Below are 52,469 nucleotides of genomic sequence, written 5' to 3' on the forward strand. Positions count from 1 at the left end.
TGGTGCAGCTCTGTCGTGGCCATCTGGGGAATGAAGCAGCAGATGCAAGATCTCTCCTCTCTCTCTCTGCCTCTGCCTCTCTGTAAATCTGCCTTTCAAATAATAAATAAACGTTAAAAAATTTGTAAAAAAAATACAGTAAATATACATTGGATTAATCTTAATGGAATCAAGGTGAATTGAAATTACACCAAGTAAATTCACTAACAAACTATAATTTCCTTAGCCTCACTAACAAATTGACTTTGAAGTAATTTGAAGTCTACCTGCCTCTAATAATTTGTCTTTCTCCCACCCCCACAGTTCCCTCCCTCACTCCTTTTGTGATATTGCCTTGATAGATCTTGCAGTCTTTATTACCTCTGTTGGTGTGGGGTTTTCACAGATGCAGAGGCCAAGCCAAAGATTCATGTGCAAGTGCTTTACTGGAAGGAGTGAAGAACCCAGTTGGAAGAGAAGTGAGTACAGGGAAGATAATACCTCCAATAAAGCCTGCATTTAGTCAGCTACCACAGTGAATGAACAATTTTCAATCATATATTCTGAAAATTGTATCTATGAACCACTAGAATCTGTTCTCTTTATATTAATATCATGTTAACATGAGAGCTGATGAGCACTGCGTTGTAATTATTCTGCATTTGCTGGGAAAAAATAAGACAAAACGAAAATGACTTTAAATCTTAAGTTAGAATTCTTAAGAATGACTTAAGAAAACTTGAAAAAAGATAGAACTTTAATAATAAATAGAGGACTCTCTGCTCTTCCTTATTTGACAGATAGCTGCACATTCTGGTGCAGGGATAGTGTGTCCCTGAGACATGATGGTGAAGGCTGTAATGCATAGATTAAGCTGTATTGGCTGATTGGTTATCCGGGATGCTTTCAACTCTGGCAAACTGGGTGTTATTGCCATCAGTGATACCTTCATTGGCTTCAACTACGTGGTCTACATGTTCCAGGATGTTTCCATACACAGCAAGTTCAGTGGTACAATCGATGCTGACAATGGAAAGAGTCAATGCTAAGAATGGGAAACTTGTCATCAATAGGAAATCCAAATCCATCTTCTAGGGGAAAGATCCCACCAACATCAAATAGGCTGATGCTGGTTCAGAATATGTTGTGGAGTCCATTGGTATTCTCCACCACCATGGAGAAGGCTGGGCCAAAAGGATTATCATCTCTACTGATGTCTTATGTTTATGATGGATGTGAACCATGAGAAACATCCTCAAGATTGTCAGGCATGCCTCCTATGCCATACACTACTTATTCCCTGATGGCTAAGGTCATCCATGACAACTGTGGCATTAGGAAGGGACTAATGACCACAGTCTACACCATCAATGCCATCTAGAAGACCATGGATGCCCCTCACCCCGGAAACTGGTGTGATGGCTGCAGGGTTGTCCAGATATCATCCCCACATCCACTTGTGCTGCCGAGGCCATGGGCAGATGTCATTGCAGAGCTGAATGGGAAACTCATGGGCATGGCCATCTGAGTGCCCACCTTCAAAAGGTCACTTGTGATACCAGGGGATTCCAATTCAATCCCATCAAGGTGGCATGTATCAATGCCATCTCACTAGTCCAAGTGATCAATTTCTGTTCACAATTGATCATAATGATAGGACTAAGAGCCCAAGGGATCACATAAACAAGACTAGTGTCTGCAAATACTAACTGATAGAATGAAAAAGGGAGAGAATGATCCAACATGGGAAGCAGGATACACAGCAGACTCATAGAATGGCAGATGTCCTAAATAGCACTCTGGCCTCAGAATCAGTGCTTAAGGCATTCGGATCTGGCTGAAAAGCCCATGAGAGTATTTTAGGCATGGAAATCCAAGACACTCTGGCCAAAAAAAAAGACCTAAATGAAAGGTCTCTGCGAGTGAGATCCCAGGGGAAAGAACGGGTCATCAAAGAAGGAGATACTTTTCTCTGAAGGGAGGAGAGAACTTCCACTTTGACTATGACCTTGTCTAAATATGATCAGAGTTGGTGAACTCAAAAGGCTTCCATAGCCTTGGCAACTCATGACAAGAGCCCAGGGAGATTACTGATGCCATAAACAAGAGTGTCAATTTGTTAAGTCAACAACAGGAGTCACTGTGCACTTACTCCTCATGTAGGATCTCTGTCCTTAATGTGCTGTACATTGTGAGTTAATGCTATAACTAGTACTCACACAGTATTTTGCACTTTGTGTTTCTGTGTGTGTGCAAACTTTTGAAATTTTTACTTAATATATACTAAATTGATCTTCTGTATATAAAGAGAATTGAAAACAAATCTTGATGTGAATCTAAGGGGAGAGGGAGCAGGAGAGGGGAGGGTTGCCGGTGGGAGGGAGGTTATGGGGGGAAAATGCCATTGTAATCCATAAGCTGTACTTTGGAAATTTATATTCATTAAATAAAAGTAAAAAAAAAAAAAGATCAGTTTTGGGTCTGACATACTATCTGGAGAAAGCTGCCAAATATGATGACATCATGAAGGTAGTGAAGAAGGTCCTGGAGCAACACCAGAAGAGCATCCTGGGTTACACTGAGGACTTGGTTGTCTCCTGCAACTTTAACAGGCACACCCACTTCTCCACCTTCCATATCGGGGCTGGCATTGCCTTCAACAACCACACTGTCAAGTTTAATAGTATGGTATGATGATGAATTTGGCTACAGCACCAGGGTAGTGGGTCTTATGGTCTATAGGGGCCCCAAGAAGTAAGATCCACTGGACCACCAGTCCCAGTGAGACCACCAGAGTAAGAGAAAGGCCCACAGCCACTGGAGAGTCCCTGTCCCATCTCAGTCCCCAACACATTGAGAATCTCTCCTCTTCATGGTTTCCATCCCAGATCCCCTGGAGAGGGGAGGATTTTTGGGAGTCAGACCTTGGCATATATCATCAATAAAGTCCAATTTACCCAGTCAGAAAAATAGTCACAAAGGAATGACTGAGGGAATTGTTGAGGAGAAACAAATACCAAAACAAGAGCAAAGTCATGGATACTTTGGAAATAGAAACAAAGTGTATCTTTCAGTGGACAAAAAAAAGAGTCACAATAATTCAATTCACAACATTGACCCAAGGGAGCTGCAACATCCTCTTAGTTCTAAGATCAAGAACAAGAGACTACTCTTCTGGAGAACTGTGCCAGGCCTCCCTTCACATCCTTGTTCCTCAGGCTATAGACGAAGGGGTTCAGCATGGTGGGGGGACTGCAGAGTACATCACGAGACAGTAGAGATTCTCAGGGAAGACTGGATCACAGCAGAACTGAGGCAGACCTCAAATGCTGACCCAGAACAAGGAGACCACACAGAGGTAGGACCCACAGGTGGAAAATGCTTTATACTTGCTTGCAGTGGAGGATATCTTCATTCTGAGCATAAGAGCAGCCCAATGGTTGGAAACAAACCCATCATGTTAGTTGCCATATGCAGGAAGATGCCATTGATGAAGGTTCGTTTCTGGCCACCTTGAGAGGAAGTGTGGATTTTCAGTGTCAACAGAAAAGATCAACCACAGCATGAGTAAAATGTGGACCAGGAAGTGGCGAACCAAGACATCAGAACCAAGAAGCCACAGAAGCGGGGTTCATGACAGTGTAGTTCAGTAGGTGGCAGATGGTCACAAAATGGTCATATGTCATTGTGGTCAGGAGAAAATGCTATGTTCTTTGCACAGTAGGGTGATCAGGGTTAACAATAATGTATGAGGAGTCTTCAGAAAGTTCATGGAAAATGTGCATTATTTTTTAATTTCACTTTCCATTAACTTATGAGTTTCTTCATATTGTATATTTCAAAAGAGCTAGAATAGAGAATTTTGAATGTTTTAACCATGAAGAAATGGTGAATATTTGAGATGGTGAAATGTTAATGAGTCTGATTTTATAATTTCACAATGAATCTGTGTATCAAAACATCACATCATACTGTATACATATGTACAATTTTGTATCCATTACAATTTTTAATGGATTAAAGATCTGAAGAGACATTTCTCAAAATAAGATATAAAAATAGTCCACATGTATATGAAAAATGCTCAGCATAACTAATCATAAGGAAAAAGGAAAATTGAAACCACATGAGATATCACCTCACACCTGTTAAAATAGCTATTATCAAAATGACAAAATTGAACAAATATTGTTTAGGATGTAGAAAAAGGGAACTCTCATATACTGCTCGTGGGAATGTAGGTTAGTTCAACTGCTAAAGAAAACAATAAAGGAGGTTCCTCAAAACATTAAAGTAAAACTACCATATGATCCAGCACTGCCTCTATTGGGTATACATCCACATGATGCGAAGCTAGTATTTCATATCTACATCACCATTATCATGGCAGCATTATTCCCAAAAGCCAAAATATGGACTCCACATAAGTGTCCATCATCAGATGAGCAGATTCAGATAGCATAATAGATATAGGCAATGGAATACTGTACAGCCATAGAAAGGAAGGAAATCCTGTCATTTGCTACAGCATGGATGAATCTGGAGGACATTATGCTCAGTGAAAAGAGCCAGGCATAAAAAGATAAACACTGCATGAACTCTGAAATAGTGATCCCACAGAAACAGGGAATAAAATGTGACTACCATGGGCTGTAGGGTCAGAGATTGAATGGATGTTGGTCAAAGGACTTAATTTTTTCCCTCTTTGATGGCAACTGAGTTGTTACACACTCCTTAGTAGATTCCGACTTCCATGGCCACTGTCCTGCTGGCAGGACAGAAATTTTATGTTAGAGAGGAGGAGGAATAAATTTAAAACATCTATTCTATATCATGATGAGTTTAGTTAATACAATGTATACTTGGGAAAAAATAGAAATACAGCATATAGAAAAGGGGAAATATTTGCAAAACATATATCTGATAAGGATCAAATGTCCAGAATCTTAAGAACTCTTAAAGGTCAGAAACAAAACTACAAACTACAGATTTACAAAAGAGCAAAGACTTGAAAACATTCTTGGAAGATGGCGGAATAGAGAGGGAGGGAGCACAGTGAAGGTCCACTAAGGGGAGGTTCAAAGAAGGATGAAAATTTGTAGTTTTTAAGCCCTTCCTCAAACTGGGGTGTTGGGGTGGACACGCGGGGAGGACGCGGACGCCTGGGACTCAGGACACCAGCAGGAGCGTGTACGCACCAGCGCTGGAGGCCGAGGTGAGACGGGGCACTCGCCCAGCACCGCGGCACAGCTGCCGCCGCTCCTCCCCCAACACATCCTGGGATGGACACTGGGACATGCACAACTGAGTGGGAGAGGAAATAGAGAACGGGAACAGAGTGAGTGGCGCCGGCGGTGAGAGTGCACGATTCAGGGACACCAATTGAGAGACTGAGTAAGCCAGTGTCTCTTGGCGCCTCCCCGGAGCCCCGGCGGGCGGGAAGCAGCCATTTTGTTTGTTTACATTCGGGCTTAAAGGAGAACTATCTTTGCCTCCACACTAACCTTCGGAGGCGGAGCCCAAAGGTGGAGCTGAGGGTGCTCGAGGGAGGGCAGCCCAAAGTCCTGAGACCCGACTACTCAAGTTACTGAATAACGCCTCCTGGTGGGGAAAAAGCACAGGATCCAGAGCTGCAGTGGGCAGAGAGCAGCCACCCTGTCTGTTTACCTGCGGGCTGTGTAGAGCAGCCTGGTTACACTGAATATTGGTAGAGACTCACAGCAGCCTATAGTAGAGGGAAATCAACCTGAAAAATCACCCAGACGGAATGCCAAAAAACAAAACCAAAAACCAAAAAAACATAGAAGATAATATAAATTTGCCAATGGAGCAGGCTAAACCAACAGAGGCAGAAGAAGAAGAAGTTGAAAACATGCCAGAAAAAGAATTCAGAAAATTAATAATCAGAATACTTAGAAATAATGAGAAACAGTGTCAAGAGCTGAATGAAAAACAAGCCCAAGGATTAGAGATCTTAAAGAGAAGCCAGAATGAGATACTAGAACTGAAAAACTCAATTGACCATATAAAAAACACCGTGGAATCCCTCGGAAATCGAACAGATGAAATAGAAGACCGAATATCAGAATTCGAAGACAAACTTCCAGAAATAATACAGTCAGTTCAATCACAGGAAGAAGAAATTAAAAAATTAAAAAACACGGTCGGAGACCTACAAGATTCAATCAAACGGTGTAATGTTCGGATAATAGGAGTCCCTGAGGGGGTGGAAAGAGAGAATGGATTAGACGGTGTCTTCAACGAAATAATATCAGAAAACTTTAAACAAAGGCAGCTGGATAACAACACACAAATACAACAGATAACCAGGACCCCAAACAGAGTAGACCAGAAGAGAAATTCACCACGACACATTGTGGCAACACTCAGTTCAGTGACACACAAAGAACAAATCCTAAAATGTGCCAGAGAAAAGCGACAAATCACATTCAGGGGTAAGTCAATCAGACTCACCCCAGACTTCTCATCGCAAACACTACAGGCAAGGAGACAATGGCATGATATATTCCAAGTGTTAAAAGACAAACAATGCCAACCTAGAATACTATATCCTGCAAAGCTATCATTTGTGAATGAAGGGGAAATAAAGATCTTCCACGACAAACAGAAACTGAAAGAATTTGTATCCACGCGTCCAACCCTACAACACTTGCTCAAAGACGTGCTGCACACAGAAATACAAAAACAAGAACTTCACTGCAAAAAAAAAGCGAATGTAGAGTAACCCACAAACAAAGTTCAAAATACATAAACAGCTCGTTACAGGAAACATGAAGGGAAAAAGACAGTACTTAACAGTAATCACATTGAATGTGAATGGTCTTAATTCCACGACAAAGAGGCACAGACTAGCAGATTGGATAAAACAAGAGGATCCAACTATATGCTGCCTTCAGGAGACACACCTCATCAGCAAAGATGCACGCAGACTGAAAGTGAAAGGATGGAAAAAGATACTCCAAACTAATGGTAATCAAAAAAGAGCTGGTGTGGCCATCCTAATATCAGACAAAATAGACTTTAACATAAAAACTATTAAAAGAGACAGAGAAGGGCACTATATAATGATTAAAGGATCTATCCAACAGGAAGACATTACTATTATAAATGTATACGCACCTAATTACAGGGCGCCTGGCTACCTGAAAGAATTACTAAAGGATTTAAAGGGAGATATAGACTCAAATACAATAGTAACAGGGGACTTCAACACCCCACTCTCACCAATGGACAGATCAACCAGACAGAAATTCAACAAGGAAACAACTGAGCTAATTGACGCCATAGACCAAATAGACCTAATAGATATCTTCAGAACCCTCCACCCCACAGACACAGAGTTCACGTATTTCTCCCCAGTACATGGAACATTCTCTAGGATTGACCATATACTAGGCCATAAAGGGAGCCTCAACAAGTTCAAAAAAATTGAAACTATATCATGCAGCTTCTCAGACCATAGTGCAGTGAAACTTGAAATCAACAACCCAAGAATCTCTACACCATATGCAAATATATGGAGAATGGACAACATGATCCTAAATGAACAGTGGGTCATCGAAGAAATTAAAAGAGAAATCAAAAGATTTCTAGAAACAAATGAAAATGATAACACAACCTATCAAAACCTGTGGGACACAGCAAAAGCAGTGCTAAGAGGAAAGTTTATAGCAATTAGTGCCTACATCAAGAAGCTGGAAAGGAACCAAACAAATGAACTCTCTATGAACCTCAAGGAACTAGAAAAACAGCAGCAAATCAAGCCCAAATCCAAAAGGAGGAAAGAAATACTAAAGATCAGAGAAGAAATAAACAGAATTGAAACCAAAAAAACAATACAAAAGATCAACAAAACCAGGAGCTGGTTCTTTGAAAAAATAAACAAAATTGACACACCATTGGCCCAACTAACCAAAAAAAGGAGAGAGAAGACCCAAATCTGTAAAATCAAAGATAGTAATGGAAATGTAACAACTGACACAATAGAAATAAAAAGAATCATCAGAAACTACTACAAAGAGATGTATGCTAACAAATTGGGGAACCTGGAAGAAATGGATAGATTCCTGGACAAATGCAACCTTCCTAAACTGAGCCGTGAAGATATAGAAAATCTAAACAGACCCATAACCATGGAAGAAATTGAATCAGTAATAAACGCACTACCGAAAAAGAAGAGCCCAGGACCGGATGGCTTCACTGCCGAATTTTACCAGGCATTTAGAGAACAACTAACCCCAGTTCTTCTCAAATTATTCCAAACGATTGAAAGAGAGGGAATCCTCCCAAATTCCTTCTACGAAGCCAATATCACCTTAATTCCTAAGCCCGGAAAAGACACAGCAGAGAAAGAAAACTACAGACCTATCTCCCTGATGAACATAGATGCAAAAATACTCAATAAAATTCTGGCAAACCGAATCCAACTACACATCAGAAAGATCATTCACCCGGACCAAGTGGGATTTATCCCTGGTATGCAGGGATGGTTCAATATTCGAAAGTCAATCAACGTAATCCAGCACATTAACAAATTGAGAAACAAAAATCATATGGTTATCTCAATAGATGCAGAGAAAGCATTTGACAAAATACAACACCCCTTCATGATGAAAACCCTAAGCAAATTGGGGTTAGAAGGAACATTCCTCAACACAATTAAGGCAATCTATGATAAACCAAAGGCCAGCATCATATTGAATGGGGAAAAGTTGGAGGCATTTCCATTGAGAACTGGCACCAGACAGGGATGCCCACTCTCACCATTGCTATTCAATATAGTCCTAGAAGTCTTAGCCAGAGCCATCAGGCAAGAAAAAGAAATAAAAGGGATACAAATGGGAAAGGAGGAAGTCAAACTATCCCTGTTTGCAGATGACATGATACTATATATAGAGGACCCAATAAACTCCTATAAGAGGCTACTGAAACTCATAGAAGAGTTTGGTAAAGTAGCAGGATACAAAGTCAACGCTCAGAAATCAACAGCCTTTGTATACACAGACAATGCCAGGGCCGAGGAAGAACTACTAAGATCAATCCCATTCACAATAGCCACAAAAACAATAAAGTACCTTGGAATAAATTTAACCAAGGAGGTCAAAGACCTCTATGATGAAAATTACAAAACACTAAAGAAAGAAATAGAAGACGACACAAAAAAATGGAAAAACCTGCCATGCTCATGGATTGGAAGAATCAATATCATCAAAATGTCCATTCTCCCAAAAGCAATTTACAAGTTCAATGCAATACCAATCAAAATACCAAAGTCATTCTTCAAAGACCTAGAAAAAACGATGCTGAAATTCATATGGAGAAACAGGAGACCCAGAATAGCTAAAGCAATCCTTTACAATAAAAACAAGGCCGGAGGCATCACAATTCCAGACTTCAAAGCATACTACAGGGCAGTTATAATCAAAACAGCCTGGTACTGGTACAAAAACAGATGGATAGACCAATGGAACAGAATAGAATCACCGGAGATCAATCCAAACATCTATAACCAACTCATATTTGACAAAGGACCTAAAACCAACCCCTGGAACAAGGACAGCCTCTTCAACAAATGGTGCTGGGAAAACTGGATGTCCACATGCCGCAGTATGAAGCAAGACCCCTACCTTACACCTTATACAAAAATCCACTCAACATGGATCAAAGAACTAGAGTTGCGCCACGACACCATGAAACTAATTGAGAGCATAGGGGAAACCCTCCAAGATATCGGAATAGGCGAAGAATTCCTGGAGAAGACCCCACAGGCACGGGTAATCAAAGATAAAATAAACAAATGGGATTACCTAAAATTAAAGAGTTTCTTAACAGCAAAGGAAACAGTCAGGAAAGCGAAGAGGCAACCAACAGAATGGGAGACGTTATTCGCAAACTACACAACAGATAAAGGATTAACAACTAGAATCTACACAATGATCAAAAAACACCACAGAATCAAAACAAACAACCCAATAAAAAAATGGGCCAAGGACCTTAACAGGCATTTTTCAAAAGAGGAAATCCAAATGGCCAACAGGCACATGAAAAAATGCTCAGGATCCCTAGCCATCAGGGAAATGCAGATCAAAACCACAATGAGATACCACCTCACTCCGGTTAGATTGGCTTACATACAGAAATCAACCAACAACAGATGCTGGCGAGGATGTGGAGAAAAGGGGACACTAATCCACTGTTGGTGGGAATGCAAGCTGGTAAAGCCACTATGGAAGACAGTCTGGAGAGTCCTCAGAAACCTGAACATAGCACTACCACAGGACCCAGCCATCCCACTCCTTGGAATATACCCAAATGGAATTAAAGGGGTGAAAAAAGCCATTTGCACCTCAATATTTGTTGCAGCTCAATTCACAATAGCTAAGACATGGAATCAACCTAAATGTCCATCAACGGATGACTGGATAAAGAAACTATGGGATATGTACTCTATGGAACACTATACAGCAGTAAAAAACAACGAAATCCGGGCATTCACAACAAAATGGAGGAAGCTGGAAAACATCATGCTGAGTGAAATAAGCCAGTCCAAAAGGGATAAATATCACATGTTCTCCCTGATTGATGGCAACTAAGCGAGCACCTAAAATGATACCCATTGAAGTGAAATGGACACTATGAGAGACAATGACATGAGCAGCCCTTGTCTAGACTGTTGAGGAAAAACTTACTATTTTGTTCCTTTAGTATTTTTGTTGTTGTTGTTGTTGCTCGGTATGCTCTACACAAGACCACTGGTTGAACTCTGCAATCAATGCACAACCATTCTTAAGCGTTTAAAAATTAATAGGAAATTGATCTCTGTGGAACATGGGAGTGGGAATAAGAGAGGGAGGAGATATATAGGACGGCACATACTCAATCAGACCTACCTCCAATGGTGGAACTGGAAATGTGCCAGGGGATTTCAACTCAATCTTACCAAGGAGGCAGGCACCAATGCCAGCACACTTGGTAAAGAGACAAATATAAATACACAACTGATCCAAGAGATAGGGTAAGTGTCGAAGAGAGTACACAAATAAGACCAGTGTAAGCAAATAATGAAAGATAGAATCAAAAGGGTTGAGAATGATCCTGCGGGGGAAGCAGGTCACACAGCAGACTCATAGAATGGCAAATGCCCAAAACAGCACTCCTGCCTCAGAATCAACCCTTGGGACATTCGGATCTGACTAAAAGGTCCATGAGAGTCTCGCAGGCATGGAAAGCCATGACACGGTGGCAAAAAAACAATCTAAATGAAGGATCCTGGCGAACAACACTCCAGCAGAAGGATCAGGCCATCAAGGAGAGAGGCGCCTTTCTCTGAAGGGAGGAAGGAACCTCCACTGTGATATGGCCTTGACTAAACAAATACAGAGTTGGTGAACTCAAGGGGCCTCCATAGCCTAAACAGCTCATAGCAAGAGTCTCGGGTGATTGCTGACGTCATAAATAAGAGTGCCAATTGTTAAATCAACAATGGAGTCACTGGGTTCATGCTCCCCTCGCAGGATCTCTGTCCTTAATATGTTTATCTATGAAACTCAAAAACAACACTACTAGTCGAACAATACCCTATACCTGGTTCGGTTGTGTGAGTGCAACCTGTTGAAATCCCTGCTTAGTATAGACTAAATTGATCTTCGGTATATGAAGGTAACCGAAAATGAAACGTGATGAAGGGGGGAGAGGGGAGAGGAAGTGGGTGAGGGGAGGGCCATGGGAGAGAGGGAGGTCGGGGGGAAGCCACAACAATGCAAAAGATGCATTTTATATTCTACTTAAAACTATTGGTTGAGCTATGTAATTAATACACAATTACTCTTAGGTGTTTAATTAATGCTATAACTAGTACTCAAATAGTATTTTACACTTTATGTTTCTGTGTGGGAGCAAAATGTGGTAATCTTTACTTAACATACGCTAAATTGATCTTCTGTATATAAAGATAATTGAAATTAATTGTGATGTGAAGGGGAAGGGAAGAGGGAGTGGGAGAGGGGAGCATTGTGGATGGGAGGGAAGACACGGGCGGGGGTGGGGGGGAGGAGGCTATTGAGGTCCATAAGCTGTACTTTGGAAATTTATGCTCATTAAATAAATTAAAAAAAAAAAACATAAAAAAAAAAAAAAAAAAAAAAAAAAAAAGAAAACATTCTTATCCATAGAAGATAGACAAATTGCAAGCAAGTGTGTGAAAAGACGCACTCATAGTCCCAGGCAAATACAACCCCAAACACAATCAGATACCACTTCATAACCACTGGGAGGCCACAATTTTTAAAAAATGGAAAACAGGGGTGGGCGCTGCAATGTACCAGATTAAGTCACTGCTCCAGACACCTGCATCCCATGTGGGAGTGCATGTTCAAGTCCCAGATCCTCTGCTTCTGATTCAGCTTCCTGCAGACACATCTTGGAGATACATAAGATGGCCTAAGTACATAGGTCTCTGCCAACTACATAGTGAATTGAATAGAGTTCCTGTCTCCCAGCTTCAACCTGGCCCAGTCCTGGATGTTGCAGGCACTTGAATTAGCAGATTAAATCAATCAATCTCTACCTTTCAATATAAATAAATCTAAAATTTTTTTTATTTGTATAAGGTAAACAAAGTTCATGTATTTCATATATACAGATTTGGAAGCATAGTGATTTTCCCATCCTACCCTCCCCCTGGACCATGTTCCCACTGTCCCTCCTCCGTCCTTTCTTATTTTTTAATTTTTACAATGATGTACTTTCAGTTTATTTAATTTTTGATTCAAAAAAATTCTTTTAAATGAAGTCCCCTCTGATATGTAAAGAATACAACAACTGGGGCTGGCACCATGGCTCACTTGGTTAATCCTCCACCTGCAGCACCAGCATCCCATATGGGTGCCAGGTTCTAGTCCCTGTTGCTCCTCTTCCAGTCCAGCTTTCTGCTGTGGCCCAGGAAGGCAGTTGAAGATGGCCCAAGTGCTTGGGCCCCTGTACCCACATGGGAGACCAGGAAGAAGCACCTGGCTCCTGGCTTTGGATCGGCATAGCTCTGGCTGTGGCGGCCATCTTGGGGGTGAACCAACGGAAGGAAGACCTTTCTCTCTGTCTCTCTCTCTCACTAACTCTGTCAAATAAATAATAAAAAAATTAAAATAAGAATTCAACAACTAATAAGTAGAAAAGCCACTGTCCCTAAGAGTATAGACAGGGCTATAAACCATAATCCAATCTCAAAATATCAATTTTGCTCATATACATTACATTTTTGTACTCTGTATATTAGTTACTACAAATAAGGAAAAACATATGGATCTGTCTTTTTGGAAATGTTTTATTTCACTAAGCATAATTGTTTCCAGTTGCATCCATTTTGTTGGAAAAAAAGGATTTCATTGATTTTGTGGCTGAGTAGTATTTCACAGTGTGTGTGTGTGTGCGTGTGCATGTGTGTGTGTGTGTGTACATATATATATATGTATATATATATATCACATTTTCTTTATCCAGTCAACAGTTGATGAATATCTGGGTTGATTTCATGCCTTGGCTATTGTGAATTGAGCTGCAATAAATATGGGGGTCAGATAACTGATTTCATTTCCTTTAGGCAAATTCACAGAAGTGAATGTGTCATTTGGTACATCTATTTTCAGATCTCCAAGGGATCGCTATACTGTCTTCCATAATGGTTGTACTAGTTTACATTCCCACCAGCAGTATATTGGGGTATCTTTTCCACCACACCTGTAAAATCACTATTACCAAGGATGTAAAGCTATTAGAACCCTGCTACATTGCTTTGAAAAAATAGCTTGGCAATTTCTCAGAAAAAATAAACATATAATTACATTATCCAGCATTCTACCCCTAAATATATTCTCCAAATAATTTAACTCAAATACTCAAACAAATAAATGTGCATGCATGTCCACAGTGGCATTACTCACAATAACCAAAAACTGGAAATCATTCAAATGTTCATCAGTGTTTAAATGAATATACTTGAAAATAATTCAGCCATAAGAAGAAATAGAGCAAGTTAACATTAACCAATAAAACAGCCCAAAGGAAAGAGAAAAGGAGGGAAAGAGGGAATGAGAGTGGGAAGAAGGAAGGAAGGAAGCATCAAAAAGAACAAGGCAACATCTCAGAGTTATGCTGGGCAGTACATGACTAATACCCAAATGACTAAACCTGCTTTCACAGGGAGGTTCCTGCTACCATGTTGAAAATCACATCACTGTTCCTATGACAAGAAAGATAGCAAAGATAAGAGTGTGGGCTCAGTATCAGATTGCTGGGTTATTGTCCGATCCAATCTCACTCTTCCTTTGAGAAATGGAATGCAAGAGAGAAAATTTCTCAGTGAAACATTTTCAGGATTAAAGAAGTCATTCATGTAAAAGCAATGAGCACAGACCTGATATCATAGGCCCTCTGCCTTTGCTGTATGATTCCCATTCAGTTTCTTCCAAGGAAGAACAAGCACATGATAGAATGGAGGGGAAGGGCACCAATATTTGAGTACTTTTATTTTTAATTAAGAAAGTAGTTATACATATTTATGGGGTACAATGTGATGGTTAAATACTTATATACACTGTGGAATAATGTATGTCTATTACCTTGAACATTCATCATTTCTTTGTGGGAAGAACATTTAAAAGCCTCAAAAGCATAATTTTAAGGCAACTTCAGCATTTTATTTGGAAGTGCTTCATATGTCAGATCAGAAATCTCAAGAATGCCTGTAAAAAGAAAAACTGACCAAAGATGGAACTGTAAGGATATCCCCTCCAAATTAGGGCATTGTCAAAGATGGAATCTTGATCTCATAAATACAATGGATCTGTTACCTCTATTGACCACCATACAACATTCCTGTATATGAAGTCATTATGACTTCTTTTTCAGGGAATACTTGCTAGGTATATTCTTCCAAGAAAAGAAAAAAAATGTGGGCTAAATAACAAGAAACAAGGGGCTGGTGCTGTGGCATAGTGGGTGAAGCTGCTGTCTGTAGTGCTGGCATCCCATATGGGTGCCAGTTCAAGTCCTGGCTGCTCCACTTCCAATCCAGCTCTCTGCTATGGCCTGGGAAAGCAGTAGAAGATGGCCCAAGTCCTTGGGCCCCTGCACCCATGTGGAAGACCTGGAAGAAGCTCCTGGCTCCTGGCTCCAGATCAGTGCAGCTCCAGCCATTGAAGCCAACTGGGGAGTGAACCAGCACATAGAAGACACCTCTCTCTCTCTCTCTGCCTCTCCTTCTCTCTCTTCTCTTTTTTTTGACAGGCTTCTTTCAAATGACTAAATAAATCTTTTTTAAAAAAGGAAGAAACAAAAATACTCGATCATTAAAATAAAGCACAAAGCGTGTGTGTGTGCATTCTCTCAAGTGAGCATGTCTTGCATCAAAATCAACACAGTTAATTGGCAAACTATATGATGGATGAATCTGACCAAAAATTAGCCAAAATTATAGAAACTGAACCACCCTAAAAAAACAGAAAGCAAACTTAAGATTTTAAACTAAATATTTATAATTCTCCATGATAGAAAAGTGGGTCACTATCATGAATGTTTAGATAATTAAAATGAATTATAGACAAAAAAATTAGTTTAGGAAAATGAACAAGACATATGCCCCTGAAATAGAAGAACTTGAACTAAGAGAGGAAGGATGGGTCATCGTGTCAGAGCAAGGAAGACAGACACAACCTAGGCTGAGATAGAACGTTCAGCTGCCCTCTTGGGCAGTGAGCTTGGTGTAGGAAGAGAACTGAGAGGCTGCTGAAATGGAGAGTGGAGAAGGCCAGCAGGGACAGATGGTATGAAGCCCAGAGTAGAGCACCCTACACTTTGCCTTGATGGCCCCTCTCACACTGAGATATCAGTGTTCATTTGTGAGTCTGAATTTGTGCTCTTTTTAGTTTCTAGGGACTTACCTGGTACTGTTACATTGTGGGTGCTGAATAAAGGATGTAAAATAAACAATGAGACCAAGATGTCAACCGTATAAAAGAAATTGTCAAGCTTACTGTGTGCATACCTGTAGACACAGATTTGAGTAGTATTTTAACTAGTTTTTAACAGATTCAATGTGATACGTAGATACGATTCTAAGAACATAATAATATTCCCTTCCTCCCTCCCCCTCTTTTCTCTCCCAACCCTATCCTTCCTTCTCGCTCTTTTTTTTTAAGGTAACATATTTTAAATTTACATTATAGTAAAGGGGCTTAATACTTCACTGAAGTTTAACAAATGAAAACAAAACAGACCCTGGTTTAGTGGAAATACAGACAGTGGCTTTAAGTAATAACTGAAAGGAAAAATGACCATTTCACCCATATACAGTAAATTTTAAAGTAATCACAGTTCAAACTATAGAAGTTTAACATTCTTTTTTTTTAACTTTTATTTAATGAATATACGTTTCCAAAGTACGAATAATGGATTACTATGGCTTCCCCCCCATACCGTCCCTCCCACCCACTACCCTCCCCTTTCCCACTCCCTCTCCCCTTCCATTCACATCAAGATTCATTTTCGATTATCTTAATATACAGAAGATCAGCTTAGTATACATTAAGTAAGGATTTCAACAGTTTGCACCCCCTTGAAAACACAAAGTGAAATATATTGTTTGAGTACTCGTTATAGCATTAAATCTCAATACACAGCACATTAAGGACAGAGATCCTACATGAGGAGTAAGTGCACAGTGACTCCTGTTGTTGACTTTACCAATTGACACTCCTGTCTATGGCATCAGTAGTCTCCCTATGCTCCGGTCATGAGTTTCCAAGGCTATGGAAGCCCTCTGAGTTCTCCGATTCTTATCTTGTTTAGACAAGGTCATAGTCAAAGTGGAGGTTCTCTCCTCCCTTCAGAGAAAGGTACCTCCTTCTTTGAAGACCTGTTCTTTCCACTGGGATCTCACTCGCAGAGATCTTTTGCCAGAGTGTCTTGGCTTTCCATGCCTGAAATACTCTCATGGGCTTTTCAGCCAGATCCGAATGCCTTTGGGGCTGATTCTGAGGCCAGAGTGCTATTTAGGACATCTGCCATTCTATGAGTCTGCTGTGTATCTCGCTTCCCATGTTGGATCACTCTCCCCTTTATTTATTCCATCGGTTAGTGTTAGCAGGTACTAGACTTGTTTATGTGCTCCCTTTGACTCTTAGTCCTTTCATTATGATCAATTGTGAACTGAAATTGATCACTTGGAATAGTAAGATGGCATTGGTACATGCCACCTTCATGGGATTGAACTGGAATCCCCTGGTATGTTTTTAACTCTACCATTTGGGGCAAGTCAGCTTGAGCATGTCCCAAATTATACATCTCTTCCCTCTCTTATTCCCACTCTTATGTTTAACAGGGATCACATATCAGTTAATTTTTAACACTTAAGAATAACTGTGTATTAATTACAGAATTAAACCAGTCATATTAAGTAGAACAGACAAAAAAATACTAAGAGGGATAATGTATTAAGTTGTTCATTAACAGTCAGGGCTATGCTGATCAAGTCACCGTTTCCCATAGTGTCCGTTTCACTTCAGGAGGTTTCCTTTTTGGTGTTCAGTCAGTTGTCACCGATCAGGGAGAACATATGGTATTTGTCCCTTTGGGACTGGCTTATTTCACTCAGCATGATGTGTTCCAGATTCCTCCATTTTGTTGCAAATGACTGGATTTCGTTGTTTCTTACTGTGGTATAGTATTCTAAAGAGTACATATCCCATAATTTTTTTTATCCAGTCTACCGTTGATGGGCATTTAGGTCGGTTCCAGGTCTTAGCTATATTGAATTGAGCTGCAATAAACATTAGGCTGCAGACCGCTTTTTTGTTTGCCAATTTAAATTCCTTTGGGTAGATTCCAAGGAGTGGGATGGCTGGGTCGAACGGTAGGGTTATTTTCAGGTTTCTGAGGAATCTCCAGACTGACTTCCATAGTGGCTTGACCAGTTTGCATTCCCACCAACAGTGGGTTAGTGTCCCTTTTTCCCCACATCCTCGCCAGCATCTGTTGTTGGTAGATTTCTGAATGTGAGCCATTCTAACCCGGGTGAGGTGAAACCTCATTGTGGTTTTGATTTGCATTTCCCTGATTACTAATGACCTTGAACATTTTTTCATGTGCCTGTTGGCCATTTGGATTTCCTCTTTTGAAAAATGTCTATTGAGGTCCTTGGCCCATCTCTTAAGTGGGTTGTTGGTTTTGTTTTTGTGGAGTTTCTTGATCTCTTTGTAGATTCAGGTTATTAACCCTTTATCTGTTGCATAGTTTGCAAATATTTTTTCCCATTCTGTCGGTTGTCTCTTCACTCTCCTGACTGTTTCTTTTGCAGTACAGAAACTTCTCAATTTGATGCAATCCCAATAGTTAATTTTGGCTTTGACTGCCTGTGCCTCCCGGGTCTTTTCCAGAAACTCTTTGCCTGTGCCAATATCTTGAAGGGTTTCTCCAATGTTCTCTAGTAACTTGATGGTGTCAGGTCGTAGAATTAGGTCTTTAATCCATGTTGAGTGGATTTTTGTGTAAGGCGTAAGGTAGGGGTCTTGCTTCATGCTTCTGCACATGGAAATCCAGTTTTCCCAGCACCATTTATTGAATAGACTTTCCTTGCTCCAGGAATTGGTTTTAGATCCTTGATCAAATATAAGTTGGCTGTAGATGTTTGGGTTGATTTCAGGTGTTTCAATTCTGTTCCATTGGTCTATCCATCTGTTTCTGTACCAGTACCATGCTGTTTTGATAACAACTGCCCTGTAGTATGTCCTGAAATCTGGTATTGTGATGCCTCCGGCTTTGTTTTTGTTGTACAAGATTGCTTTAGCTATTCGAGGTCTCTTGTGCCTCCATATGAATTTCAGCACCAATTTTTCCAGATCTGAGAAGAAGGTCTTCGGTATCTTGATTGTTATTGCATTGAATTTATAAATTGCTTTTGGGAGAATGGACATTTTGATGATATTGATTCTTCCAATCCATGAGCATGGGAGATTTTTCCATTTCTTGGTATCCTCTTCTATTTCTTTCTTTAAGGTTTTGTAATTTTCATCGTGGAGATCTTTAATGTCCTTGGTTAAGTTTATTGCAAGGTATTTGATTGTTTTTGTAGCTATTGTGAATGGGATTGATCTTAGAAGTTCTTCCTCAGCCATGGCATTGTCTGTGTATACAAAGGCTGTTGATTTTTGTGCATTGATTTTATACCCTGCTACTTTGCCAAACTCTTCTATGAGTTCCAATAGTCTCTTAGTAAAGTTCTTTGGGTCCCCTAAATACAGAATCATGTCATCTGCAAAGAGGGATAGTTTGAGTTCTTCCTTCCCAATTTGTATCCCTTTAATTTCTTTTTCTTGCCTAATAGCTCTGGCTAGAACCTCCAGAACTATATTGAATAGCAGTGGTGAGAGTGGACATCCCTGTCTGGTACCAGATCTCAGTGGAAATGCTTCCAACTTTTCCCCATTCAATAGGATGTTGGCTGTGGGTTTTTCATAGATTGCTTTGATTGTATTGAGGAATGTTCCTTCCAAACCCAGTTTGCTTAGAGTTTTCATCATGAACGGGTGTTGTATTTTATCAAATGCTTTCTCGGCATCTATTGAGATAATCATATGGTTTTTCTTCTGCAGTCTGTTAATGTGGTGTATCACATTGATTGTCTTGCGCACATTAAACCATCCCTGCCTACCAGGGATAAATCCCACTTGGTCTGGGTGGATGATCTTTCTGATGTGTTGTTGCATTCTATTGGCGAGAATTTTATTGAGGATTTTTGCATCTATGTTCATCAGGGATATTGGTCTGTAATTCTCTTTCAGTGCTGCATCTTTTTCCGGCTTAGGAATTAAGGTGATGCTGGCTTCATAGAAAGAATTTGGGAGGATTCCCTCTTCTTCGATTGTTCTGAATAGTTAGAGAAGAATTGGAGTTAGTTCTTCTTTAAATGTCTGGTAGAATTCAGCAGTGAATCCATCTGGTCCTGGGCTTTTCTTTGTTGGGAGGGCCTTTATTACTGTTTCAATTTCTGTCTCAGTTATGGGTCTGTTTAGGTTTTTGATGTCTTCCTGGTTCAATTTAGGTATGTTGCATGTGTCCAGGAATGTATCCATTTCTGATAGGTTTCCCTGTTTGCTGGCATACAAGTCCTTGTAGTAATTTCTGATGATTCTTTTTATTTCTGTGGTGTCTGTTGTTACGTTTCCTTTTTCATCTCTGATTTTATTGATTTGGGTCTTTTCTCTTCTTTTTTTAGTTAGTTGGGCCAATGGGGTATCAATTTTGTTTATTTTTTCAAAAAACCAGCTCCTCGTTTGGCTGAGTTTTTGTAATGTTTTTCTTGATTCAATCCTGTTGATTTCTTCTCTGATTTTAATTATTTCTCTTCTCCTACTAGATTTGGGTCTAGTTTGCTGTAGGTTTTCTAGATCCTTGAGGTGAATTGAAAGCTCATCTATTTGGTGCCTTTCCAATTTCTTGATGTAGGCACCTATTGATATAAACTTTCCTCTTAACACTGCTTTTGCTGCGTCCCATAAGTTTTGGTATGTTGTGCTGTTATCCTCATTTACTTCCAGAAAGTTTTTGATTTCTCTTTTGATTTCTTCTATGACCCATTGTTCATTCAGGAGCATGTTGTTCAATCTCCATGTGTTTGCATATGCTCTAGGGATTCCTGAGTTGCTAATTTCCAACTTCATTCCTTTATGGTCTGAGAAGCTGCATGGTATGATTCTAATTCTTTTGAATTTGCTGAGACTCGCTTTATGGCCTAGTATGTGGTCAATCCTAGAGAAGGTTCCATGTACTGCTGAGAAGAATGTAAAATCTTTAGCTGTAGGATTGAAAGTTCTGTATATATCTGTTAGATCCATTTGGGCTATAGTGTCGTTTAAATCTACTGTATCCTTGTTGATCTTCTGTCCTATTGATCTGTCTATTTCTGAGAGTGGAGTATTGAAGTCCCCCAGTACTATTGTATTGGGGTCTAAGTCTCCCTTTAAGTCCGTTAACAAATCTTTTAGATAAACCGGTGCCCTGTAGTTAGGTGCATATACATTGATAATTGTTATATCTTCCTGTTGAATTGATCCCTTAATCATTATGTAGTGTCCCTCTTTGTCTCTCTTAACGGTTTTTGTGGTAAAGTTTATGTTGTCTGAAATTAAGATGGCTACGCCTGCTCTTTTTTCATTTCTGTTGGCATGGTATATCTTTTTCCAGCCTTTCACTTTCAGTCTGTATGCATTTTCTTGGAATGATATGTTTCTTGTAAGCAGCAAATAGATGGGTTTTGTTCCTTAATCCAATCAGCCAATCTGTCTTTTAACTGGACAGTTCAGGCCATTCACGTTCAATGTGACTAATAATAAGTGGTAACTTTGCCCTGCCATTTGCCAAAGATAAGTTCTAATATATGCTTTGAATTCCCTGTGATCTTTTGCTGTGAGCTTTCCTTCCTTGGTTTCCTTCCTTTACCTTCTTTCATATTGATGACCGTGTTTCTTTGTTTCTGTGTGTAACACATCTTTAAGCATCTTTTGCAGGGCTGGACGAGTGGCAACAAATTCTTTCAATTTAGAAGTTTAACATTCTTAATCATTGGCTTGACAAAGTTTTAAAACAAGATTTTGTTTTAAAAAAAAGATTTATTTATTTATTTGAAAGGCAGCGTTAGAGAGAAGCAGAGGCAGAGAGAAAGGCCAGTGCCACAGCTCACTAGGCTAATCCTCCGCGTGGGTTTTAGTCACAGCTGGGGCACTGGATTCTGTCCCGGTTGCTCCTCTTCCAGTCCAGTTCTCTTCTGTGGCCCGGGAAGGCAATGGAAGATGGCCTAAGTCCTTGGGCCCTGCAGCTGCATGGGAAATCAGGAGGAAGCACCTGGCTCCTGGCTTCGGATTGGCGCAGTGCACTGGCCATAGTGGCCATTTGAGGGGGGTGAGCCAATGGAAGGAAGACCTTTCTCTCTGTCTCTCTCTCTCTCTCTCTCTCTAACTCTGCCTGTTAAAAAAAATAAAGACAGGCAGAGAGAGAGAGGTCTCCATCTGCTGTTTCACTCCCCAAATGGCTGCAGTGGCTAGAGCTGTGCTGATCTGGAGCCAGGAGCCAGGAGCCAAAGCTTCTTTTGGGTCTTCCATATGGGTGCGGGGTCCAAGGACTTGAACCATCTTCTATTGCTTTCCCAGGCCACAGCAGAAAGCTGAATTGGAAGTGAAGCAGTGGGGACTTGAACTGGTGCCCATATGGGTTTCCAGCATATGGGTTGCCCATACGGCTTGAACTCTAGAAAGTAAAATGGTGACATCAGAGTCTGTAGGGCAGGGAATTGAGCACATTTGATCAAAGGATACAAAATCTATGTTAGGGAGGAGGAATAAATCCAAGACATCTACTGTATATCATGCTGAGTGCAGTTAATAATAATACATCATATATTTGAAAGAAACTGAAAGATATACATGATGAGGCAAATATTAGCAAATATGCTCATCTACCTCATAAGGGTAAAGTGTCCAGAATATATAAAGAACCCTTCCAGTCAGAAATAAAAAAATGTACACACACACACACACACCAAAAATGAGGAAATACTTGAAAAGACATTTCTCCAAAGAAGACAAGACACTTTGCCAGCAAGTACACAGAAATCTGATCAATCACTAGGGAAACCTGAATCAAAATAACAATGAGATAACTCTTCAAACTCACTAGGAAGCCATCATTTTCTTTTTAAAGAGAACAATTTTAAAGTATTGGGAATGATGTTAAGATATTAGAACCTTGATACATTTCTAGGAATGTAAAATGTGCTAACTACCATGAAAAACAGTTTTGTAGTTACTCAAAAAGTCAAACATACAATTAAGGTATAGCCTAGCAAGTGTGATACATAGGTATGTTCCCCCAGTAATGGAAAAGAAGTACTCAAGAAAATGTTCAAACATGTCCACAAAGGTACCCTTCACAATAGCCGAAATATTGAAATAACCCAATTGTCGATCAGAGAGTGAATGGATATACAAGTTGTATACACAAACAGTGGGATACTATTCAGTCAAGAAAAGGAGCAAAGCAAATTAGCACTAACCAACAAAACAGCCACAGAGGAAGATGAAAGGATTCAAATAAGGATGAAAAGAGTGAAGGAAGGAAGGAAGAAGCAAGAAAATAAGAATGAGGCAGCATCCCAGAGTTATCACAGGTAGTACATCAGTATGGATCATGTGAACAAACCAGCTTTGTGGCTAGACTCCAGCTTTTCTTTTCTCTTTCATTTCTTTTTTTTTTCTTTTTTGACAGGCAGAGTTAGACAGTGAAAGAGAGAGAGACAGAGAGAAAGGTCTTCCTTTTTCCATTGGTTCACCCCCCCAGATGGCCGCTACGGCCGACGCGCTGTGCCAATCTGAAGCCAGGATCCAGATGCTTCCTCCTGGTCTCCCATGTGGGTGCAGGGCCCAAAGACCTGGGCCATCCTCCACTGCCTTCCCGGGCCACGGTAGAGAGCTGGACTGGAAGAGGAGCGACTGGGACAGAATCCAGCGCCCCAACCGGGACTAGAACCCAGGGTGCTGGTGCCGCAGGTGGAGGATTAGCCTAGTGAGCCGTGGTGCCAGCCAAAAATCCAGCTTTTCATATTGAAAATCACGTCACTATGTTTAGAAAAAGCAGGATGGCTAAGTTAGGGGTATGGGCCTTCTTAGTGTCAAGTTGCTAGATTGTTGTCCATCACTATCTCAGTTTCTTCATCCAAGAAATAGGGTGAAGGAAGAGGATCTCTCACACATCTTCAGGATTAGAAAGCATCATCTATGTAATGCAAGCACAGTTTTGATATGGTCAGCACTTATCTTGCACTGTCATATGATGTTCACTTCAATATTCCAGAGAAAACAAAAACACAAATCAACAAGACAAAAATCAGCATACAAGAGGGCAAATTTTGAAAGCTTTATTATTAACTGACAAACAATAATTTTATATATTTATGGAGTACAAGGTGATTTTTCAATACACATACAAATTGTGAAATTATCCAATCAGAGAAATAAATATAACTATGGCCTCAAATATTAATCCATTTTTTGTTACGAGAAAACTTAAAATTCACAAGATGATAATTGGTCCTTTTAAAATGTTTTTATTAGCATGCAATAATTACAGAATTTTAAAATTTTTTTGAAAGGCAGAGGGACAGAGAAAAAGGGAGAGACAAGGATCTTTCACCTACTGGTTCACTTCCTATATGCCTCAAACAGCCAGGGCTGAGCCAGGCCGAAGACAGAAGCCTAGAATTCCATCCAGATTTCTAACATGGGTAGCAGGAACCCAAACACTTGTGCCATCATCTGCTACCCTACATGGCACATTAGCAGAGAGTCAGATCATAAGCAGAGTAGCTGGGAGTTAAACTGGCACATCAATGTGGAAAACAGGTTAAGTGACAGCTTAACCTGCTGCACCACAATTTCAACCCCAATACTTAACACATTTTTATTGAGTACAGTGAAGTATTTCAACTACACGGTAAGCTGATAAGGCCAGGAAACTGGCTTTTCCATTTCTTTATCTTTTCTTTGTGTTAGGAGCCTAGATAATCCTCTTTTCTGGTTCTTTATAAGGCACATAATATATTATTGTGAAACAAAGGACCCTAATTTGTTGTGGAATACTAGAACTTATTGCTTCTGACTGAGAATCCAGGTAGGAAAAGGCCAAATGATCTGAGTAGACATTTCTCAGAAGAAGAAATGCAAATGGCCAAGAACACTCAATATCACTAGCCATGAAGGAAATTCAAATCAAAACCACAACAAGAGCATAATTTTGTAAAGCTTTAGTTATTTAAATCACAGAGTTGCAGAGATGGAGAGAGAAATGTTCCACCCACTGGTTAACTCCCAATATGGCTGCAATGTAGAGGGGTGGACCAGGCTGAAGCTAGGAGCCTGGAACTCCATCTGGGTCTGCCACACGGGTGGAAGGGGTCCAAGCATTTGTATAATATTCTGAGTTTTTCCAAGGGCATTGCCAGGAAACCGAATGGGAAGTGGAGCACATGGGACTCAAACTGGCATACAGGTGACAGCTTAACCTAGTACCAAAACACCAGCCCCAATAAGAGGATAACTTTTGAGGAAACCCTGTGAACACTTTAGAGTATAAGTAATGTATAGGACATTTAGAATTAGGAATTTCTGAAAGAGAAACAACCACACATGGAATTTACAGGACCATGTATAAGGAAGAAAAGATGAGATGGGTGTACTGAGGAAACTGAGGAGAAGCAAATGTAAAAATATATACAACCAAAACCATAGATTCTTGAGAAACAGAAGAAATCAAAGGATGTCCTTTGTCGGAGAAAAGAGCCAGGATATGAAATTCACATTTCCCCCACCTGCAATGTCCTGAGCCTTAGTTCATGGATTCATCAAGGACAAGGCACTGCTCTGCCGAGGAGCTGACCCAAAGCTCCCTTCACATCCTTGTTCCTCAGGCTGTAGATGAAGGGGTTCAGCATCGGAGTGACCACAGTGTATATCACTGAAGCAATGGAGATTCTCAGGGAAGCTTGCGTCACAGCAGAACTGAGATAGACGCCAAAAGCTGATCCATAGAACAAGGAGACCACAGAGAGGTGAGAACTACAGGTAGAAAATGCTCTGTACTTGCTCACAGCAGAGGACATCCTCATTAAGGAGGAGAAAATCTGAGAGTAAGAGAAGAGGATCCCGGCGGCAGGAAACAAGCCCAGCAGGGCAGTTGCCACATACAAGGTGATGTCATTGATGAAGGTATCAGAGCTGGCCACCTTGAGAAGCTGAGCCAGTTCACAGAAGAAGTGGGGGATCTCAGTGCCAGTAGAGAAAGTCAGCCTCATCAGCAGCAGAAGGTGAAGCAGGGAGACCCAGGAAAGGAAGCACCACGACATCAGAACCAGGAAGACACAGAGGCGGGGGTTCATGACTACTGTGTACTGTAGAGGGTGGCAGATGGCCACAAACCGGTCATAAGCCATGATGGTCAGTAGGAAATGATCCATTCCAGCAAAAATCAATAAAAAATACACCTGGATGAGACATTGTATGTAGGTGATGTCCTTGCTGTGTGCCTGGATGTTCACCAGCATCTTTGGGACTGTGGTGGAGACAAAACAGATGTCAACAAAGGACAGGTTGCAGAGGAAGAAGTACATGGGGGTGTGGAGGTGGGAGGCAGAGATGGTGGCCGAGATGATGAGCACATTCCCAAGCACTGTGACCGTGTACATGGACAGAAACAACCCAAAGATCAGTGGCTGCAGCTCAGGATCATCTGAGAGGCCCAGGAGGAGGAACTGTGATTCTCCTGTGTGGTTTTCTACTTCCATAGAGCTGGGGAATCTTGTAGGAAAGGAGGCAAGACGATACTGAATCAACAGCCAACTGGAACCACATCATCAACAAACTGCCCTTGATGGATATCTGTGATCTTCTATTGAGTCCTGCCAATGACTCTTCCAATTTCTAGAGGATTTCCCAGGTGAACATGCATAATTATCCTGACTTCCTTTATTTGCCAGTAATCTCTTCCTTTATCATCTACTTACTAGTTCTACTTCTCCAGCTGGAATCTACGCTCATAAATGAGTTTCTTCTTTGGGATTACTCTACAAAGCCTTTAGAAACACAGTATGTTCTTTTTTTTTTGATAATCTCCATCATTCCAACATTCTAATATCTATGCAATGGTAATTAAAGCATGGCTTTCAACTCAAATAACCTTTATCTTGTGCTGATTCTTCCTAGTGATATAGAAGTCCACTCTCAGTGTCTTATGCTTTTCCTTCTAAAATATGTGGTTATTACTACTATCTCCTTGTGAAGTGTAAAAATGTCTCGGTACACAGTAAGAATCAATGAGTATTAGATGTCATTATTAACACTTTAAACTCTTCCTGTTTTAAAAAATTATTTTATTTGGAAGGCAGGGTGGGGGGAGAGAGAGAGAGATGTGTCAACCTCCCATGCACTGGCTCACTACCCAGATGGCATGAATGGCAAGGGCTGTGCTAGGCTTGAAAAAGGAGCTTCATCCAGACTCACACAGGTGTGGCAGTGGCCCAAGCACTTGGGCAATATTCCACTACTTTTAAAGGTACATTAGCATGAAGCTGGATTGAAAGTGGAACAACCAGACACAAAAACAGCACCCATATGCGATGCCAGTGTTGCAGATGGCAGCTTTACCGACTATGCCACAATGCCAGCCCCTAAACTCGTCCTTTTATGATAATAATTTCAGATACATAAGTCTCTCCAGGTATAGTAAGATAGTATATGTAGCAAAATTAATTTAGATGATGCATGTGATTTTGCTATTGGGATTCTTATGACATACAGTGAGCATTTCAAAAATGAGAACTTTTAACATCACAATAAATATTTCTTGTATGGATACATTTGGCACTTGAATTGGGTCAGCCATCAAGAATGGAATTCTGATCATGTTAATACAATAGTTCTATGACCTCTTTTGACTGCTGTACAGCACTTCTATTTCATGAAGATCCCCCTGGCTCCTTCTTAGACAGAATGTCTGCCAGGTTAATTCTTTTAAGAAGAAGAAAAGGCATGGGACAACATCAAGGAGAGAAGGACACAAAAACACACAGTCAATGACATAAAATGTAAGGGATGTATGTCTGTGTACCCATAAATGCATACTCTCAAGTACAAATGCATTACTTTTTTTAAAACAATGTATTTCTTTTAAAGATTTATCCATTTATGTGAAAGGCAGAATTACACAGAGAAAAAAGGAGAGTCAGAGAGAGAGAGAGAGAGAGAGAGAGAGAGAGAGAGATAGGTCTTCCATCTGCTGGTTCACTCCCCAACTGGCTAGTACAGCTGGAGCCATGCCAATCTGAAGCCAGGAGCTTCTTCCAGGTCTCCCACGTGGGTGCAGGGGCTCAAGGACCTGAGCCATCCTCTACTGCTTCCCAGGCTAAAGCAGAGATCTGGATTAGAAGTGGAGCATCTGGGTCCTGACTGGCGCCCATATGGGATAACAGTACCACAGGCAGTGGCTTTACCCACTACGTCCCAGCGCAGACCCCCAGACACATTCTACTTAAAGTGTTAATATCCAGAGTCTATAAAGAGCTCAAGAAACTCAACAACAAAAAACAGTCCAGTTAAGAAATGGGCAAAGGATTTCAACAGGCATTTTTCAAAAAAGGATATCCAAATGGCCAACAGATACATGAAAAAATGGTCAGGATCACTAGCCATCAGAGAAATGTAAATAAAAACCATAATGAGGCTTCACCTCTCCCCTGTTAGAATTGCTTTCTACAGAAATCAACAATCAACAAATGCTGGTGAGGATGTGGGGAAAAAGGTAGTCTGGTCCACTGTTGATGGGAATCTAAACTGATAGAACCACTGTGGAAGACAGATGGAGAGACCTCAGAAATCTGAATACAGACCTACCATAGGACCCAGTCAACCCACTCCTGGGAATAAATCCAAGGGAAATAAAATCAGCATATGAAAGAGTTATCTATACCCCCACGTACACTGAAGCTCAATTCACAATAGCTAATATATTGAATCAACCCAAATGTCTGTCAACTGAAAACTGGATAAGGAAATGATGGGATATATACACTATGGAATACTACACAGCTGTAAAAATGAAATCCTGTCATTTGCAACAAAATGGATGCAACTGGAAAACATTATACTTAAGTGAAAAAGCCACCCCAAAGGACAAATACCATGTGTTATCCCTGACCTATGGTAACTAAGAGAGCCCCTAAAAGGTGATGTATGGAAGTGAAATTGACACTTTGAGATGCAACGACTTTGAACAGCCCTTGTCTCAACCATTGTGGAACAGTTTCTTTTTTCATACTATGTGTTGCACTCTTTTTTTTTTCATTTATTTATCTGACAGGTAGAGTTACAGACAGTGAGAGAGAGAGAGACAAAGGTCTTCCTTCCTTCCATTGGTTCACTCCCCAAATGGCACCGATCCAAAGCCAGGAGCCAGGTGCTTCCTCCTGGTCTCCCATGCGGGTACAGGGGCTCAAGCACTTGGGCCATCCTCCACTGCCCTCTGGGGCCACAGCAGAGAGCTGGACTGGAAGAGGAGCATGGGGACTAGAACCCGGTGCCCAAATGGGATGCTGGTGCTGCAGGCGGAGAATTAACCAAGTGATCCAGGGTGCCAGCCCTGAACTCTTTAATAGTATAGAGTTAATCTCCTGTGTATAAAGTCAATTGATAATAGGTCCTAGTAAAAAAATAAGAATGGAACAGGAGAGGGAGGAGGAAGAGCGTGGGGCTGCAGGTGGGAGGTTGGGTAGGGTGGAAAGAATCACTAAGTTCCTAAAGTTGTATTTATGAAATGCAAGAAGTTTGTATACTTTAAATAAAAGGTTTCTAGGTAAAAAAAATTCTGATAACATTTAAAAAAACAAATACATTCTATTAAAATCAGCAGATTAACAGGAAAAAATATATACTGGATGAATTTTGTTTTAAAGATCCAAATTTTAGAGAAATAAAATCATCTAAGAAAGATGACAAGGCAAATTTAGGATATGAAAATAAATCTTTACATTTTGCATGATAGAAAAGCATTCAGTAGCATGAATGCCTAAGAATGTTAACTAAGGACAGACAAAAAATCGAAGTACTAATTTATCCTGGAATGGTGAGTAGGAGAGAGTTCTCTTTCATAGGAATAGTAGAGCTAAGAAAGGAGAGACAGGTTCATAATGAGGGGAAGTGAGAAAAAATGAAACACTCCAGATTGAGGAAAACAATGCACCATTGCCTCATTGGAGAGTAAGCTTGGTATCAGAAGAGACTTGAGGTGCAAGTTTAATAGAAAGTGGAGGACCAGGGTCGGGAAGAACACAGAGTATGAGGCCCACAATGGAGTATCCGGTACTTTCGTGATATCCCTCTCCCGCTGATAAATTCATCTCTGGTTCTGAGGCGACTATATGCCTCATTTGTCCCCGTTACATTGCAGAAGATTAACAAGTATGAATGCTGAACATCCAATAAGATTGAGACAAAGAAAAACATCAACTATTTGTGAACAGTTCAAGACAGTGTACCCTAAATCCAGTCATTGAACACTCTTCTAAACATTTAGAGATTGGTAAACTGAGAAAGAGAAATTGGCCTAAAACCAAGTGTCTGAAATAATCACATTGTTTTATTGTATTCTGGACACTGTTGTGAAAAAAATAACAGTGATCATAACAGTAACAACAATATAGAAGTATTCAGTAATAGAACAGGTAAATTATCAAAGAAAACTCCAATCACATTAACAACATCAAAGACAATACTCACGCACAACACATGTTCAGTGAGTATTAAATGAAGTGGAATCCACAATTTAGAGGAGGAAGTAGAGAAGCTGTGGACTCTCCAGAAAACATCACGTTCAGGTCATTGGTAACTTATTGGACACAGGTTCTAGATTCCAGAAAGAAAGGAAAGAAAAAAACATAGAACTGGAAAGACTGATTCAAGTAGAAACTAAAATACAACCCAAATGGGCCTATGCTAGTCCCAATATTTGAGTCCCAAGTCCTACTGCCCAATTTCCCTCTTTCACTGCTTACCATATAAGCCCTCACTGGAACACAAGACTCTCTGAAGCTTTCACATCTCCCAAAGTAGCCCTGTCAGGTCCAGCTGGGTTTTCAAATGGTCAGAAATCTGAGAATTACAGATGAGGGACAACAGGGGCACATTTAAAGTTTCTGTCCTCTCAAGGGTTGAATTCTCAGAGCACCTTGTTAAGTAAATTGTTATATTGTCTTCCCAAACTCCAAATGATTAGGCTTGTTGGGATACCACAAAGATAGCAGAAAAAAATGTTTAGAGTGCTTTGTTTCTTTCTAGGAAAATCAGAAGGAGTAGCTGGGTTTATTTCCTAAAAGAAGAAACTCTTTACTTTGATTTGATTGAAACACTGGAATATGTCCACTAGGTAAAGTGTGAATTCCACAAGGAACCAACCACAGTATACATCTCACTGCGATATGCTTTTCTTGAAGGATACTGAAGACTTTATGGCTTATATGATATATATTATATTAAATTCATCATAATTAATAGTGTCAAAGTAGCTAGTAATGTAACTGTAAGTACAGTCAACGTTGATGTTGGCTTTCTATCTGTTTTAAATTTGTTGAACTTAGGAAAAGGATACGTATCATATAGACACTACATACACAAAATACCCATCAATGTAATTTTTACATAAGCACATAAATAAGAAAACAACTGAAACCAAATATCATTTAAATGTTAATATTTGGTATTTCCAAGTGATAGGGATATGAATACTTATGATATTACTCTATATACTTTCTTATAGCTTTAAGAAATCTCAGCATAACAAAAAATACTACTCAGAGAAATGATCTTCTGCAGTCTATAAATTCAGTGAAGTTTATTAATATTGCGATTACTTGATATCCATATGCAGAAGAATAAAACTAGGCCCTCATCTCACACAGTACACACATATGTATGCAAACACTCATGTGTGCACACACAAAACATCAACTTGAAATGGATAAATCACTTAAATTTAAGACCTTAAAGTGTTGAGGCCAACATGTGGCACAGTGGGTTGAGCTGGTGTGTGCAAAGCTGGCATTCTGAATAAGCACTTATTCAAGACCCAGGTACTCCACATCAAATCCCTGCCAATAAGCCAGGGAAAACAGCAGAAGATGCCCAAGTACCAGATCTCTACCGTTGAACTGAGGAGAGGAGAGGAGAGGGGAGGGGAGAGGAGGGGAGGGGAGGGGAGGGGAGGGGAGGGGAGGGGAGAAGGAAATGGGCCAGGCATAGGAAGACAGATACTGCATGAACTTACCCATATGTGGAACTCAAAAAGTTAAAATCACTGGAAATAAATGATGACATGAGTCTGTGGGTTGGTAAAAGGACACAAAATGCATACTAGGTAGGAGGAATACATCCAAGATATCTATCATATGCCTTGATGAGTGTAGTCAATTACAATGCATGGTATACTTGAAAGACAGAAAGATGTCACACAGAATGGAGAAACTATTTGCAAAACTTACTCATACATTTCAGATTGGGTCAAATATCCAGAATATATCAAGACCTCTTACATGTCAGAAACAAGCATACTACACACACACACAAAGATGAGCAAATACTTGGAAAGTCATTTCTCCAAAGCAGACAGACACACTGCCAACAAGCACAGAAAAAGATGCACAGCCACTAGGGAATTCAAATCAAAAGCACAATGAGTTAACATTTCACACTCCATAGGAGGCTATCATTTTCCTACAAAAGAGAAAAATAAAAGGTATTGGGAAGGATACCATGATATTAGAACCCTGATATATTCCTGAGAATGTAAAATGTGCCAGTTATCAGGAAAAACAGTTTTACGATGTCTCAGCCCAAAAGTCAAACTCCTAGATATTTGCCAAAAATAATCAAAAAGCAATCCTGAAATGTGCATGCATGTCCACTGAAGCACTACTCACTAAAGTCAAAAGATGGAAATAACCCAAATGTCAATCAAAGGATGAAGGGATATACAACATGTATATAATCCAGTGGAATAGTATTCAGTCAAGGAGATGACCAAAGTGGGTTAGCATTAACGAATACAACAGCCGAAAAGACGTAGGAAAGGGTATAAACAAGGAAGGAGAGTGAGAAAGGAAAAAATTAAGGACCACAAAGGGTGAAGCAACAATTCAGAGTTAGCATAGGCAGTACGGCACCACTGATCATCTGAGAACAGTTTCTGCAGTTAGATGCTGGCTTTTGTGTTGAACAGCACTGTGACTGTGCTAGAGAAAGTAGGAAGCACAGTTAGGAGTACGGCCATTCCTAGTGCCAGACTGCTGTTTGTTGTCCATCTCTATCTCAGCTTTCTCCTCCAATAAATAGGGTGGGTGAGAGACAATATCCCAATAGACTCACACAAGAGGACATACACCAAAAGCACAGCCCTGATATGGTAAAAACTCATCTGTGGGGCCGGCGACATGGCTTACTTGGTTAATCCTCAGCCTGCAGCACAGCCATCCCATATGGGCGCTGGGTTCTAGTCCTGGTTGTTCCTCTTCCAGTCCAGCTCTCTGCTGTAGCCTGGGAAGGCAGTGGAGGATGGCCCAGGTGCTTGGGCCCCTGCACCCACATGAAAGAGCAGGAAGAAGCACCTGGATCCTGGCTCCAGACCGGCCCAGTGCTGGCCGTGGCGGCCATTTGGGGAGTGAACCAACGGAAGGAAGACCTTTGTCTCTCTCTCTCTCTCTCTAACTCTATCTGTCAAATAAAAAAAAAAAACTCATCATTGACTATCAGATTATTTTCATTTCATTATTTCAGGGAAAATAAGAGCACAATCAAACTAATGTTATAAAAATTAGCATTTAAGAGAAATGTTTGAAAGTATCTTTTTAGATGAAAAATGATTATATATTAATGAAGTACAATGTGATGTTTTAATATATGTATATATTGCAAAATTATGTAATCAGAGAAATTCACACAACCATTACCTCAAATATTAACTTTTTGCCAAGATAAAATTTAAAATCAAGAGAATGATTTTTTTCCTTAAAACATGCAACACATATTAGCATGCAACACAAAGTTTTAAAGATTTATTTATTTCTTTATTGGAAAGGCAAAATGACACAGAAAGGGAGATACAAAGAGACAGGAATCTGCCATCCACTATTCAATTTCCAAATACCTACAACAGGCAGGAGGGGCCAGGCCAAAGCCAGATCCTACACATCCATCTTGGTCTCCCACATGTATGGCAGGGATCCATGCATTTGAACCATCACCTGCTACCTTCCCAATGCATCATCAGGAAGCTGGATCAGAAGCAGAGGATTTGGGACTTGAATGACACTTCAGTATGGAATATGGCTGCCCCAAGCAGCAGCTTAACCTGTCACTCCACAATACCCACTCCAATGTCTACACTGTTTTATGGAGCACTGAGTACTCATTAACTATATACAGCACAAATTGATAGAAGCAGCTCACTATTGCTTCAATTTCCTTATCTATTCATTGTGTTAGGAGTCAATCAGCTTCTCCCTTCCAGTTCTTTATAAGGCATGTAACACATGACTGTGAAATACAGTCACCCTAGTGTGTGGTGGAATACTAGATATATTGCTTCTAATTGCAGATCCATTAGGAAATGGCCAAAGAATCTGAATAGACACTTCTCAAAAGAAGAAATACCAGTGGCCAACAATGCTCAACATCACTAGCCATGAGGGAAATTCAAATCAAAAACATACTAACAGCATAAGTTGGGAAGAAATCATGTGAGCACTTGTGAAACAAGTGCTGTAAAGGATAGTTAGAAATAACCAGAAATTTCCGGAAGATGAACAACCAAACATGGAACTTAAAAGCATCATGTATAAGGAAAAAAAAATGAAACAGATGTACGGAGGGAATTGTTGAGAAGAGGAAAATGTAAACACATACACAATCAATACAGATATGCTTTGGGAACAGAAATAAATTTAGTATATACTTGAGGGGAGAAAAAGAGCCAGCATATTGAAATTCACAGCATTTTCTGTAGCGGCTACAACACACTGAGTCCTTAGGTCAGTGATTCACCAAACACAAGGGACTGCTCTGCTGAGGAGCTGGCCCAGGGCCCCCTTCACATCCTTGTTCCTCAGGCTGTAGATGAAGGGGTTCAGCATCGGGGTGACCACAGTGTACATCACCGAAGCAGTTGAACTTCTCATATAAGACTGTGGCATGGCAGGACTGAAGTACACCCCAAGTCCTGTTCCATAGAACAAGGAGACTACAGAGAGGTGAGAACTACAGGTAGAAAATGCTCTGTACTTGCTCACAGCAGAGGACATCCTCATTAAGGAGGAGAAAATCTGAGAGTAAGAGAAGAGGATCCCGGCGGCAGGAAACAAGCCCAGCAGGGCAGTTGCCACATACAAGGTGATGTCATTGATGAAGGTATCAGAGCTGGCCACCTTGAGAAGCTGAGCCAGTTCACAGAAGAAGTGGGGGATCTCAGTGCCAGTAGAGAAAGTCAGCCTCATCAGCAGCAGAAGGTGAAGCAGGGAGACCCAGGAAAGGAAGCACCACGACATCAGAACCAGGAAGACACAGAGGCGGGGGTTCATGACTACTGTGTACTGTAGAGGGTGGCAGATGGCCACAAACCGGTCATAGGCCATGATGGTCAGTAGGAAATTATCCATCGCAATAAATATGATAAAAAAATACACCTGGATGAGACATTCTATGTAGGTGATGTCCTTGCTGTGTGCCTGGATGTTCACCAGCATCTTTGGGACTGTGGTGGAGACAAAACAGATGTCAACAAAGGACAGGTTGCAGAGGAAGAAGTACATGGGGGTGTGGAGGTGGGAGGCAGAGATGGTGGCTGACATGATGAGCATGTTCCCAAGCACTGTGACCGTGTACATGGACAGGAACAACCCAAAGATCAGTGGCTGCAGCTCAGGATCATCTGAGAGGCCCAGGAGGAGGAACTGTGATTCTCCTGTGTGGTTTTCTACTTCCATGGAGCTGTGTACCTTTGAGGAAGGAGGCAACATTAGTATTCAATCAACAGCCACTTGGAACCTCATCACTACACTACCCTAGGGTAGATGTCTGTCATTCTCTATTGAGTTGTGACATGATTCCTATCAATTGTTAGCTCATTTCCCCTATAAAAGTGCACAATTTTTTATAAAACACTTGTTATTTATTTGAGAAGTAGAGTTACAGAAAGCGAGAGTGAGAGACAGAGAGAGGGGTCTTCCATCCACTGGTTCACTCCCCAGATGGCCACACTCGCTGGAAGATGAGCCGATCTGAGTCGCGAAGCCAGGAATTTTTTTTTTTTTTTTGACAGGCAGAGTGGACAGTGTGTGCTGTGGCCGGCACACCACGCTGATCCAAAGCCAGGAGCCAGGTGCTTCTCCTGGTCTCCCATGCGGGTGCAGGGCCTAAGGACTTGGGTCATCCTCCACTGCACTCCCGGGCCACAGCAGAGAGGTGGACTGGAAGAGGGGCAACCGGGACAGAATCTGGCGCCCTGACTGGGACTAGAACCAGGAGTGCCGGCACCACAGGTGGAGGATTAGCCTACTGAGCCGCAGCACCGGCCTGGAGCCAGGAATTTCTACTGGCTTTCCCACACAGTTGCAGGGGCTAAAGCACTTGGGCCATCTTCCACTGCCTTCCAGGCCACAAGCAGACAGCTGGATCAGAAGAGGAACAGCTGGGATGCCAGCAATGAAGCCGGAAACATAACCTAGTATGCCACTGCACTGGCCCCCGTCGATGTGCATAATTACCTCAACTTCTTTTATGTGCCAATCCTCTCTCTCCTTTATCACCTGCTTACTAGTTCTACTTCTCCAACTTGAATTTATGCTCATAAATGACTATTTTCTTTAAGGTTATTTCACAAAACATTTGAAAACATTTCATGTTCTTTGCTTGGTAGTTCCCACACCGCCTTCATGATAATATATGTGCAACAGTAATTAACAGCAACAACAATATAGAAGTATTCAGTGATATCTGTAAATGAGATCTGTGGGTAAAAACAGGTAAATCATCAAAGAAAATGCCGATCACGTTAACAACATCAGAGATAATACTCATGCACAAGACATGCTCAGTGAGTGGTTAAATGAAGAGGAAACCACAATTTATAGGGGGAAGCAAAGAAGCTGTGGAGACTCTCCAGAAAACATCACATTCAGGGAATGATCATTTGTAACTCTTAGTGGACACAAGTTCTAGGAAAGGAAAGACCATAATAACTAGAAGGGCTGATTTCAGTAGAAACTAAAATACATCCACAAAAGGCCTGTGCTAGTCCTGTTATTCTGGACATAAAGCTCACTCTCCACTCACTCTCGTTTCTTACCCCAGTAGCCCTCACTGGAAAACAAGACTCTCCAATGGTGACCGCTAAAGCTTTCTCATCTCCCAGAGTGTCCCTGTGAAGTGCAGCTGGGCTTTCAGCAGGCAGGGAGCCATTAATTACAGGTGAGAAACAACAGGGGCATGTTTAAAAATTCTGTCAACTCAAGGGTTGAAATCTCAGAGGTCCTTGTTTAATAAATTGTTCTATTATCTTCCCAATCTTGAAACAGTTAGGCTCTGTTGGCTTAACAAAAAGAGAGTAGAAGGAAAAGTTTTAGATCATTTTCTTTCTAGGAAAATCAGCAAGGGGAGCTGGGTTCGTTTCCCTGGAGAAGAAACATTTTTCTTCCTTTGATTTGATTTAAACACCAGAAGATGTCCATGAGATAAAGTGTGAATTCCACAAGGAACCAACCACAGTAAACACCTCACTGTGGTATGTGTTCCTTGAAGAATACTGAGGACTTTATGAATGTCAAGTTAATATAATTAATAGCATCAAAGTAGATATAATTATGAATGTAAGTAGAGTTCTAGGTCAAAGTTGATGTTGGCTTTATCTCTGTTTTATAGTTGTAGTACTTCAAAAATAAGGATAAATGACATATACAACTATATACATACAATGCCATCAATGTAATTTTTACATAAACGCATAAATAAGAAAAACACTGAAAGCAAATACATTTTAAATGTTAATATTTGGTGTTTCCAAGAAATAGGGGTAGGCATATGTATTATAATACACTACATACTCTCTTATAGCCAGAAGCCTCCTCCAGGTCTCCCATGCAGGTACAGCGGCCCAAGCACCCGGGCCATCCTCCACTGCTTTTCTGGGGCCACTGCAGAGAGCTGAACTAAAAGAGGAGCAACCAGGACTGGAACCGGCACCCATATGGGATGCCGGCACTGCAGGCAGAGGATTAACCAAGTGAGCCACAGCACCAGCCCCCAAACACTCTTAAAATTAAACATACATATAGAAATACCCAAATATTAATGGTTGCATATTTTGTGGTATGGGGATTCATCACAATTAACCTTTTCTTATCTTTTTGTGAGACAAATTTCAAAAACAGAATGTTACTTTGAATAAAAAAAATAAGCCAGTCCCCCAAAAATATGTTTTCCCTGATTAGTGGTAATTAACATACAGAGCACAAAAATATACAATGTATATGAATGAATATGACATTTTGATATTTGATTATTATTTATAGCCCTTATCTATATTCTTGAAGAATAGTGGTTTTTCTACCTACTACTTATTGAATTCAGTATTTAATGGAGGGTTAAGCTTGTGATTATAAATGAAATTGAAAGTATGTCATGGTAAAAATTAAAAATAAGAAAAGAAGCTTTGAGGGTGGGAGTGAGGAAGGCAGCAAGGGTAGGATGTGATACACCATTACGCCCATAAAAACTGCATATAAGAAATATATGGGCCGGCGCCACGGCTCACTAGGCTAATCCTCTGCCTGCGGCACTGGCACCCCAGGATCTAGTCCCGGTCAGGGCTTAGGATTCTGTCCTCGTTGCTCCTCTTCCAGTCCACCTCTCTGCTGTGGCCGGGGAAGGCAGTAGAGGACGGCCCAGGTCCTTGGGCCCTGAACCCACATGGGAGACCAGGAGAGGCACCTGGCTCCTGGCTTTGGATCAGCGCGGTGTGCTGGCCACAGCGGCCATTGGGGGATGAACCAAACAGCAAAGGAAGACTTTCTCTCTCTCTCTCTGTCCACTCTGCCTGTCCAAATATATATATATATATATATATATATATATATATATATATATATATGAAATCTGTTCCCTCTATATTTATTTAAACATTTTTTAGTTTCAAAAAAACATAATATATCTTCATGAATAATAAAATAAAATGCTTTGTAAACTTCTAAAATTTAAAGACATTTATATAAAGCAAATTAAAGAGACCAAAGGAAACAAAAATGGAGAATTGATTGTGGCATTTGGGGAATGAAATAGCAGATAGCACTACACGCCCTCTTGCCCTCTACTTTCAAAAAAAAAAAAAAGTTAACAGACAAATGAAATTAGAAGATTGGTTAATTATAATCAAAACAGCCTGGTACTGGTGAAAAATAGACATGTAGACCAATAGAACAGAATAGAAACTCCAGAAATCAATTCACAAATCTACAACCAATTAATCATTGATAAAGGAGCTAAAATCAATCGCTGGAGCAAGAATAGTCACTTCAATAAACGGTGCTGTGGAAATTGGGTCTCAGTGAGCAGAAATATGAAATGAGACCCCCTTCCATATACTTTACACAAAAATCAACTTATGAAGGATCAAAGACATAAATCTACAAGCAAATACCATCAAATTACTAGAGAAATTAGGGAAATTCTGTAAACATTGGCACAGGCAAAGAATTCTTGGGAAAGACCCTAGAAGCACAAGCAATCAAAGCCAAAATAGACAACTGGGATTACATCAAGCAGAGAAGCTTTTACACTGCAAAACAAACATTCAGCAAAGTGAAAAGGCAACCAACAGAATGGGAGAAAATGTTAGCAAACTATGAAACTGATAAAGCATTAATATCCAGAATCTACACAGAGCTCAAGAAACTCAAGAACAACCAAACAAAGAAATAGGGCAAAGAACTTAAACAGGCAAAATTTTTATTTATTTTTTTTTTTGACAGGCAGAGTAGACAGTGAGAGAGAGACAGAGAGAAAGGTCTTCCTTTTCCGTTGGTTCACCCTCCAGTGGCCGCTGCGGCCAGTGTAGCACGTTGCTCTGAAGCCAGGAGCCACATGCTTCTCCTGGTCTCCCATGTGGGTGCAGGGCCCAAGCACTTGGGCCATCCTCCACTGCACTCCCGGGCCACAGCAGAGAGGTAGAATGGAAGAGGAGCAACCAGGACAGAATCCTATGCTCCAACTGGGACTAGAACCTGGTGTGCCGGCACTGCAGGAGGAGGATTAGTCTATTGAGTTGTGGTGCCGGTGACAAGCATTTTTCAAAAGAAGAAATTCAAATGGCCAACAGACATATGAAAACATGCTCAGGATCACTAGCAATAAGGGAAATTCAAATGAAAATCATCTTACCCCAATTAGAATGCTCTCATACAGAAATCAACAAACAAATGTTGGGGGGGATTTGGGGAAAAAGGTACCCTGGTCCACTGTTGGTGGGAATATAAATTGGTGCAGCCACTGTGGAAGACAATATGGAGATACCTCAGAAATCTGAATATAGACCTACCATATGACCCAGCCGTCCCACTCCTGGAAATATACCCATGGGAAATGAAATAAGCATATGAAAGAGTTATCTGAACCCCAAGTTTATTGCAGCTTAATTCACAATAACTAAGATGTGGAATCAACCCAGATGTCCATCAATAGAAGAATAAAGAAAATTAGCTTCCTCCTGTTCATCCCTCATCCTCTGTTCTACTCGCACAGCCTCCATGGAGGCCTCATTCCTGCCTCTGCAGTTCCTATAGATTCCCACACCGGCCCCGCTCATCACAGACCCTCAGTGCAACTGTCACCCCCGCAGGGAAGCCTTCCCTGACCACTCAAGGTTAAAGCACCCCCATCATCTTTACCACACTCTGTGTTCTTGGCATTTTTCATTACAGAACCACTGGGCTGCATGCCGCCCATCTGTGCCACTCTCATGCCTCCTCCTGGTCTGCAGATGGGGTCCCTACAAGGCCTCACAGGGTAGAACTGTGCCATCCCCTCACTTTGCAGATGAGGAAATCAAGGCTGCGAGACTGAGCCGCAAAGCAGCATGGGCGAGGGCCAGCACAGGCCAGGAGAGATGCCAGGTTCAGCCCAGGTCCATGGAACTGAGTGTCACTCAGCAGACCACTCTGCCTCCCTGGCCACCCTGCCCAGGCACCTCAACCCCAGCACTTTCCGCTGCATGCATCCTCTGCAGCACAGAGGCCACTCTCGGCCCTCTAAGGCATCCACAAAGCCCCACCGGCGTGGCTCCAGGGAGAACGCAGAGGCAGCATGCAGCCCCTGCTGACAGGTTCCCAAGGGACCACAGCCTCCTCATGCAGCATCCAGCACTTGGGCCTGAGACAGGAGGCCACTTGGGCAGGTTCCACTCCACTGAGCACACAGCCAGGAGCCTTCCCAGCCCTCAACACCCAGCTTGGCCGACACCCCTGGCAGGGAGCCTCCTGTAAGCATCCACGCTGCTTGGTGAAAACCTCCCAAACTTAGACACAGACCTGACAGCCGGTGTCAAACACAAGAGTTCCAGAGTAACATGCAGCCACCTGTGCCCTGCCTTCCAGCCGCAGACAAGCATTACCGGGCAGTCGCAAGGGACAGCACCTTCCCAGTCAAACCACCCAGTACTGGGCTCCACCACCCTCCCCGGCCCCAGGACCCAGAGCTCCTGCCTACACCTTTGGACCTCCCTCCTCACCAGCTCACCGCGTGCATCTATGTGGTCACAGGGGCTGGCATTGGGAAGTCGCACGCAGAACAGTCACAGAGGCATGGGAACCAACCCCAAGCGGCCACGGCCACGCGGGCACTGTGGGGGAGGGAAGTCGTCAGGCCACCTGAGCAGGGTCAGGACTTACAGGAGACGAGGACAGAAACACCCAGCAACAGCAGCAAAGGGAGGAGCAGATCAAGCCGCTGCAAGGATACCTCAACAGAGACTGATGCGGGGCAGCTGGCCAGACCCACAGGTGGGAGAAAACCAGATAAGGCCAGGATCCAGGCATCCGGGATGGCGACTGTGTTGGGGATAGCACTACGGGGTGGGGTGGGGGGGCAGCATGGGAGATCAGGGTGCCCGCAAATCCCAGGCACATAAGTAAGGAACCTTCCAGTGGAAACACCTGGCTCCCCGCAGAGACAAGGGGGCTCCACGCCTGGTAGAGCTTGAAGAACTCAAGGCGACCACAGCATCTCCTGCAGGAGCGCTGTATAGGGAGAGTCCTTGAGAAATACCCACCCCCAGCAACCCCCACATCATCCCTGACGGACAGAATCCGTCCTGCGCCCTCACACACCCCGGCCTCTCACTCCAGCCTCCCTGGACGCTGGGAGGGCACCCAGCTGCAGCCTCCACGTGGCTAGATATGAGGTTCCCGGCCCCGCACCCTGAGTCTTCCCTGATGGCTGTTGGCGTTGTCTATGAAATAACATGGATCCGGTGCCACTGTCTCAAAGGAAGAGGTCCTCATTCAGCACTCACCGGAGACGGACAAGAAGCAGAGCCCTCAGCCGGCGCCGCGGCTCACTAGGCTAATCCTCCGCCTTGAGGCGCCAACACACCGGGTTCTAGTCCCGGTCGGGGCGCCGGATTCTGTCCCGGTTGCCCCTCTTCCAGGCCAGCTCTCTGCTGTGTCCAGGGAGTGCAGTGGAGGATGGCCCAAGTACTTGGGCCCTGCACATGCATGGGAGACCAGGAGAAGCACCTGGCTCCTGGCTTGGGATCAGCGCGGTGCGCCGGCCACAGCAGCCATTGGAGGGTGAACCAACGGCAAAGGAAGACCTTTCTCTCTCTCTCTCACTGTCCACTCTGCCTGTCAAAAAAAAAAAAAAAAGGGCAGAGCCCTGTCAATCATGATGACTGACAAGCGCGGCCCAGCTCCTTCCTCAACTTTCCCAGGAGCTGAAGCAAACCGATTGGGCTCTCCCTAGGAAGGTGCCAGGCTGCGGGGCTCCCAGGGGTTTAGCTAAGCTGGGGGACATCTTGCAATGGCTGAGACACCTTCCCTTACCCAGCGACATTCTAGGCAGCCTGGGGTCGCGCCCCCGCCCCCGTAGAAAAGCCCGGGAAGCTGGGGGCAGGCATGAAGCTGGGCGGGTGGGGGGCGGAGCGACAGCGTGGACACTGGGACTGAAGGGCCGGCTGGACAGGTGGGCAGTGCTGGGGCAGCGCGGCCGCTCCTCACCTGACTGTCCATGGCTAGAAGCCCCAGGTCCTGCCTAGCTAGCCACCGGGCCACCGCCCCGCCCGAACCACGGGACGGGAAGCCACTGCCGGTCCCCGCCCTCGACTCTGGCCTTTTCCACCCTGACTGACTGCAAGCTGGGCCAATCAGGAGCCAAGAGGCCTCCCCGTAGAGGCGGGACTTCTCCCCTGGCAAGGGCCTGCTGGACTTAGGGCGGAAGGAGGAAGCTGGCAGCCAATGGGAAGCCGAGAACGGAGGGGCGGGAGGAGGGAAGGCGAGAAGCACTAGGCAAGCTCCACTGAGGGGAGCGCAAAGTGTGCGTCGCACGTGGAGGCTGGGGGTGTTCTGCGCCTGCGCACTCTGCCTGGCGGCGCAGGCTGTGACCGTGTACACGAGGTGCAGGTTCGACCCCCAGGGAGGGAGCACCTATGGCACTTGTTTCCCCACTGCGTGTTGCTGCTGTGTGATGGAGTGAGCCCTGGGCTGGGGCTGGGGCTGGTTTTGCAGTCCTGGATCAGTGTGGCAAGGCTGGTCAGTGCCATCTATAAAATGGAGAACAGCATGGGGTGATTCCACACGTGTTCACTGGAGTGGTACAGATTTGAAATCATGCTGTGTTAAATTATCAAGACTGGCTGGCTCGCTCGCTCTCTCAAGAAGTTTTGGTGGCTTATTTAGTGCAAGGCCAGGTGTGTACGGTTAATAAAGGTTGGGTTTCCTTATTTAAAATGCTTGGAGACCAGAAGTTTTTCTGATTTGGGAGTTTTTCAGCCTGTGGAGTGTTTGCATATAGATAATGAAATATCTGAGGGCCAGGATCCAAGTCTTTAAACGCAAAAGTATTTATGATTCACAGACATCTTATACCTGCAGCCTGAAGCAGATTTGTACACTAGTTTTAATAACTTTTTTGTCCATGAAACAAAGTTTCATGATGTGGAATTTTCCACTTGTGGGCGTCATTCTGGGGCTCAACGAGTTTTGGATTTTGGAGCCTGTGGAATTTTGTGTGTTTTTTTTTTTGGGGGGGGGGGGAAGGGTTAGGGATGCTCAACCTGTAAAAATGCACAGCAATACCTGTATTTGAAAATGTCCAGGCAGCCAGTGTTGTGGTGCAGCAAGATTGGCCACTGCCTGCGGTGCTGGCATCCCATATCGAAGCCTCAGTTCAAGTCCTGGCTGCTCCACTTCTCATCCAGCTCCCTGCTAATGCACCTTGGAAAGCAGCAGAAGGTGACCCAATTGCTTGGGCCCCTGCCACCTACATAGGAGACCCTGATGAAGTTCCAGGAACCTGGTTTCCACTGGGCCCAGCTCTGGCTGTTGTGGGTATCTCAAGAGTGAACCACCAGTAAATCAATCAATCTCTCTCTCTCTCTCTCATACACACACACACACACACACACACTCACGAGTGGGTCTTAAATATTCTCATCACTCCTAACCTGTGACCCTTTGGGGAACACCTCAAACCATATCCAAGCCACAGCGTTCAGTTTCAGGATCTCAGTCCATTCTCAACGGGAAAGCCATACTTAATTGGGTACTAAACTGTAGGAAATTTTCAAAATTACTGTCCTGGGTCTCCCACAGCTGAGGTGGAACACTTTGAACATCAAAAGGAAGAATGGGGCTAGGAAAAGCAGTGAAATATGACCCAAGTGTCTGGGCCCTGCCACCTGGAAAAAGCTCTTGGCACCTGACTTCAGCCTGGTCCAGACCTGGCCTTTGTGGCCATCTGAGGAGAAAACCAGCAGATGGAGCACTCTCGCTCACTCTCTGTCTCTCTTCTGCCCTCCTTCCCTCCCTCTCAGTAACCCTGCCTTTTAAATAAATAAATATTTATTTATTAAAAAAAGAATGGGGAAACAACCCAAGTATCTACCAGCACATGAATGGATAAGCAAAATGTGATTTATCCATGTGGTAGCATACTGGTCAGCCTTAAGAAGAAAGGAAATCCAGACACCTGCTCTAATGTAGATGAACCGTGAGCCCATGATGCTCAGTGAAATAAGCCAAACACACAGGGATAATACTTTAGGATACCCTAGGGTTGTGAGATCTATAGAGATGCTTCCTCTGTGAGACCTGAGCCTGAGTCAAGTTGCAACTATTTTAAATTAGGCCTCCATCTTGTAACTTGGGCCTGATCAGGCCCTGAACCCTGAGCCAGAAGCTCCTAAAAGTAAATAAATGAACTCCCCTTATGATAAACTCTCCTGGCAACAGAAGATTAGCAGATAATGGAGAGATACCTAGAGTTCCTGGTGTCTTCTCCAGGCAGTTAAGGTGATTGATAGCTTCCTGAGACCCTGCAGTTCAGCACGTACACCCCAGAGGCTCGGACCCTATGCTTCGGCCAATCAATTTAAAAGGCATCAACCCCAAAGCCATCTAACCACCTTTACTAGGTCCATTTGCACCACTGGATGCACTAATCAATTCTAAGAGATGTTCTTTGAATTTCCCGCGGAATGAGATGATTTGCTAAATGGTATTATAATGTATAGAAAGCCTCTACAAACCCTATAAAAACCCTGTTAACTGAAGGGTCGGGGCTCTCAATTCAGACCCACTGTGTCGGTGTTGATTGAGAGTCCAGGCCCGGACCTGTAATGAAACTCTCATGCTCTTTACAGTGGTATCAGCTCCTTGGTGGTCTTTGGGGACAATTGAATTGGGCATAACATCTCCACACTTCTCTCACCAAGATGCTGCTTAGATGCCTGCTTCCCATATTGGAATGCCGGGATTCAATCTACAGCTCCTGACTCCAGCTTCCTGCTAATGTGCAACCTGGGAGGTAGCAGGTGATTGCTCAAATAATTAGGTCCCTGCCACCCATATGGGGAATGTGGATGGAGTTCCCATCTCTCAATGTTAGTCTAGCCCCATTCTGGCCATTGCAGACATTGGGGAGACCAGTGAATGGGAGTGCGCTCGCTCTCTCTCTTTCTCTCTCTCTCTCTCAAAACAAAACCAAAAAACTCCTTTATGGCCATTCATTGGCTCACAGCAGGGACAAGCATTGTTAGGCAATTTTGTCTTTGTGCAAACATTTTCAAGTGCATTTACACAAAGATAGCTATGACATCTTCAGGTGATGCAATCTTTGGGACCACCATCATAGATGCAGCCCATCAGTGACCAAAACATTATTGTGTATGCATAACTGTGTTCCTGTCTTGATCACAAATCTGTCTTCTAGGAAGGGTTCTGCAGACTCAGCTGGAAAATTTGAGGCTGGAAAATTGGCCCCCAACATGGCCCACTTGCCCAATGACTGGCAAGTTAGTGCTGGCTATCAATTCTTTTTCCATGTGGGCATCTTTATGAGATGGCTTGGGCTTCCTCCCAGCATGGTGGCTGGGTTCTAAGAGTGAGAGCGAGAGTCTCAAGAGAATTAGGCCAAAGCAGCATTGCCCTGTATGAACTAGCCTTGGACGTTACATAGACTTAATTTGTCTTAGACACATTTAGATTCAGGAGGAAGGAACATAAACCCAGCTCTTGATCGGAGGAGTGTCAAAGTTACAGTACATGAAAAACTTCTGGGGACAGGTGTTCAAGCTAGCCTACAGGAAATAGGCTACAGGAGCGAAGATGCCTACAGGGGTGCTGGTGCTGTGGCATAGTAGGTAAAGCCACTGCCTGCAGTGCTGGCATCCCATACAGGCACCTGTTTAAGTCCCAGCTGCTCCACTTCTGATCCAGTTCTCTGCTATGGCCTGGGAAAGCAGTGGAAGATGGCCCAAGTCCTTGGGCCCCTGCACCCACATGGGAGACCTGGAAGAAGCTCCAGGCTCCTGGCTTTGGATCAGCCCAGCTCTGGCCATTGCAACCATTTAGGGAGTGAACCAAGCAGATGGAAACACCCCCACCCCCACCTCTGTAACTCTGCCTTTTAAATAAATAAATAAATCTTTTTTAAAAAAGAGATGCATATGTCCCACTGTTTCACTCCTCAGATGCCTTCCACAGCCAGTATTGGGCCAGGCTACTGCTAGGAGCTAGAAACACAATCCAGTTCTCCCATCACCTGATTTCTCCTAGGGTCTGCATTTACAGGAACCTGGAGTCAGGAGCCACAGCTGGGAAGTGAACCTATATCTCTGATGTAAGAAACAGGCATCCTAATTGGCATCTTAACCCAGAAGCCAAATGTATTCTCCTCCCTCTGCCTGAAACTATTTCCCTAGAAGTCATCTATTTGGCTTACCCCTTCTTCTTCAAGTCTTAGTACAAAATGTACCTTTTCAGCCAAACCTATGTGGAGCCCTCTATTTAATCCTATCCTCCACCTTAAGTCCCCAGCTCTCCTCATTCTCTTCTAGTTTCTCCTCTTTCCAGAGTACTTACCAATCCCTAATATATACACAGTTACTTTTTTTTAAAAGATTTATTTATTTATTTGAAAGTCAGAGTTACAGAGAGAGCGAGTGAGTGAGAGGTCTTCCATCCAATGGTTCACTCCCCAATTGGCCACAGTGGCTGGAGCTAAGCCAATCTGAAGCCCGGAGCCAGGGGCTTCTTCTGGGTCTCCCATGTGTGTGCCCAAGGACTTGGACCATCTTCTACTGCTTTCCCAGGCCATAGCAGAGAGCTGGATCTGAGCCAGGACTAGAACTGGCACCCATATGGGATGCCGGCACTTTAGGCCAGGGCGTTAACCCACTGCACCACATCACTGGCCCCTACACACTTATTAAGTTTATGGCCTATCTCCACTTATTACCTCCTAGTATATACAGTTACCTATTAAGTCCATTGTCTATCCCCCACTCCACCCTGGTCATCATAGCAGCTCCAAGGCATTGTGTTTGAGATCTATGAATGTTTTTGTCTCTTTTTCACTCATAGATCTCCAGCACAATGCCTGGCATGTAGTAGCTACTCTATAAATATTTTGTGCATTAAGTGAAATAATGTTGAATCCGGCATGGAAAGCCAAGACACTCTGGCAAAAAGATCTCTGTGAGTGAGATCCCAGTGGAAAGAACAGGTCTTCAAAGAGGGAGGTGCCTTTCTCTGAAGGGAGGAGAGAACCTCCACTTTGACTATGACCGTGTCTAAACAACATAAGAGTCGGAGAACTCAAGGGGCTTCCATAGCCTTGGAAACTCATGATAGGAGCATAGGGAGATTACTGATGCCATAGACAGGAGTGTCAATTGGTAAAGTCAACAACAGGAGTCACTGTGCACTTACTCCTCACGTAGGATCTCTGTCCTTAACGTGCTGTACACTGAGGCTTAATGCTATAACGAGTACTCAAACAGTATATTTCACTTTGTGTTTCTATGGGGGTGCAAACGACTGAAATCTTTACTTAATGTACACTAAACTGATCTTCTGTAAAAAAAAAAAAAAAAAAAAAAAAAAAAAAAAAAAAAAAAAAAAAGAAAGAAAGAAATTATCAATTCCCAACTTGACTCTCACTGGGATTAAACATGACAATAGGTCTGATCTGATTTCATCATCATTTAAAAAAAATCATCTATTATTTTTCACTTTATGTTTTTGTGTGGGAGCAAACTGTTGAAATACTTACTTAAGGTATACTAAGCTGATCTTCTGTATATTAAGATAATCGAAAATGAATCTTGATGTGAATGGAAGGGGAGAGGGAGTGGGAAAGGGGAGGGTTGTGGGTGGGAGGGACGGTATGGGGGGGGAAGCCATTGTAACACATGAGTCGTACTTTGGAAATTTATATTCATTAAATAAAAGATTAAAAAAAAAATAAAAAAAATAAAAAAAAACCACCTAAAAAAAAAATAATAATGTTGAATCCTATAGCTAGGTTAGTTCCTTTCTATGTCTCTCCTAGTCCTTCTAATTCTTCAAGAATGACAACATTTCTTGGCATTCATGCATGTTTAACCCCTCCCCCGATACCTTCGAGACTTCCTTGGTGGCCGGAGAACAGCTCCAGGGTGCAGGGCTTCCTAACCATGCCTGAAAATGGGTCTCCCAAAGAACTTTAAATTGCAACTGTGCCCAAGCCCTACTTTCAAAGATTCTGGTTTTATTGCTCTGCAGTGGGACAGGGAATGCCCCTTCCTTCTTAAAATCTCAGCTGACAGCTAGCACTGTCACAAAAACAGACTTGTAGACCAATTAAACAGAATAGAAACCCCAGAAATTAATCCATGCATCTACAACCAACTAATCTTTGACATAGGAGCTAACATTAATTACTGGAGAAAAGACAGTCCCTTCAATAAATGGTGCTGGGAAAATTGGATCTACACATACAGAAGAATGAAACAAGATTCTTACTTACATTTTATACAAAATCAACTCAAAATGGATCAAGGATCTAAATCTATGACCTGATACCATCAAATTACTAGAGAGAACATCACTAGAATTCTCTGACATTGGCATTGGCAGAGATTTCTTGTAAAAGAATTCAGAAACACAGGAAACAAAAGTAAAAATGAATAAATAGGATAACATCAAGCTAAGAAGCTTCTGCATCACAAAGGAAACACTCATCAAAGCGAAGAGGTAACTGACAATTGGAGAAAATATTTGCAAATCATTCAACTGACAAAGGATAATATACAGAATTTATAAAGAGTTCAAGAAACTCAACAAGAACAAAACAAACAAGCAGTTAAGACGTGAGCAAAGAACATGAGCAGGTATTTTTTACAAATGGCCAACAGACACATGAACAAATGCTCAGAATCACTGGCCATCAGAGAAATGCAAATAAAAACCACAATGCGGTTTCACCTCATCCCAGTTAGAATGAATATCAGCCAAAACCCAAAAATAATAAATGCTTTTGAGGATGTGGAAAGAAAGGTACACAAACTCATTATTGGAGGGAATGTAAACTAGTACAACCATTATAGAACACAGTATGGAGATTTCTCAGAAATCTGAGAAAAGATCTATGATATTACCTAGCCATCCCACTCTTGGAAATTGACCCAAACAAAATGATATCAGTGTGATGAAAGAGTTATCTGTACCCCCATGTTTATTTCGCTCAATTCACAATAATTAAGACATTGAATTAACCCAGATCAGCTGACAACTGGATAAAGAAAATGTGGCATATATACGCTATGGAATACTAGTCACCTGTAAAAAGGAAAGAAACCTTGTCTTCAGCAACAAAAGGATGCAATTAGAAACCATATGCTTAGTGAAATAAGCCAGTTCCAAAAAGACAAATACCATGTTTTCCCTGATTTGTGGTAACTAATATACAAAGCACAAAAAAAGTAATGTATATGAATGAAATTGACACTTTGAGATTTGATTATTTTTTAAAGATTTATTTATTTGAAAGGCAGTTACAGAGAGGCAGGGGCAGAAAGAGGGGGATCCTCCATCTGCTGGTTCACTCCCCAGATGGCTGCAATGGCTGGAGCTACACCGATCTGATGCCAGGAACCAGGAACAACTGCTGGGTCTCCCACACAGGTTCACGGGCCCAAGGACTTGGGCCATCTTCCACTGCTTTCCCAGGCCACAGCAGAGAGCTGGATCAGAAGTGGAGCCACTGGGACTGGAACCAGCACCAATATGGGATGCCAGCACTGCAGACCAGGGCTTAAACCCGCTATACCACAGTGCCAGTCACAGAGATTTGATTATTATTTACAGCCCTATCTCTAGTTTGATGAACACTGGTTTTATTCTACTTGTTGAATTATTTACTTAGTGGAGGGTTAAGCTTGTGGTTATAAAATATACTGAAATATGTCATTGTAAAACTTTAAATAAGAAATAAGAAAGGAAGGAGGAGGGAGGGTAGGATGGGAAGAATCACTATGCTTCTAAATCTGTATATATGAAATACACAAAATTTGTTAAACTTATATAAAAATTAAATCATTTGCAAAACAAAAAAGTTTGTAACTGTTCTGTCCCATTTCTGAACTGCTATTATGTTAACTCTCTACCACCCTCTAGTGATCCAGCTTGTTTGCACCCAAGGGAAAGACTTGAAATCTCCTGCTTCTACATTTCCTCTTGTAGATGACCCATCCAGTCCTTAGCTACAAGGAAGAATTTTAGGGGCATTCCTTGGACTCCTCTTTCTACCTCCGGTTTACTTCCAGCCACACATGTACACACAACCACCCACTCATCCCAACACTGAATGTGACCAAGCTGAAGTAGAGCCCAGTGACCAATCAGTAGAGATTGGCCCTGCCCAGACTAACTTCAACTTGAACAGATCTTGAAGATCATAATATGGAGGCATTTGACCTTTGTCCCACAGGCAGTGGGGAATTACGCCTTTTTTTAAAAATAAGATTTATTTATTTGAAAGTTACAGAGAGAAAGGAACAGACAGACATTAACAAAGTCTTCCATTTGCTTTTTCGCTCTCTAAATAATCAGAAAAGCCAGTGTTGAGCCAAATGAAGCCAGGACCCACAAACTTCATCCAAGTCTTCTATGTAGGTGACAGGGACTCAAGGTGTTGGGCCATCTTCCACTGCCTTCCTAGGTGCATTAGAGGGGAGCTGGATAGGAAAGTGGAGCACCCAGGGCTAGAATCAGCACTCCAGTATGAGATGCTGTTATCAAAGGCAGCGGCTTAACCCACTGTATCACAATGCCGGCTCCCAGGACTGTTTTGGTGTGAACTAAAACTATACATAAATAAGACATTCCCCCAGAAAAGGGCAGGAAGTTGCATACTTGCAATTTTCCCTCTGTTGACATCATCCCTCCTTTTTCTTTTTGATTACTGCCTTTGGCTCCAACTTTGGCAGTCATTTGGGGAGTGAACCAGCAGATGGACGCTCGCTCGCTCGCTCTCTCTCTCTCTCTCCCTCTCCCTCTCTTTGTTAACTCTACCTTTCAAATAAACAAATAAATCTTTTTATAAAAAGAAAAACAAAGGTACTCCTATTTGTACAAAGGAGTCTCTGTTGTATGCTTTTGCCAACTTTCACTCACATGATGTGTGTCCTAGAAATAAGCAGACAGACCACCAACTTCTCACGTTCTCTTTTCAGATTTGCAACTGAGAAATTCCTATCCTTCCTTTTGTGCACCTTTATTGCTTACAGGACATTCAAATCCTACTCTTCATTCTACAAGTTAATCTTGTAGCTATTAGAGAAAGCCATGTTCCATTGGATGTTCTTGATAATACAAATGAACAGTGTATTTCCACTCTCAGGATTTCCTGAAAGAAAAAAAAAATCTCTTGGATGCTGAACAAGACTTGACCAAAGGCATTTATTAGTCTTTAGACTTGTCAGCCAATTAGGAGTGGAGAAGGACATTCCTGAAGCGAAGGTAGCTAAAGCAGAGGCTGTGGCAGTAAAGGAGAAGAACAGGTATAGGAAGGGAAAGGCCCAGGAGGGGCTGGAGGAAGTGGCAGGGGCAGATCCCACACAGTACTCCAGCTCTGCTCCCAGTGGTAAATGTGGCAGAACTCACCTCTCCCCGGTCCCTCAAGAGGGGAAGTCTCCAGGAACAGACGATCAAAACAGCATTTACTTAATGAGACATAAAGGAATTCAGCCTCTCCAAGTAATTCCCTGAGCTTTTTGTCCCTGGCTCCCACATCCCAGGCCAAGAGGAAATGCCT

The 52,469-nt window shown here is 42.2% G+C and overlaps 2 protein-coding genes, 1 non-coding gene and 1 pseudogene across 3 annotated transcripts; 1 reads left to right on the top strand and 3 right to left on the bottom strand.

Annotated features, from left to right (window-relative positions):
- The first annotated feature begins 709 nt into the window (after positions 1-709).
- LOC127488548 (glyceraldehyde-3-phosphate dehydrogenase-like) lies at positions 710-3,164 on the top strand (annotated as a pseudogene).
- Positions 3,165-23,417: 20,253 nt separating this feature from the next.
- LOC138843031 (olfactory receptor 7D4-like) lies at positions 23,418-27,805 on the bottom strand. The gene has a single exon (XM_070059532.1). It carries the CDS (start codon positions 26,375-26,377, stop codon positions 25,439-25,441), a length of 939 nt encoding a protein of 312 aa, XP_069915633.1. The 5' UTR covers positions 26,378-27,805; the 3' UTR covers positions 23,418-25,438.
- A 1,866-nt stretch (positions 27,806-29,671) lies between these two features.
- On the bottom strand, positions 29,672-42,982 carry LOC100350705 (uncharacterized). The gene is made up of 3 exons (XR_011382915.1): positions 42,893-42,982; positions 40,062-40,169; positions 29,672-30,488 (listed from the first exon to the last, which is right to left on the bottom strand). It is a non-coding gene; the product is annotated as an uncharacterized protein (transcript).
- LOC100350959 (olfactory receptor 7D4-like) lies at positions 33,678-38,691 on the bottom strand. Its single transcript, XM_051838271.2, has one exon. The coding sequence runs from the start codon at positions 35,645-35,647 to the stop codon at positions 34,673-34,675; it is 975 nt and encodes a 324-aa protein (XP_051694231.2). The 5' UTR covers positions 35,648-38,691; the 3' UTR covers positions 33,678-34,672.
- Positions 42,983-52,469: the final 9,487 nt, after the last annotated feature.

This window comes from Oryctolagus cuniculus, chromosome 16 (assembly GCF_964237555.1).
Source record: "Oryctolagus cuniculus chromosome 16, mOryCun1.1, whole genome shotgun sequence".
Taxonomy (NCBI): Eukaryota; Metazoa; Chordata; class Mammalia; order Lagomorpha; family Leporidae; genus Oryctolagus; species Oryctolagus cuniculus.

Coding starts and splice junctions, on each gene's coding strand:
- LOC138843031 (XM_070059532.1), bottom strand. CDS start 26,377: ATGGAAGTAGAAAACCACACAGGAGAATCACAGTTCCTCCTCCTGGGC.
- LOC100350959 (XM_051838271.2), bottom strand. CDS start 35,647: ATGTTGCCTCCTTCCTCAAAGGTACACAGCTCCATGGAAGTAGAAAAC.